This window comes from Haliotis rufescens, unplaced genomic scaffold (assembly GCF_023055435.1).
Source record: "Haliotis rufescens isolate VD_foot unplaced genomic scaffold, xgHalRufe1.0.p SCAF_5, whole genome shotgun sequence".
Classification (NCBI taxonomy): domain Eukaryota; kingdom Metazoa; phylum Mollusca; class Gastropoda; order Lepetellida; family Haliotidae; genus Haliotis; species Haliotis rufescens.
Window position 1 is genome coordinate 52,490,633 of NW_025964223.1, and position 72,089 is coordinate 52,562,721.

The 72,089-nt window shown below is 42.3% G+C and overlaps 1 protein-coding gene across 1 annotated transcript; it reads right to left on the reverse strand.

Annotated features, from left to right (window-relative positions):
* Positions 1-6,499: 6,499 nt before the first annotated feature.
* Positions 6,500-13,448, reverse strand: LOC124126435 (arginine kinase-like). The gene is made up of 6 exons (XM_046489878.2): positions 13,156-13,448; positions 10,204-10,463; positions 9,579-9,727; positions 8,807-8,972; positions 8,071-8,254; positions 6,500-7,078 (listed from the first exon to the last, which is right to left on the reverse strand). Exons 1-6 carry the CDS (start codon positions 13,301-13,303, stop codon positions 6,915-6,917), a joined length of 1,071 nt encoding a protein of 356 aa, XP_046345834.1. The 5' UTR covers positions 13,304-13,448; the 3' UTR covers positions 6,500-6,914.
* Positions 13,449-72,089: the final 58,641 nt, after the last annotated feature.

Genomic DNA, 72,089 nt, shown 5'->3' on the forward strand with positions numbered 1-72,089 from the left:
TTGTTTCTTGTTCACCGAGTTAACAGTAATCCACACATGATACAGGAGGTAAAATAAGAGTGTTGAATGTGAGATGTTTTGATATTTGAGGTCATCCAACTGCAGATTAGATACCTCATTTTTAATTTGAAACAAGCACTTTAGTGTAGGTTAATGGAACAATCAATGTTTTGATATAATACACAAGATTTTTGTGTGAAAAGGCATGTTAATTTAGAGGTATCAAATTGAATTTGAAACCTGATTTTACTCCTATTTTGACAAATCAGAATCAAGCATTCTTTACTGGATTAGGGTTATTCCCTCTAAAATATATCCTACAAGAAATGCTGTTTGAAATTATGTCCATCAAACAAAACATTTTTGCTTACGGATTACAAGAGTTAGGATAGGATTGGCCAATCAACAAGAAACACATTGGTTTGGCCTTGCTAAGTAATAGCAGGTGGAGCATGTTGTATAGACCCATGTGTACTAAAGCTGGCGCTGAATCGGTTGATCTGTCTTACATCACCATGTTGATATACAGTTGGGACAACTTCCACATACATGGCAAGCTCCCCTCTTTCATGTTGTGATCTCTCTCTGACTGAAGATCAAACAGATAGATCTGAAGAAGTGGCGTACAGTCAAAGATTGAAAGAAAGGACTTTGAATATTACTGATGAATCACATGTCATCCACAGGCCTATGAAGCTGACATAGTCTTATCAACATTGTACATGCATATCACAGTTACATGGTCAAGTTAGTATTTCCAGATGATCACATGGCCTGTAGTATTATTGTTATGACAACGCTGTATAATCCACTATAATGCATATATTTTTCCAAAATCATCAGTTTTTCTTTTTCATGAAGAGGTGGTCTGGGAATTTTATATGAGTTCTGACAATATTTATGTTTGGGATATATCATCAAGTACAGTGGTACCTCGTTAATCTGGACCCTGTTAGGGATATATCACCAAGTACAGTGTAACCTTGTTAATCTGGACCCTGTTTCGGATATACATGTATCACCAAGTACAGTGAAACCTCATTAATCCTGACCCTGTTTGAGATGTATTACCAAGTACAGTGGGACCTCGTTAATCCGGACCCTGTCTGGGATATATCACCAAGTAAAGTGAGACCTCGTTAATCCGGACCCTCTTTTGGATATTTTACAAAGTACAGTGAGACCTCGTTAATCTGGACCTGTTAGTTTGGAAACTCCTTTCCCAGATTGTTCTTGTTGGGGGGGATGTCAATATCATTAAAGATACATGATTCATTAAGCCAGACATAATGAGAATCAACTTAAATCACTGTCAACAGTAATGTCTGGGTTATCAAGGTTTTACTGTATGTAGAAAAGCTAGGTATCTAGAGATCCTTTTAAGTATTATTCAACCTCTTCCAAACTGGTGTCTCTCCCATTCCACATGTGAGCTCCAGAACTGTCAGATGACCCAGTATGTTCTACAATACATGGTAGAGACTCATGTGCTTGGAGGATGGATCTTGCCTGGGAGGAAGTGTGACCGAGACGATTGCTGCACCTATTTTTGTGTCCAGCTGTTAGTTATTGGGTATTCCTTTTATGTCATTTTATTTTTGATGCGTTATCCGTCACACGACAGTTGAGAGTATCTGTTATATCTGGTATACAGTGTGTTACTTATATAGTGTGTGAGTCAGTATTCCGTGATGGTTGATGAAGTATGTTTCTGTGAAATATATATTTGTTTTTTTATTGTGATCATGTAACATAAGAATTTATTAATATTAAAAATAGATATATATTATTCAAGTATCATTTAGTTTGATTTATATTTTGTGTTAATGTTCAGATGCATGACATTTCTATACCTCTTTGCCATAGAATATGATTAGATTTTCATCCCTGCCAGCTCTCACTTCCAGATAGTTGTATTGTCACCAAGTATACACATGAAGAAGACTGCCTCCGTGGTCTAGTGGATAGAGGGTCTGGCTGGAGAGCACAGGGTCTGTGGTTTGATCCCTGGATCCTCGGCCATGTCATAACCAAACCTATACTTGTACAGGTTGTACTCTGGTCGGCTCAGAGTCTGTGTACTGTGTCTGAGTGTGGTATCATTAACTATAAACTATCAGAACTATATACCCGGTATTAGTCTGGGTGAGTACAAGCACACACAAACACGCACGCACGCACGCGCACACGCACACGCACACGCACACGCACACATACACACACACACACACACACACACACACACACTCGGGTGGACAGGGTAAATAGATGCCTTTAACCGTTTGTTAGAACCAAATACAATACAACAAAATACTTCCTGTCTCACATTTTTTAAAAGTGGTGACGTAAATCTAATAATGAACATAATAAAATACGATATCAGTTGAATAGTGTTAATCGACCTTAGATCCCAGAAAGGTGCCTTGGCAAATCGACAAGGTCATGTCAGCCTTCCTGCCTTCCCCTGAGTGCGAAACCATACCTGACCCCTTCCCCAAGCCACGTCTCCCACTCCAGAGTAAATATGGTAAGGCGAACTTATGTCAATAAACGTTCCGACAGGTATGACCCCAATGGCTAGGTCAGGATAACCTGCTTGTTCCTTCGCACAGATTGCAATCCTCCATTGAGATCCCAGCCTTGTCGCCACATCGTAGTTTGGCTGAAAATACATTGTTCCCCAGACGGAGCCAAATGGGAACATATTTGACAGCGCTGAGCAACGTGTGCGTTGGGTAATCCCTCTACCAACTGACAAAGCAATTTTCAGACTTCTGTTAGTAAGATCGGTCTCTGTAATTTTGAACACAAACATCCAGTACTATGAGCACAAGATCAATTCTGTGGCTAGGATGTAATTATATAAGACGACGGGATATGTCCAGCCTGGAAGATTAGCTATGGTCGTATATCCTCCTCTTTATAGGGAGTGGGTCAATGAATATTGATTAATCAGCACATTGGCTGGGATCTTGTAAGAAATTGCCCATAACGTGTTCAGTTTAGTTTAAGACAAGCTTGTGGTACGTGCGGTTGCCCTCTTGTTCGGATCCGGTCGGTGGACGTGATTGATTACCTCAGCTTTCTGCAAGACAGGATGCGTCAGACCGTCTTGTCTCGGCCGTTGTCAAAGATTGTTCAAATAAAACTGAGCAATCCTATGCACACGATGTAAAATAGCGTTCATAATATTATATCTGGGCGATTATGTTTAAAATATGAAATTATAAATTTTAAATGTATGTTTTTTTAAGTCGTGTCTGTTTGTGACGTTGATGACATCTACTTTGACACTTGGGGGTTGACACTACTGACACTGTCAATACTTTTTCCCTCTGCCTTATTCGCGTACAACCAGAAAGTCATTCAACAATCGTATTTTGTTTGCTTGTATATTGTCCCTTGGTCAACGTTGAAATAATAGTCGACCGTAGACAGCCGTTTTAGGGTTATATCTCTCGTATGCAAGCACTACCGCGTTCGTGGAAGAAGAGGCAGCCCTCCCTTTGTGCCTTCGAACCCCAGAGTAGCACCGATCTCAAACCTTGGACATGCTTGTGTGTTTCGCCTAAGTAGTCAATATCTACGACCGGCGTCACTTTAAACCTTCTCAAACTCAGCTAATAAGCCGAAATATCGTTGAAATACAGTTAAAAACTAAGTTTCAAAATGAAATATAATAATTTACGTGATGTCTCGAATCAAAAATGGTTACGCATTCTCAACAACACACGTAGAAACACAGGAACGCTACAATATATTAAATTCACGACCACTACAATATCAATTACTGATCATTTATCACGCCGGTTTAACTTGCCGGTGTATAAAACTGTGTCAGTCGCCCTGTGATACGAGATCTGACCTGTAGGTAGGTACACCGAGTTGTGGCGTTATATATAGCTAGCGGGCTCGTCATTGACTGTCCTTGCTACGTCCTCTGGAGAAGGCCAATGAGCACTCTATCAACCCGAACAAGGACGTGGAACTCTGTCAAGCGATTTTGACATGTGACACCTCTTTCAGTCACACATTATAATTAACGCTGGCTAGACAACTTTACGTATTTCATTCTATTCCTGATTACAAGACTCTTGGGTATACTTACATGTCACAACTGGTTCTCTCCATATATTGGCCCTTGTGAGTACGGTGTAACGCTTTTGAAGTTCAAACAGGACATACCGCTAGATGGTGAAATAATAATTTTGAGTTGGATGTGTTCCTTACAGGTGTATGGGATTTCACGAGGTGAATGGGCTTGTTAACCGAGGTCACAAGGACGTTGACCTCACTATTGACACATATAAACCAATTTATAAATTTCAAGATCACAAGCTTCTAAGACTTATTTCGCTGAAATAATTTTTTGAGGACGACAATAGTAGCTCGGACTTGGTATGGCAGGTGCGAACAGGGTCTTTGTGACGTAACAAGCAAGTGACGTCACGTCATAAACAATGACGTCATCTTTTCCAGCCGACTTGTGTGGATTTTTACAGTACTATATAAAGATATACAGCATGGCCAATGAGATATTTAGATTTTTTAACGGGTAATGATAACGTATTTTATCGTCCAAAACTTGCTTCCACAGGAGATATGCTTGGGAGACATCAGGTGATATCGTATAGATATCGCTTCTATGGAATTGAACACAATGCTTTGTGGACCATTATGACGTCATCGTTACATAACATCACAATCAAATGACATCACTTATCTATGCCACCGAACCAGGTTAGCTGTCCTTTTTACTCCCACGACACTGGTTATTACTGTTTACAAGATGAAAACGTTGAAAGGATTATTTTACCTGGGAGTTTAAAGCTTTTGTACATGTGTTAATATATTTGATTTTAGACTACGTTCGGGTGAGATTATGAGGGGCGGTCGGGTAGCCTAAGTGGGTAAAGCGTTCGCCCGTCACGTCGGAGACCCGGGTTCGATTCCCGACATGGGTACAATGTGTGAAGTCCCTCGCCGTGATATTGCTAGAAAATTGCTAAAAGCGGCGTAAAACCTCACTCACTCACTCGGGTGAAATTATCTTTTTCCCTTACTGTGTGAGCGAGTAACTCTTGTGTAACACCCCTTAAACAACATACAATATCACGACGTGTGACACAATGAATGGGCTTTACAAATTGTATCATATGGGGAACTGAGCTACTGCCTAACACCGTTGTGTCGAAGTTGAAGTGATCTCCGTAAATGCTTCGAGTTATCCGGAAATGACGAAGAAAGAAGGCACACGGAGGGACCAAAGTTTTACTTCGAAACAACCGAAAGTTCCTCACAATGGTGTCTGACTGTAGTTCTTCGACTTGAGGATTAAACACTGCCACATTAGACAACCTCCCTTTTAGGGGGCCCAGTCGTCTAAGGCGCCCGATTCGCTGTGCAGATTTGCGTCATCTGGGCATGCCAGAAACCTATGATTGTGGGTTCGAATCCCAGTTCGCCCCGATTATGTTTCTTGGTTTGTCAGCACCATACCCGTGCTCGTGGGTTTCACCGAAGTGGTAAACGTCTGAGACCTACATCGCTTCGGGCTTTCCTCCAACATTAAACTGACACGCCGTGATATAACTGGAATACTGTTAAAGAATCCTTACAAAGTTCAACTCGTGATACACGCTGTTCAAGCGGAGTTAAACACCACCCCTATCCATGTCTATTTTCAGGTAGATTGCCATTTTTTATGTCAGATTGTGTGTGATTTCATTCATCTGACAGTGTCGTTTACTATTTACGGGCAGAGGAAAGTATGTGCTTGAAAATTGGCTTTGACACACAAAAAAGTACAAACATTATCAAAACGGTTCTCGGCTCAAAGAGTCCTTGAAGATCCGGGGTAGAATAGGTTTCAGCAACCCATGTTTGTCGAAAGAGGCTACTATGCTTGTCGTAAGAGGCGACTTACAGGATCGGGTGGTCAGGCTCGTTGACTGGTTGATGCATGTCACCGTATCCCAATTGCGATGCTCATTATATCAAACACTGGGTTGTCTGGTCCAGACTCGATTATTTACAGACCGCCGTCACAAAGCTGGAATATTCCTGAGTGCGGCGTTAAACAACAAACAACCGAGGCTCGCAGAAACACTGCAAACCTAAGGCCAAAATACTACCATTGTACGTGTTTCAAATACATCACCCTCGAATAACCATTTCTTTTTGTTTCAGTTTTAGCTTGACGGCGGGGTAGCCTAATGTTTAAAGCGTTCGCTCATCACGCCGAAGACCCGTGAATGTGCGAAGCCCATTTCTGGTGTCCCCGCCCATTCGTCACCACTCGCCTCTTTCCGTAACCGCTATTCGGCTTGTCCCGGAATAACACGAGTTTGTCACGAATGGTCCCCACCGTGATATTGATGCGTTATTGCTGTAAGCGACGTAAAACCTTACACACTCATTTTTACCCACCATCAAACATGGGTGTATACTTTTAACTGGCCTGCAGTCTACAACGATAATCCACAACATGAAGAGCATGTGTCGTAAAATAACACTTTATTTGTATTACGTAAAATATATTTTTCTGTCACACGTATCACAGCCCCCATGGATTGGGGTGAAAGCGCCCGAAACTAGTCTGCAGAAGCATTTGAAATAGTGTCTTGTCCAAATCTCCTGACTAATCAGATCACAGATATCCGACTAGTCTTTCAAATGCTTCTATATATCGACTATACAGACATGATGCAAAAGCAATGATGCTCGCCTGTTACCAACTCGTCAAAGTACGTCATGATTGATCTAGTTAGGCTTTACGCAACGACAGCTATGAATGTCTGGTGGTTTTAAATGCAAAGATGTAGTATGGATGGAGATGTTTTGGTCCTTCCTGATGTCGCCTGCCTCACATGTTTGACTGTCGTCTGCTACCTAATTGACTTCCGCCAGGGGCGTTACCACCACTTCCTGCGCCCTCCCAGTTTCTTCTCTTCCACAATGCAGGCCTCAACGCCTCGTCTCATCTCCTGAACGGCTTCGAACTCCGTCAGACCAAGACGACGTTTGTTGGAGATGTCGTAGACACCCCCAACGCTCTCGGTGTGCTCACCGTGGATACCTGAAAAAGTGAAATTATCATCCAATATTTTAGATTTGACGGCTTCCTAAAACTTATTATTGCACTTACATAGCGTCGTGCATACACGTGAGTGCTTGTGTGTGTGTGTGTGGCTGCTTGTACTGATGCTGATTTATAGTTCAAACCCACTGAGACACCACGCCGCAGTCTAACACGAATACCCAACTCACAGTATACTGACTCCGAGATACCGACCAGTCCTTGTAATAGCGCCTTAATGCCGAGCGCCAGACAGGGTAACAACAAATACCATTTTTTAACGTCTTTTGGTATGACGCGGACCTTCCGCTCTCCGGGCGGACACTCTACAACTGGACCACGGAGGCGGTCCCTAAGCTAATCAACTGAAACAATCTTCTTCATAGGTGAACATGTGTCCTACAAAAAGCAGGAAGCAACTTTGCACAGCAAATTGCGGCACCTGAGAGCCCTGCATCATGAACCAATGCGAGATCAGTATTGCTGATCCAGCTATTCTATCCCCGAACTACACTCCTTCGCCAGCTGACAGGTTAATTTATAGATCGCCATCGAGTCATAACACAGTCATGAAGACCTGAGGTAACACGTGGTCTACATGCCACAAAGGAATCCCATGTCTGCACATAGCAGCAGTACTACATATTGATTGAACTTAAAATAAACTACGGTTATAAAGAACACGCTTATTACGAACTGACGGATATAACGAACTGTATATATTTGGTCCCGTCCATTTGTTGTATATACGCTGTATATATGCTTTTAGCGAACTGCGTTTATAACAAACTAAAATATGTAGCCCCTTTAAGTTCGTTATAACCGTAGTTTAGTGTATCTCATTATTTCGAGTAAACATTGTGGTACCCTTTGCCCTTGCTACACCCGTTCGTGACATGACTGTTCGATGGCAATCCTACAATATGTTTGCCATCTGATTTTGCTGTGGATGCGTCTGTCCGGAATGATAACTCCAATCTCGGCAGTCTTACCTCTAGCCTGAATATTGTAGCGATCACAGAAGGCCTTGAACTCCGCCGAGGAGGCAAGTTTGGGGATCTTGATGTGGACGGACGCACGGAGCGTGGTGCCCAGGTTGGAGGGACAGAACGTCAGGTAGCCCAGACCCTTACGCTTGGCGAATGACAGACCGCTGGACTCCATTGCACGGATGGCCTGTGAGAGATAGAGAGCATGTTAAGGTGGTCTTGGGATTAAGGACTTAAGTAGTAGTACAGACACGTGAAGATCTCGGGTAGAATAGGTTTCAGCAACCCATGCTTGCCGTAAAAGGCGACTATGCTTGTCGTAAGAGGCGACTAACGGGATCGGGGCGTCAGGCTCGCTGACTTGGTTGATGCATGTCATCGTTTCGAAATTGCGTGGATCGATGCTCATGATGTCAATCACTGGTTTGTCTGGTCCAGACTCGATTATATACAGACCGCCGTCATATAGCTGGAATATTGCCGAGTGCGGCGTTAAACAACAAACAAACAAGTTAGTAGTACACAAGATCTTTGACCAGCATCCTTCTTCATGCTGTAGTCTCTCTAGTTTTAGACACATCTGTTCAGTATCATATCTGATCTTAAACTCAAACATTGGTTGAGATCTATACGCATCAAGAGTCAAGATATTTTGCATCAATTCGTGCTACAGCAAGGGTACTGGTGATGTCAAATGAACCTATTGTTTGACAAAGAGACTGCATGTGATCTGACTGACCTTGACCAGCCTGCTGTAGACTTCTCCAAGGTTGCCTCCCATTTGCATGGAGATGAATCTCAGATGGTCCTCCTCGTTCACCCACACCAGGAAGTTCTTGGCATGGTTGAAGTAGATGCCTCTGCCAGAGGGCCAGTCTTTGTAGCCACCGGCGTCACGGAGAAACCTGGAACACAGAAACAGTGAGTCAGGGAATTGGGCTTAGTGAGATTTGATCGTTGTTTTAGTAATGTCATGGCGTGTCAGCTAACGTTTACCACGAATATACCAAAGCATGGTGCTGACATCATTGATCATAACCTGGACCGGAGGTATGGTCTCTGTCTGGACCAAGCCGGAAGAAAATAAACTCCTGGGCAACAGAAAGTATACACCCATGTCAGTTGGTGGCTAAAAATGAAACAAACACAAAATGGCTGTTTGATGGTGGTGTACTTGAGACGGATATCAAAGTTGTGTTTTGGACCTAAGTTGTGCAGAACTCCGGCCACTGTTTTGAGCTAGTAATGTTTAAATAACGTGTGTAATATTTTGGTCAAATCCAATTTTCAAATGTATTTCTTTTGCAGTTTATATTGCTACATATTTCCCGGAGAACCATGTGGCATAAATGGGACGTATATATAACATCATCTTCCAACGTGTCTTCCATCGGTGGTTCGTCTTGCAGAGAAAGTGGGAGATGGCCGACATATTCGATTCACAACAGTGCGAAATATGCTTCGAGTTAGTACTTGTTTGTTGTTGTGAATGCCAAATATGATGCCCTCACCTGTCGCTGTCGTTAAAGAGGAAGTGATCGTCCATCAGCTTCTTCTGTGTATCCCTCGTCATGCCAGTGAGGGGGTAGTACGTGCCGGCCAGCTCGCCCTTCAGCTTATCCAGTGCGGACACAGTCGCCGCCTCCATCGCCAGACGTTGCTAAATTAATAAGGCAACTATTAGTGGATTGTACAGCAGGCATGGCCGGTGCAAATACAGGAATTCAACGGTCTATCGTTATGCTTCAATGTCTCAAAATCGCAACGGATGGGATCTATCTGAAACTTGCAACAGACGATATTTTCCTGATTCTTGAAGCAGACGACATTTACATGTTTCGTGAAGCAGACGACATTCATAACTATGATTCTTGCAGCAGATGACATTCATGATTATGAACTTTGCTTCGGACGACATTTATTTAGATCTCGCAACAGACGATATGAGGCTGAATCCTGCAGCAGACAGCAGACAGAATTTATTGCTTAATCTTCCTGCTGATGAAATATCGTTCAATCTTGTAATACTTGCCATTTGGCTGAATTTATAGCAGACACCACTTGTCTAAATGTCTCCGAAGGCAACACTTATCTGAATGTTATCTATCGATTACGAGTTGTTATATTATTAGCTACCTCTTTGGTGATGACTGGAGGGAAGCCATAGCTGTCATGGCTCCTGCCCACCCTCACTCTGGTGGATACGATGAAGTTACCAGAAGGGTCAAGGTCAGAGAAGCCGAGTTTTGTTATGTCCCCAAAGTCAGGTTCAGGGTGATTAAGTGTATCGACCTTGTGGTAGTCCTTGATGACAGCGTCCAGGACGTCGGCGAAGACAGTGTATGCCTGGGGGTCGGAGGCGTAGATGCCGACACCGCTGTCGAGGTTTTCGCATCCTAAAGGACAGACAGGCATATGTTTAAGCTTCCTGTCAAGGTCATACAATGTCAAGGAAAGATTGAGTGACTATGGATTTACGCCGCTTTTAGCAATATTCCGGCAATATCACGGCGGGGGACACCAGACTGATCTTTTTAGTCGATCGAATTTCTTTGTCGTTTATATTTACAAGTCCACAACATTTGTTACAACTTTCATGGTAATAATCAGTTCTTACATTGGCGGCACGAGTGGCCCAGTCGTCTAAGGCGCCGCGATTCGCTGTGCAGAGTTGCGTCCCTTGGGCACGCCAGATACCTATGATTGTGGGTTCGAATCCCGGTTCGCCCCGATTATGTTTCTAGGTTTGTCAGCACCATACCCGTGCTCGTGGGTTTCACCGAAGTGGTAAACGTCTGAGGCCTGCATCACTTCGGGCTTTCCTCCCACATTAAGCTGACACGCCGTGATATAACTGCAATACTGTTAAAAGCAGCGTTAAACCCAACTCACTCACTCACTCACCCTTACATTGTGCAGTTGTGGTATGCCAAGGATTCCTCGTCATAACTCGCCCTCTCACTACATAGCACTGCGATATCAGCAGGCAAGATATCCTGTATCACGCCATTGCGAGTTATAATGCGTACAGCTATGTATCACTCTGTATGTCTATCTGTCTGTCTGTATGTCTGTCTGTCTGTCTGCGACACACAACCACACACAGCCATACATACTTTTACATATCCCTATCTATCTATTTATCTGCCTATCTATCTACCTACCTACCTATGTTAATACACGCCGGTCCCTTCTTATCAATCTGCCTATCTACAACATTGAGTGTCTGTGTATCGGGAATATCGAATCAGCCAGGTCAGCGGAATATGCTACGTCCTTGTTCGACCTTTGTCAGTCAGCCATATTGTCAACACCCGCATTGTACCCTTTGTGAGTTAGTAGGATTTATAACCATAAATCTCTATCTCTGTTGATAAAGTTGAATGTGGCAACATGACTCATGTTCTCCACAAAAGGAGAATAATGATTTAAAAAGGAATGTTGCCGAACATATTATTTCACTAACGATAGATTAACCGCGAATATAGTTAACGTGAAGCTAAAATTAAGGTTACAGCCTGGTTCCCACGTCACACTGCACCTTGTTGTGACTAGGCCTGTTTAGTGATCGATGGACCATAATACTGATTGATTAAGTGCTAGTATTCTCCCGTGTAGAGGTGCCTGTAACACCCCCGCTCCCACAACCAAAACAATTTAAAACACACCAATACCAACTACTAAACGCTACAATAAAATGTTCCTGAATCATCACTTTGTCCGTCAATGAATGTATACACATACATACATATACAGATTACTTATAGTGAGTGAGTGAGTATAGTTTTACGCCGCTTTTAGCAATATTCCAGCAATATCAGAAATGGGCTTCACACATTGTACCCACGTCGGGAATCGAACCCGGGTCTTCAGCGTGACTAACGAACGCTTTAACCACTAGGCTACCCGACCGCCCCCAGATTATTTATAACATGCATATGTAAAAGTATATAGCTGGTAAGAAACGTCTTATTATTATCCCCATTAACATTTCAATAACACTGTACAAACTTTGATTGTTTATTTTGTAAAACACAGGTTGCAGCACGATGCAGTCATACTCCAGTTGATTTAAATGTGACGTGGATTTTAGAAATTAAATGAAGCTAGGTCGTGTGCTAGGTCATCTGTGTATAGTCAACGACGTTTTACCGTTTAATTATACGTGAACAAAGCCTCCCGAATACACATATATGAATACATACTTATATCATGATAAGTGCTCAATCATTAAATAGTTGTAAACGTGTTGTTTATATTCACGTGAGATGACGGAAGTGTACACCGTGGCGACAATGGCTACCAAGGACTGCTATGCACACGTTGTCAGAAACAGGTTTCATATTTTCGATAATATAAACAATATATATATATATATATATATATATATATATATATATATATATATATATATATATATATTAAGTAGAGAGAGAGAGGGAGAGAGAGAGAGATTGTTTATTTGCTTAAGTATATATTATGTATATATTTACATATACATATATATTGATTATTAGTGTGTACCTGTTGTATCAGCACAAATGAGGTAACACTATTGTCATTCTTTCACATGCCTATCTCTCGAAACAAACAGTACCCCTTTTCAGACTCGCCCCTCATCTGCCTACCACTAGGTCAAATCCAATGAGGTCAAGGAGAAAATACATCCGCATGGAATTTTTGCAGTCAGTTTAACTCCTATTTAATTTTAAACAACTTCAACCAATTATTTACACACAAATCAATTACACACACAGATTGTTGCATGGTAATATGTTTATGTGGGGGATCAGATTACATTTTGTTTCGATGTAACTCAGACTTAAAATGGCGTCTTGTCCTCACCGAGGTATTTCTTATTTTTTTTAGAAAATAAAATATACCTGTTTTAATTGGTATTCATTTTATTTTTAACCCCATTAATTTACACAAATGGTGCATTATGAATAAAAATTACAATATATCTTCTGAAATACACATCTCCAGTCGGCAAGGGCACCCAATGACAAAGTAATCAATAATAGCGCTGTGTGAGTGGTCTTAGTTTGGTATTCTTGTAAACGAGCTAATATCACAAAAAACACTTACCAGAACGTATACAGTCCGCTAAAGTTCCCCCGAATGCAGTTTTCTTCCCCTTCAAAGTCTTATACCTCTCTTCGGTTAAGTGTTTTTTTAACAGAGATTTACACCCGACGGCAGTCTTCAGCTTATTCCAGAGTTCTTCAACAGACATGATGATGTGTTAAATTTGTTTAAACCTAACGATACGGAAATAATAAAATGCACCTGAAACGAATTGGTTGGGTGAACCAACAGGACAGGTCTATATATGTGTTCACAGCGGTTTGGGAACCCACATACGTCCTGAATTGAAGTTTGCTGATAACATTTCAGCCAATGGGGTACGTCGTTACATGGCCGTTTGGTAAACATTCGGTCGCCATAGCCAGCTCAGGTCATGTTTGAACAAGGTTCGCTCAGTGTCGAACGGATTATGAAGGCAACTCGAAAATCTCTCTTGTGGTATTTCAGATAATCACGGACCAAATTATGTCATAATCATCCATTGTAAGCTGGTTTTAGTGGAGAATTAAAGCATTGTGAGTATCATAACGATTGGTTGAAGTTCAGTGATATTAACTTCTTGTTCAATATGACATATAATCACTTACACTAAAAGTGTATCATGCAATTCTAGGCACGTGTTGCTACGCTACTTCGTTTATTGCTGTCTAATACTAATAATAATGAGTCTGTAATTACTGTTTTACAATGCAAGCCTAGGAGTAAGTATGCAAGTGCATGCTGTGTAAACACGCATGAATGCCTATGCCGTTAACCCTTTAACCTTTCAATGTTAGGCTCAAAGTTATCGCTTGTGCATGGTTGCAAAAGGGTTATTCAATTACTGGGGGGTATTTGCCAGGGGAATCGTTGATCACAGGTTTGTGAGATGACTTACGTTTGTTGTGGACGCTTTGCGTTTCACAATTTCAAATAAGACACGCTCGATAATTTGTGTTTTTTGTGTGAATATTTTATTATTATTATTTTGTTATTATTATGAATTGTATTATTATTATTATTATTATCATTATTATTATTATTTTGTTGTTTTTTGTTTTGTTTTGGGGGGTACCAAAAGACGTTAAAAGATGGTACTTGTTGTTACCCTGTCTGGCGCTCGGCATTAAGGGGCTAAAACAAGGACTGGTCGGCTCGGAGTCAGTATACTGTGTCTGGGGTATTCATGTTAAACTGCGGCATGGTATCTCAGTGGGCTAGCACTTTAAATCGGCATCAGCCCGGACTAGTACAAGCAGCCACTCAAACACACACACGTACATGCACGTCGCTATATAAGTGCAATAATTTTGGACGCGACGTTAAATCCCCATTTCACCTCACCTTGTTTTGTTTTTTTTGTTTGGTTTTTTTGTGTGTTTTTTTTTGTGGTTTTTTTTTTTTTTTTTGTGGTTGTTTTTTTTGTTTTTCTGGGGGGGGGTCGTAACATTCTGCTTTTAGAGATATATAAATAAAGCATAAAATATATACAAAACTTCAACGACAGAAAAAAACAGTCTCGATTATCCGACGAAGCAGAATTCATTGGGCGTAAAAGGCAAAATAGCGGTGCCAATTCTAAGAACGGATTACTGAAAATCGGTGATGAAACCAGGTATTCGCCTGACAATCTAGTGATGGACCAGAAAATCCACTGACACGATAGCACGTTTTGTTGAAACTAGAAACTCTAAACTTCCGTGTACAAGTGCATTGATTCTACTGCTTATGAGTAAACTAAGGTATTTTGTTGTAAGGAAAAACGATTAAACGGTAGTGGAAAAGAGTGACGTTAATAAGATAAGATAATGAGAGAGACCTTCAATGATTTCTTATGTGCCTTGATCAAGATTCCACACGTTTGTGAGTCTCTGTCCCAACAAATATAGTAAAACGAAATGTTTGAGACACTCGACGTTCACAATGTTACAACCGTCAGAGAGTTTGGGGAATAATGAACGTCAATGTAGAAACAGTTTACGAACAGTCTATTCATATAAGTCTATTGACAAATCTATCTGATGGATCTCGACTTGACTTGATGCATGTCTTAGTTCAGTGATTGACAAAGTGAGCACATATCCCAATTGCGTAGATCGATGCTCATTTTGTCAATCACTGAATTGTCTGCTCCTGATTTGATTATTGGCATACTGCCGTCTTATAGTTGGAATATTGTAGAGTGTGGTGTTAAACAACAAACAAGCAAAAAACGAACCATGTATGTGTTTCAAATAAGGATGCTATAAAGTGTATACGTCACCACGAATGTTTCCTCAATTCTGTTGCTACATTGGTAAATATAATGAAATTTCCTTGTTTAAAACTGGAACATTTACAATGTTCTTTTGAAGTTAACCTACAAGGTTGATCGCCAAATATATCCATGACCTGTGTCTGTTGATATATAATTAGTGAGTGAGTTTGATTTTACGCCGCTTTTAGCAATATTCCAGCACTATCACGACGGGGGACACCAGAAATGGGCTTGACAATTTGTACCCATGTCGGTAATCGAACCCGGATCTTCGGCGTGATGAGCCAACGCTTCAACCACTAGGCTACCCGGCCGCCCCTGATAATTAAGATAATCCACGCAATTGGGATCAATGCCATGCATCAACCAAGTCAGCGAGCTTGACCTCCCGATCCCGTTAGTCGCCTTTTACGACAAGCATAGTCACCTTTTACGCAGAGTGAAATATCTAACACAAAGTAGACTACGAAACTTTACTGACCATTTGTTAGGCATATAGCGTGTGAGTTTGGTTGAACGCTACTTTTAACATCATTACAGTATATTCCAGTGTGTCTGATTGATATTGGAGAAGAGCCCGAAGTGATGTAGGTATTAGACGTTTACCACTTTGTTTAAACTTACGAAAATAAGTATGATGCATACTTAGCAACATAATCAGAGATTAATCTTATAAAAGTGGTATACATTATCAGTAACATAGGTGTCACGTTCTTGCTGCGGGACCTGTATAGATCCGGGGTAGAATAGATCTTCAGCAACCCATGCTTGCCGTTAAAGGCAACTATGCTTGTCGTAAAAGGCGACTCAGGGATCGGGTGATCAGGCTCGCTGACTTGGTTGATACATGTCATCGTATCCCAATTGCGTGGATCGATGCCCATGATGTCAATAACTGGATTGTCTGGTCAAGACTCGATTATTTACAGACCGCCGTCACATAGCTGGAATATTGCTGAGTGCGGCGGTAAACAACAAACAAACAAAATCTTGCTGTAGACAGGGTTTCATGAGGGAGATCTCATAAAAGATTGCAGCTGACCCACTCACGGGTCCATCTACTCTGGCCTTGGTGGGATTTTAACTAACAAAAGGAAAGAAAAGTTGAATAGATATGACAATAAAACGACAAAACCCTTTCCATGATTATGAGAAACATCTTCAAGTCCGATTCCATAAGCAGGTGTTTAGGATTCAAATAGTGATGATACCAGGTATTGGCGAAAAGTTGAGCGAATCGTGCATCATCGGTGTCACCTGTCAAAAATCATATGCAAAGTCAATTGTGCCTGAAAATAAAAGCGACAAAACCCTTTCCATATTCTTTAGAAATATCTGCTTAAAGCAGGATCGAATGGCAACATACATCAGTTTGTTCTCCTTTTATACTGGATTCCAAAGCTCCATAAACATCCGTGCAAACCGACATATATTATTAGGTCCAGCAAATGTACTTCCATAATACCTGTCTCAAACTTTAATTGTAATCCCTAATACAACCTAAGAAGGCCTTTCATTGTTTGAGATAAGTGGAATTAATAACATGTGAAGGGATTTTAAAAAAACCAAGGATATGCTTGAATTTGTATCATTATTGTTTAAATTGATGCCCATGGGGATGTTTTCTTTTTGCCTAACTGTACATTACCCACATTTCGCATGTTCAATTCAAATATTGGTTTCTCAGTACACCTCAGGGGACGTACACTTTCACTTTTGAAACAAATTGTTCTGCATCTTTGAAGATAGACATGTTTAAGCTAATAAACTCTATTTATGGTCACCACGTTTAGGGATCAATAAATGAAGTTTGTCGTGTGCTATATTGGTGTACAATTTTAAAAATCAAATGTTATGATAGAATTAAACATGATTCTTTTATGTGATTGCAAAACTTTAAAAAAGAATCATTTGAGCTTTTGAGAAAGCCCCTCTTTGATGGTATTTAGGACTATAGTTAATCTTTGAGACAGGGATTTGGTGGTACATGTACACTGCTGGGCAGAGTAATATCCCCCTCTTTGTACGCATTTTTATGGAGCTTTGGAATCAAGTAGAAAAGAGGAATGGGCATGTCTTCAGGTTTTAAACTCAGATTCCAAACAAAAACTAAATGGACAGACATACATCTCTTTCTTCATAATGATATACCAATTTCATATGACAAACGATCTTATTTCAGATGATAATTGCCTAGCCTTTAGATAAGGCAGCAGTGGTTGAAGAGTTTTCAGAGCGTACCCTCATGTGCGAGATGGACGAATTTTGAACTATTTCTAGTGGCCCAATAGTATGCTGAGTTTTGAGTTTAGAATGTGCTATGATACGTTTCCTTTCAGATTTGTCCATAAAAAATGTAAGTTAATCATTCAAATGTTAATCTCACAACCATCGTGAATGTCAACTTCCGGCTACTCGTCAACATTAAATGAATCATATTTCGAGTTCCAAATGACGAAAATCAAATACATTTTCCACTGTTTGAAGAAGAAATATTCGTAATAATTGGCAAAAGCTCATCATACTACAAACATTCTCATTGCTTTTGGACCGCGGTAGATTCTCCCCCATAGCTAAGAATGTCCAGGGTAATCCCTCTTGCTCACAGAAATTTCTGCGGTTATTGCACCCCCATTACAGTCTCACGTACACATCTAGAATGTCATCCCTGTACCGCAACACCATTCATCGTGTCCCGTTGTAGGACATGGAGGACATGGAGATCGCTTCTTTCAGCACTACTGATCCACACGGTTCTTCCGGCTCTTCTGATCCCACCCCATAACATGATTAACCCCTCTCCTTTGCGTTCATGCTCGGCTACGTTGGCATCCTGAAATCTTTCTTCTTGTCTACGCCACACTCGGGCACGACGATCTGTGTAGTCAAGACAGTATCTCGATTCATCAGTGAAAAGTACTGGAGCCCAGTCCTGGTCTGTCCAATTGACGTGATCTTCAGCCCAATATCCAACGTGCCTGTCTGTGATGTCGGGTCAGTGGGATGCCTATGCATGCTCTCAGTGACCGCACACCAGCCTCACGGAGACGATTAGTACTTTCTGGGTAGAAACATAAAAGCCACTGGCGTTCCGCAGATCATTTCTGAGTGTGGTGGCAGTCAATTAGTGATGAAGACTTGCTGCAATAAGGAGAAACCTGTCTTCTCGCTGTGTGTTGGAATTCTGTCGACCACCTGTAAGTCGCTGTGTAGCTGATCCAAACGTCTGGTATCGATTCCATGCACTGCTGACACCAAAGACGTTTGACGTTGTGTTGACACAGTTTCGAGCATGCCCATGCATCTGCCCAATTCTCGGTCGTCAATCGACGTTTTAGACTCTGGTGGGGCATAAGTGAGTTTAGTTGTTGCAATCCTCAGTTGCAAATGTTGTTGTGCTCTTTGATACATCCAAAGACATTGTGCCCAGACTGCTTGCCTCTGTCCGTCTCTATAAAACCCAAACATGATCCTTTAAGTAAGCAAATTGTAAGTATAGTAATTTGTGAAGCCAAAAAAAATGTAAAGACTCTGCGGTATGATATCCACAGGAAACTAATTTAGTGTCCAAAATGCGTTACGATCGCGGCAGCCAAGCCCGAGGCGACTGTAACTATTTTAACATAACCTGTTTCCATAATTTTAAATCTCCCCCTTCCTTGGAGCAAGTTTTTAATTTTGTAACAGCTTCTATCCACGTTACGTTTTCTGGTCCCGAGTTTTGTTGTAGCTGGTATACAATTCTGCATATAATGTTTTCGTTTTACACTTCACTGTTTGAAGATTAACTTTGTCCCTTAAGTTATAATTTGAGCCTTCCAAAATTGTATCAGGAATAAGCCTACAAAGATATGCGGGTGAGAGATGATTAATATTCAGTTTGTAAAACGTTACCAATTTTGAATTGTATCTTCTGTCTTTTACTGGCTTAACGTTTGTTTCCTTATAAAGTATCTGATGACTAGTACACCGGACAGCAGCACATATGCTTCGAACAAGTTTAGCAACATTAATTTAATTTTTCCAATACATGAACTTGTTCATTAATACAGTTATCCCAGATAAAACAGCAATAATTAAAAAAACGGTAGAATATATTGTTTGTACCTGGTTTCTTATTACCTGGTATTTCGGGATAGACCACATTGACAACTTCTTAAACAATTGACCATAGGACAACATTTCCTTGCAATATCACCAATGTGCATTTTCCATGTACAATTACTTGGAATACTAATGTAATAGCCAGGTGCTTTGAACATCTTTGTTTTTGTGCCATTTATATATAAGTTAGGTTTGCAACTAGGGTTGACTTTACGGGTAAATTGGATGGATTGGGCTTTATCGGAACAAAACTGAACTTGCCATCCAGCAGCCCATTCTGAAATTCTGTCCAAGTCATTGTTGAGATTACTAGCAGCTATATCCGGATCGTCTATGATCACATACAAAGATGTATCATCAGCAAAAAGTTGTATTTTTACTATTTTCCTTCAAGAATATCATTGACAAAAATAACAATAATGGTCACAAGACTAGGCCTTGTGGTAACCTGCTTAGGCTGCTTTTAGAGCTGAACTATAGTCATTTATAACCCTTGGATATCGGTATTCAAAGTTACTATCCAACCATCTCAATCACGTCCCACCATAATGGTGTAGTTTATGAATTATTCCTAACTTAGCTCTAACTTCCTTGCCTTCATCTAAAGCCTTGGAATAAAGTCATAAACATATGTCAACTGATTTGAGATGGAGTCACACTGCGTGAATCCAGATTGTACGTTAGTAAGCATATTATTATATCTTAAATAGGTATACACATTTTTTAATATACCTTTTTCAAATATCTTTTGCTAAACAAGTTTCTGTAGTTTGTACATCCATACACGCTATGTTTCTTATGAATAGGAATAATAAGAGTTTCTTTCCATAGTTGAAGAGAGAATTTGAATTGTTTCATTGGTAAGCATTGGAGCTAACCTTTAAGATGTATTTTTAGTACTTTATTTCCAATACCATCAAGTGGCGGTGTGCCAGATTTACCATTGCCATTCAGACTCGGTTGTTAGAAATACGTATATTGTTTTTTTAGAACCAAACCCTTAGAGACACTTTATTAAACATATTTAATCATTATGGAAGCAACAACATTGATCATGCGACGTTTGCAACGTGCTGAACGTTTTCGTGCCACAGGCATGTTACAGGTGGGTACACGTCAGAATATTGTTGCCCAAACGCTGCATGTTTCTCAATCTGTCATCAGCAGATTATGGGCCCGAGAGTGGGTCGGAGACAGTTATACAGCATATGGTTATGCGGGAAACGTTGACCCATTTCCGTGTAGCGAGATATTAGCACTTTTGGACAGTGTGAATAATTGACGTGTCAGGAATGTAACTCTCATGGAGAAGTATAATAGTTCATGGTTACAAGAACGTTGTGGGTTTAAATTTTAACAATATCCGCATGTCTCCATGTGCTGATCTACTTCATTATAAAATAATATTACAACATTGTAGCTATTACTAAATATTAATTATGAAAAAAACAAAAAACTTAAAGAATATCGATATATCAATGTCAACAGTATCATGTATTCCACTATGATTGTGTCAACTTAATACCCCATGTTCCTTGAAAGCAATAACACATGTTTCAGGAAGTCATTATTGTGATAACATATTACAAATTTAGTTGTAATATGTTTGTTTTCTACTTTTATATTATATAAATACTTAAACTGAAATATGCCATATTTTCATTCCTGATTCTGAAGGTACCATATGCAAATTACAATTTCTTTTATCTCCTGGGTTACACCAGGTACAGGTATTTGCCTCAATAGGTAGGTATTCTACAAACTTTCTTTGCACCGTGTTGATACTCTGGATCAAAGTTATCCTGTATACATTATCATTTGTCGACCGTGTTTCTGAAATGTCTGGTTCGATCCCCAGCCGCGTCATACCAAAAGACGTTAAAAGATGGTACTTGTTGTTACCCTGTCTGGCGCTCGGCATTAAGGGGCTAAAACAAGGACTGGTCGGCTCGGAGTCAGTATACTGTGTCTGAGTGGGGTATTCATGTTAAACTGCGGCATGGTATCTCAGTGAGCTAGCACTATAAATCGGCATCAGCCCGGACTATTACAAGCAGCCACACACACACACACACACACACACATACACGTGCATGCACGTCGCTATATCAGTGCAATAATCTTGGACGCGACGTTAAACCCAATTTCACCTCACCTCTGAAATGTCTTCATTGGTTTGACAGCGAGCAGACGACGTAATCACACCCAGAGTTACCGCCCTTGCATTACAGTCGGCTATGTTCGGTTGAGGTCGCTAAATTCATTTGATTGGTGTTCAGTTTCGAGATAATGTAGTCATATTTTTGTATTCGCATTGGTAGGACGCTCGACATTGCCCAGCGGGGTATGTGGTATTTGTTCCTCATAGGGTCACTTTGGGAAAATGCTAATTCCGTAACCAATCAGAAACGAGTATCTTAAATCAATAGGATGTCCTGGTAGTGTGACAGTTATCCTGATTGGTGTATTTTTAACATCATGTTTTATATATTTTCTATCTGTAGAAACGGATCCTGGGAGTGCTGTATCTTCTAAATGGGATGCTGGAAATCCGCCCCAATAGTTGACAATTGACGAACTGCACCAAGGAAACTGTCCACATCACTGATATAATATGTATGAAACACATTCTTTCATAATTATGTATATTTTGTTGTTGTGTGCCTGTTTTCTTGGTGATGAAAACATGTCATCATTGAATAAATACATCATTCATTGCAATACTTGAAATGAGAGTGAGTGAGAATGGTACATGGGTACACATGCTACACATTGTACCCATGTGGGGAATCTCAAGCTAACCCCGGTCTTCGGCGTAACGAGTGAACGCTTTGACCACTAGGCTACCCCACCGCCCCTTGAAATAAGCGTGAGCCTAAAGTGAGTGAGTGAGTGAGTTGGGTTGAACACCGCTTTTAACAGTATTCCAGTTATATCGCGGCGTGTCAGCTTAATGTGGGAGGAAAGCCCGAGGTGATGCAGGTCTCAGACGTTTACCACTTCGGTGAAACCCACGAGCACGGGTATGGTGCTGACAAACCTAGAAATATAATCGGGGCGAACCGGGATTCGAACCCACAATTATAGGTTTCTCGCGTGCCCAAGGGACGCAACTCTGCACAGCGAATCGCTGCGCCTTAGACGACTGGGCCACCCGTGCCCCCGTGAGCCTAAAGCTTGCAAAAGGATTATGTATATACTAACTGTGTTATGCTGACGTCAACACTACAGCTAAACCACCACCGCCTAAAAAATGATGGACTCTGGATCGCGCACACCAGCTGCAGTGTCTAAATCCATAGTAAACAACCTATCGGGGCACGCAGACACGAAGTCAACAATGACCACGTGTGTAGCAACAAGCACCTTCACGTGCAACTATATGGGTAATACCTTATATTCACAATAACTCTTTCAAAAAAAAACGCAGGCAAATTACATGTATATTATGTTTCGTGTATATAAAACACAACTGGGATATAAAAACCACGTGAAATCAATCGTTCTCCCCTTTTATACGATCTTCAATCCAGATATATATATATATATATATATATATATATATATATATATATATATATATATATATATATATATAATTAATGCCACCGCTGCACTCGCATTGTATATTTATCATGTGACATATTGTATTATAGATCAATGTTTGTTTTTATGCTCTACTATTGTCATGGCACCTGCGGCTAGAACTAAATTTGATAAAGCATATAGCTTTGAATTATTCAGGACGGCTGAAAAAAAACCTACCGTATTATTTTAAATAGAAAACGACTTCTCATTGCACAAGCCTGAGCATCTTCGATTATCTGGTGTACCCATTCGCCAAGTTTCGTCGCTTCCTTTCGTCAGTCTGTGTAGCTCCTATCACTAACTTAGCACAGAATTTCTCTCGCTTAGGTGAGTGAGTGAGTGAGTTGAGTTTAACGCCGTTTTCAACAGTATTCCAATTATATCACAGCGTGTCAGCTTAATGTGGGAGGAAAGCCCGAAGTGATGCAGTTCTCAGACGTTTACAACTTCGGTGAAACCAACGAGCACGGGTATGGTGCTGACAAACCTAGAAACATAATCGGGGCGAACCGGGATTCGAACCCACAATCATAGGTTTCTGGCGTGCCCACCCAAGGGACGCAACCCTGAACAGCGAATCGAGGCGCCTTAGAAGACTGGGCCACCCGTGCTCCCTCTTTCGCTTAGGAGTTTGAAATTAATGATTGATGAAACTGTCTCTTATTCAGTTCAGCAAATGCTACATTCCAAAACGCGGATGGTCGAAGTGAGACCTGGGCCATATTGCACAAAGCGATCTTAGCGCTAAGATGATCGTAACTCCCATACTTTAACATAGGCTTACGATAGTCTTAGCGCTAAGATCGCTTTGTGCAAGAGGGCCCTGGACATTTTAGTTTATAGTCTTCCTCAGAACTTTGAGGGACGGTGGAGGGTTTAGGGGGTTGGGGATCTGATGCTGCAAGATCTGGAGATATTGTTTCAGCAGTGCAATTTGATTGCATTAGGCGACTATTTATAGCGACGTGTCATTCGAACCAGAGTCAACGCACAGGTATGTCACTGCATGGACGTGGGGTGTTCATGGTAACAGTATGGAAGGTTGAAACACTCAAGGTAAAGTGCATCTGTCTCATAACCTTATTCTTATCCCTTCACATAGAGGTCGTGTAATTCTCTTCAGGTTTACCAATAACTAGCAGTAGGAAGTATCTAACGCACCGTGTGTTCTGCTACAGGATTATTCTGCAGCTCTTGCTCGGCATGCCTACCCAACTATATCATCCTGATAATCCCAGTGAGTGAGTGAGTATGGTTTTACGCCGCTTTTTAGCAATATTCCAGCAATATCACGGCGGGGGACACCAGAAATGGGCTTCACACATTGTACCCATGTCGGGAATCGAACCCGGGTCTTCGGCGTGACGAGCGAACGCTTTAACCACAAGGCTACCCGACCGCCCCTGATAATCCCAGAGTTCGGCATACCGCATTGCCGAACTGTGGGACCCGCACGCGCGTGTCCGGTGAGTGGCGGGTGCCAACGGTGAGGCAGGACATGTTTACTATTTCGCAAACACCTGGGCCCACTTGCACGAAGCGATCTTAGCGCTAAGACTATCGTAAGCCTATGTTAAAGTATGGGAGTTAAGATCATCTTAGCGCTAAGCTCGCTTTGTGCAAGTTGGCCCTGGTGTCATCACTGATCCAATGATCCTCATCACTAGTTTGCCTTAAACGCCCAGGGGAATCTGTTTCAGCAGCTAGCCGTAGGTGATCATTCTCTGGCTTTGACGTTTTTTTATTCTTAACATAACTGGCAGTAATCATATTTGACAGGTTCACGCATGAAATAGATTTGTATACGTTGGCTATTTTCGAAGAATACTGTACTTTTTTCTAAGAAGTTAAAAGACAAGGATATGAAATATACCCTATATATAAACGGTGTTATAAATGATAAGAATTAAATGTTATCTTAATCTGTATCCATGATGCAGTAGTTGTATTGTAGCTGTAGATATCGTAGCCAGGGGTTAACATTGGAGGCCAATTAATAAATACATAGATTGCTCTTGCAGAATACCGACTCGTATGTCTGAATGGCGAGACTATTACTAGGCCTCGGATTTACAGCTATTGTAATGCTGTTAGTGCCCCCCTTTAGATTCGCTACCATGAAGGGCATGCTCAAAGGACATGACATGTTATTGCCCCGGTCAACGCATGAGTGGCATAAAGAGGTTGCCTTGTCAGCTTTGGGGAGGGAACAACGCAGCCTGTCAGACGCTGTATAGTGAGGGTTGTATATCTTTTAAGCTCCACCCACTGTCCCAGTAGAGGGGATATATTATACTTTATATATACTACTCAAAAGAACATAAAGAACAGCTGAATTTTGAGTTAATCTGTCATGTCGGGTGTTCTGTAACACTTCCTCTTAGTTGTGTATTTTCATCATATATGTATTCAGTGTTGTCACATTCATATGAACGAGCATATAACTAGGGTGTTGAATCAAGGACCACTATAATGCCTATCTTGTTAGTGAATGAATGTGAACTCCAATTGAACTTATATACTATTTTTAATTATAATGGTTTATAAAACCGCCGTCCCACAATACAATTTGTTTTTTTACAGCAGCCTACAAACGAGTAAACGTCCTGAAGCGAGGACTATTCATTTTACATTTTTTATGCATGCCTATTTAGACTTTCATACGTGTCATTACGTTCGTTTAAGGTTTAGTTTGGGATGATTCATATCTGCATGTGATACAAAAGTCATGTGAATCTATTTTAGTTTAGAGAAGTAATTTATGTTTTATATGCCAGATGTCTCTCTCAGAAACTGAAACAGTACAAAAATATTTCATTACTTGAACTTTGCGTTCTATAATTACCAGAACCAGCTTTTCAATGTGCAATCTGAAAAAGAAACCGGTTAATGCATAATTATATGCAATGGGACTTCGGAACTCTCTCTCTCTATCTCTCTCTCTCTCTCTCTCTCTCTCTAGTAGTAGTAGTAGTAGTAGTAGGTGTAGTAGTAGTGTTTGTTGTTTTACGCCGAGCTCAGCAATATTCCAGCTATATGACGGCGGTCTGTAAATAATCGAGTCTGGACAAGACAATCCGGTGATTGATATCATGAGCACCGATCAACGCAGTTGGAATACGATGACATGCATCAACCAAGTCAGCGAACCTGACTACCCGATCCCGTTAGTAGCCTCTAATGACAACATAGTCGCCTGGTACGACCAGCATGGGTTGCTGAAGACCTATTCTACCCGGATCTCCACGGGTCTAACACTTATTGTAGAGTAACAGTGGAAGTCGTCGTCCTGGTAGTTGTAATAGCTGTACACGAAGCATCAGCATTTTCGTCACAGCGTTGTGTTAGCTAATGGACGTATTGCGAGATCTACAACGAGTTGCCATAGCGACTCGCGTCAAACAGAAGACCACAGTACTTCGATTGTTTGGCGAGCTGCAGTATATCTGTAGACTTAGCTTTTAGCTGTAAGTATCTAATTAACCAGTTGCTAGGCAACTTAATTATCACACAGAAAAGCATTTATGGTTCTTGCTATAATAACAAAGCCACATTATACTCAAATGTCGGATTTGATTGGATATCGACAGAAGTACCTGAATGATGGACATGTTGTGTCTCCAAGGAAAAGTTGCAATGAGATACTACATATCGGCTTAAAGCAATGGTTTTGGGTATCATAGTAAACTATTGTAAGTAGTTCATTTTCAGATGGTGGAGGTGGGGTGAAATACGGTGAACGTCGCGTTCAAGATTATTGCACATATACCTTATAAATCGACGTGCGTGTATGTGGTGTGTCTGTTTGTAGAAATCCAGCCTTATGCCGGTTTTACAGTGCTTGCCCACTTCGATACCATGCCGCAGGTTAACATGGATGCCCCACTCAGACACAGTATACTAACTCCGAGTCGACAAGTCCTTGTTTTTACCTCTTTAATGCCGAGCGCCAGGCAGGGTAACAACAAGTTCCATCATTTAACGTCTGTGTGTATGACGCGGTCGGGGATATAACCACCGACCTTCAGCTTCCGGGCAGACGCTCTATCTACTAGACCACGAAGGCGATCTAAGTCGATGTGTGAGCTGTAGATACTGGCTGTTGCAGCTGATCTGTCGTGGACCTTGTACATCAAACAGTCAAACACTGTGTCATGACATTAGACTGGATACCCCGACGTCTTGAAGACTGACGTTAGAGACATGGAGATGGCGTCATTTCCAAATACCCATAACTCGTCATACCGGACTTCAAGGACAACTGTTGGGATTAACCGGGTTATGTCCACAGTAGAACCCCGTTGTTCAGGAAAACAAACCCGTGACACGCATCCAGAAATAATTAACAGGGTTTCCCTATATTACTTTGTACGGATTAACATGATTTCACTCTGTTACTTTGTACAGATCAATCGAGTTTCTCTGTATTACTATGTCCGGATTAACAGGGTTTCACTTTATTACTTTGTACTGATGAACATGATTTCACTCTATTACTTTGTACAGTTTAATCGAGTTTCTCTGTATTAACATGTCCGGATTAACAGGGTTTCACTTTATTCCTTGTACGGATTAACATGATTTCACTCTGTTACTTTGTACAGATCAATCGAGTTTCTCTGTATTACCATGTCCGGATTAACAGGGGTTCACTTTATTACTTTGTACGGATGAACATGATTTCACTCTATTACTTTGTACAGTTTAATCGAGTTTCTCTGTATTAACATGTCCGGATTAACAGGGGTTCACTTTGTATACAACCTGGTGTGACCAAGTGACCCGCAAGGACGTGAGTGTATAGCAAGGCCCCCAGATGCGAGGTATACCCAAAGGTAAACATACAGGTGGTCTGTCTCCCAGACCCTTGAGAAGAGAGAAATAACACAACTCAAGTCTAGAATGATTTGGCAAGTCTAGATTGCCTCAGCTCTCAAATTAATCATCGTCCTTGGCTCCATTTAGATTTGATTAAATATTTTGTACATATACTGCTCACAAAAAGTAGGGGATATTGAAATTAAAATCAGTGGCACAAAGACAGTAATATAGAGGCCTACAAATAATTTATGTATAATTGAGGAAAAGCATAGGTCCGTCTGAGCATGCCTCACAATGACCACCAGATGCCCTTGCATCCAGGAAAATTGCACCCAAACGTACCAGGGGGTGGGGATGAGAAATCACATCTTGTGTCACACGTGCAAATGAAAAAATCCACGTGCCTCACGTGCAAAAATGGGTGTTAACATGTGTCTTGGACCAAGTTCATCCATCACTTCACCACTTTCCACAATGCGAAGGTTACGAGAAGACGAAAGATTGAGAGCAATTGGGATGATCCAGGCCGGAAGAACGCAGGCCTACACAGCAGCACAACTGCATGTCTCACAGTCAGTAGTCAGCCGGTTGCGGGCACGTTACATTGCCACTTCAAGAAACTTCAAGGGTTCAAGACAGACCCCGAAGTGGTCGTCCAAAATGCACGACCAGACGTGATGACCGGCGGATCATCACTGGAGCCCTCCGTGGTCGACGTTTAAATGCGACACAGCTGCAGCAGGTTCACAGACATGCCACTGGGAATCTCATCTCCACACAGACGGTACGAAACCGGCTCCATGCTGCAGAACTTCCAGCAAGGCGACCTTACATCACATTACCCCTAACAAACCGTCACAGACAAGCCCGGCGAGAGTGGGGTCGTCGTCACCAGAGGTGGAGCAATGCCCGGTGGTCCCATGTGATGTTCAGTGATGAGTCGAGGTTCTCTTTAGACTTCAATGATGGCCGTCATCGTGTCTGGCGTCGTCCTGGTGAGCGTCATCAGCCAGCTGCAATGATTCCACATGATCGGTAGGTGAGGGGTTCTGTTATGGTGTGGGGTGGAATCACGGTGACAGGCAGAACCGATCTCCACATCTGCCAAGGAAGAGTTACGGGTGTTTACTATCGGGACAACATCATCAAGCCACATGTCCTGCCATTTGCATACCGTCACGGACAGGGTTTCATATTCCAGGACGATAATGCCAGGGCTCACCGTGCGCACGTCGTCCTTTACCATTTGCGGCGGCACCCAATTGAAACTCTTCCATGGCCAGCGATGTCCCCCGACCTCTCCTCTATAGAGCATGTGTGGGATATGCTCGGAAGACGAGTGCAGAGGCGGCATCCCCCATGTCAAGACTTGCAACAACTGGGCGTGGCACTCCAAGAGGAATGGCAGAGGATTCCCCAAGTTCACATTGGTCGCATCATTGGGAGTATGAGACGTCGGTGTAATGCTTGTTTGGCTGCTAATGGTGGGCCAACCCGGTATTAACCCATTTATGACTTTTGGGTTTCTACCCCTCATGAACTTTCCAGTGTCTACAAAATGAAATTGCAGCTTGAACAAAGTCATTACTTTCAAAACTGTTTCTTTACATTCTTATTTCCACATTATTATTGTTTCCCAATGAAAATTAAACATAATTCTGAAGCTTTTCGTCGTAACTTATCAATATCCCCTACTTTGTGTGAGCAGTATATATATATTTTTGAATAAGGTAACTTTATCTCTAGGACCAAATATTAGCCTAAAACGCAGGCTGAATAGGTAAGTGTGTAGTCGAGCGGTCTGAGAATTATGCAGTTAAAGATTAAAAACTGGAATTTTAGGTCAGGAAAGAAATTTTGTGATATTGGTTTGTGGTATGCGTTGCATACACGAGGTAGATATATCTGTTCTGAAGCGGGGCGTTCACGTATAAATAATTTTGTTAAAGTGTTCCATGGTTCAATGAACATGGAACGAGGTGCGCAAGGTCGAAATAGAATAAGGATTTATGGCATTTTTAACAAGTGGCATTGCACTGAATGTATGTTTCAAACCAAATGCCCCCTTCCATTAGATCAGCATTAACAACATAGATGGTGTGTTTCCCCTGTCTGGACAGAAACGGGCAGATACGAGGTGTACCTGTTACAGAGGGGAACTGTCTTCAATGCTCAGATGATACTGAGAACGAGGCATGTGCTGTTCCCCTGCGTTTTATATGATGATATATGGGAAGATTATTTTAATGTGTTGCCAAATGGACAGATTTTACGATTTTGTCAGAAACTGAAAAAAAATACAAAAAAATTTCATTACTCAAACATTATGTTCTATATTTACCAGGACCTGCTTATTAATGTGCAATCTGAAAAAAACAAGATGTATGCATAATTATATGCAATGTGACCCCTAACCATGTGTTTTTAACTCTGTCATAATTCGTTGCTAAACGGCTCTGTACTGTTTACATGGTTTACAGAAGCGAAGAGTAAATAAGCAATTGTCCGTCTGTTTGTCCGTGGAAGGAGACCCGTGAAGATTCCGGGGTAGAATAGGTCTTCAGCAACCCATGCTTGCTGTAAAAGGTGACTATGCTTGTCGTAAAAGGCGACTAACGGGATCGGGTGGTCAGGCTCGCTGACTTGGTTGATGCATGTCATCGGTCCCAATTGCGTGGATCGATGCTCATGATATTAATCACTGGATTGTCTTGTCCAGACTCGATTATTTACAGACCGCCGTCATATAGCTGGAATATTGCTGAGTGCGGCGTTAAACAACAAACCAACCAACCAACCAACCAACCGTGGAAGGAGCAGAGCTGCCCCCTCCTAGCTGCATGGGAAGCACAGCAGCTTGACAGTCTCTCGTGAAGATTCTATCTGATGACAGCCTCAGAGACAGTGATGTCAACAGACTGACGTATTCAATGGCAGAGAATGACATTTATCAACTCTGTACCAACGTGAACTATACCCACTCGCTCAATGGACCAAGTGTCTTGAGGATAAATTCGCCGGTTTTCTGTGTCGTTTTTTCATATTCAGAAAAGTGAAAATCATTCCTTGAATTAATTTTGAAACTGGGAAATATACACAGGATATTGTTGGATGAATGAGAGCTTTAAGCTCTATGCCACCAATGTTACGACTGTCCTTCAGACTTTGTATCGAACAGGACATCATGGGGATTCGAACCTTGTCTTCGGTGTTGTGAACGAACACTGCTAATTCTAGTTTGAACCGAAACAGAAGGGGTCCGTTCTAAACTGTAGGTGTTGCAAGATACACACTTTGTTTATTAAAGTTATAGTAGCGGTTTGAGTTTGCATGATGTTATTCGCAAAGTCACATTCATGCACTGTAACTTTAAGTTACAAAGAACAGGAACGAATTATATGCTGCCTTTACCTGGACAGATCATGAAACGACATGTCATATTATATGTCAAGTTATATATATGTACATATATCAAACCAAATTACACCAAACGTAAAGAGAAAAGAACAACGCAAGTGAATGAATATTTAATCTGAATGAGTGAATATTTAATCTGAACTTACACAACGTCCTCAAACGTCATTATTACTGGTAAATTACGATTTCGCACGCGACAACCCGTCCCCAGGGAATGTTTCTCACGCTTCACTGCAGTCAGACATAAAACAATGATAATTAGTTTTAACGGCCTGATCGCCATTCAGATCGCCACTCGGCCTCGTCTGCTTGTTTGTTTGGTATTATTATTAGTTCCATGGTCCTGTGGTTTACTGTAGCATATTGAAGCAGTCTCGCAGGTCAGGGATTCCCAACTGACCGCATCTGCTAGATTACAGCCGTCTGTTTCTCTTTTAAAACTGTGCGTGAGAGAGGGTTGTTGTATATCTCCCTTCGTATTATCCTGTTTCACCTGAAGGGCACTTAGATGTCAGGGTAAGTGGATTGATGCCGCGGTCCACAACGTTGAGTTCTTTCTGAGTTAGTATTGTGCTGGTTAGATGGAAAGCTACTTGTCCAGAATCAGTTTCCGCAGGCGCAGTAGGACCTCAGTACCAATGGTACAGAATCAGTTCCACAAGCGAGCTAGGACCTAAGTAACAGAGAATCAATTCTACCAGCGAGGTAGGACCTCAGTGGTAGATAATCAGTTCTACCAGCAAGGTAGGACCTCAGAAACAGAGAATCAGTTCTACCAGCGAGGAAGTGCTTAAGTGGGACAGAATCAGTTTCACCAGCGACATACGACCTCAGTAACAGAGAATCAGTTCCACCAGCAAGGTAGGACCTCAGTAACAGAGAATCAGTTCCACCAGCGACATAGGACCTCCAGTGATATATAATCAGTTCCACCAGGGAGGTAGGACCTCAGTGGTAGATAATCAGTTCCACCAGCGAGGTAGGACCTAAGTAACAGAGAATCAGTTCCACCAGCGAGGTAGGACCTCAGTGGGACAGAATCAGTTCCACCAGCGAGGTAGGACCTCCGTGGTACAGAATCAGTTCCACCAGCGAGGTAGGGCCTCCGTGGTACAGAATCAGTTCTACCTGCGAGGTAGGGCCTCAGTGGTATAGAATCAGTTCCAACAGCGAGGTAGGACCCCAGTGGTGCAGAATCAGTTCCACCAGCGAGGTAAGGACTCAGGGTCAGACAATAGTTGCAGGTAATACACTGTCGACCTCCGATATGACGAATACATCAATTTGAGATATGTGGAGTGAGTGAATAAGTGAGTGAGAAGGGTTCGAAGAAGCTGTGAGCAATATACCATGCATATGCAACCACTAGACAATTCCACTGCCCATACCCAATATAAAGGAGTGGACACTACGAGGTGATGTGAGGTGAGGTGAAATTGGGTTTAACGTCGCGTCCAAGATTATTGCACTTATATAGCTACGTGCATGTACGTGTGTGTGTTTGGGTGGCTGCTTGTACTAGTCCGGACTGATGCCGATTTATAGTGCTAGCTCACTGAGATACCATGCCGCAGTTGAATGCGGGACACTACGACAACGCAGGAGTGACTTACGTAATGGAGACAGTAAATATGCATGTGTGTAATATTTAAATACACAGCAGTTGTGTTAATTAATTCCTTTCTCCTGTTGGTGACCAATGTGAGAGCAATGGAAATAATTGCTTCAGGCTCAGGTAACACAGTGGTTGGCAGCATGGGCAACAAGCCACGTTGTGGTTGGGGCATGATGACACTCATCCATCCAGGTCACACAGGTGACAACCCGATCTTTAGCAGTCATCACAATAATCATAGGAGCTCTGGTCTATTCTTCCCCAGGTTCCATTGGGGTTTACGCGTTTAATTATAGGAAGAAAACACAAGGAAAACCCTGTTGTAAATATCTCCGCACCAGATTCCATCAACCTCGAGCTCAAAACCTCACCTCACACAAGTACATCACCAAGGGAAACAACTGTCAACACCATTTGGCAAACCATTACAGAATCACAATACGGTGATGATAACACGCGTCCATGCTTAACGAAGGTAGTAGGGCTGGTATAATAGTATTTAGGTGGCATAAAATATGTTTATCATGAACATTTATCTCCAATATGAGGATGGGGGTAGGACGTTTTAAATATGTATCCAGAAAACAAAAGTGGTGAGGGAGAAAACTTCTTCTATTCCCCCAAGAATACCAATTAACACAACTGGGCACATAGAACTCAATTCTTTCATACAATGTCAGCTGTTAAGCATGGGTAACCGAGTCTGCTCCATGTGACATTTGAGAAATGGCGATGCTCGAGAAGCATTCTTGTTTATCTCAGCCGTGGCTATATGCTGACACCATGCTTCGTAATATGAACAGTCAGGTTGATTTCTCGCTGAGTCGGTAACAGCCAGGATGTTCTGGCAACACATGAGACGAGGAAAACACAAACCAGTCAAGCTGAGTATCTTGGCACATCATCCACGCTGCACTTTCTCTTGGATCCGGAGCAAGGTTACTGGGGTAGCATTGGCACACTTCCTATAGGGACTACACACACGCGCGGACGGAGGCCGGCCAGTGTTCTGCTAATATGGATGGTTAGTTAGTAGCTGGACGTTGTTGTAAGGCGCAGTCAGTATTCCAGCTAAATTACGGTGAATACGAGATAATCCGGCAAAGTAGTAAGTGAGAAGATGAGTACCGATGCTTCTCATTCGCATCCCTTTCAGCTCTAGATTCCCATTCTCGCCAAACTTTCAGCTCTAGATTCCCATTCTCGCCACGCTTTCAGCTCTAGATTCAAATTCGCATTGCCCTTTCAGCTCTAGATTCCCATTCTCATCGCCCTTTCAGCTCTAGATTCCCATTCTCATCGCCCTTTCAGCTCTAGATTCCCATTCTCATCGCCCTTTCAGCTCTAGATTCCCATTCTCATCACCCTTTCAGCTCTAGATTTCCATTCTCATCGCCCTTTCAGTTCTAGATTTCCATTCTCATCGCCCTTTCAGCTCTAGATTCCCATTTTCACCACCCTTTCAGCTCTAGATTCCCATTCTCATCGCCCTTTCAGCTCTAGATTCCCATTCTCATCGCCCTTTCAGTTCTAGATTCCCATTCTCATCGCCCTTTCAGCTCTAGATTTCCATTCTCATCGCCCTTTCAGCTCTAGATTCCCATTTTCACCACCCTTTCAGCTCTAGATTCCCATTCTCATCGCCCTTTCAGCTCTAGATTCCCATTCTCATCGCCCTTTCAGCTCTAGATTCCCATTCTCATCGCCCTTTCAGTTCTAGATTCCCATTCTCATCGCCCTTTCAGCTCTAGATTCCCATTTTCATCGCCCTCTCAGCTCTAGATTCCCATTCTCATCGCCCTTTCAGCTCTAGATTCCCATTCTCATCACCCTTTCAGTTCTAGATTCCTATTCTCATCGCCCTTTCAGCTCTAGATTCCCATTCTCATCGCCCTTTCAGCTCTAGATTCCTATTCTCATCGCCCTTTCAGCTCTAGATTCCCATTCTCATCGCCCTTTCAGCTCTAGATTCCCATTTTCACCACCCTTTCAGCTCTAGATTCCCATTCTCATCGCCCTTTCAGTTCTAGATTTCCATTTTCACCACCCTTTCAGCTCTAGATTCCCATTCTCGTCACCTTTTTCATCTCTAGCAACCCATTCTCATCACCTTTTGCATCTCTGGCAACCCATTCTCATCACCCTTTCAGCTCTAGATTCCCATTCTCACCACCTTTTTAAGCTCTAGCATCCCATTCTCATCGCTATTTCAGCTCTAGATTCCCATTCTCGCAACCCTTTCAGCTCCAGATTCCCATTCTCATTACTTTTTTCAACCCTAGCATCCCATTTTCATTATCCATTCCGCTCTTGCATCCCATTGTGGAGTTATTTCAACCCGTGAAGATCCGGGTCAGAGCAGGTCTTCAACGACCCATGCTTGCCGTAAAAAGAGACTATGCTTGTCGAAAGAGGCGACAAATGGGATCGGGCGGTCAAGCTCATTGACTAGATTGGTGCATGTCATCGTATCCCAATTGTGTGGATCGATGATCATGATGTCAATCACTGGATTGTCTGGTCGAGACTCGATTATAGCTGGAACATTGCTGAGTGTGACGTTGAATAACAAACAAACAAACACAAGTTATTTCATGAAACTAGATCCAACCCCGACCTTCCGCTCGGCTGGCTGTCTATTGAAAATAAAGTTTATTGATGATGATGTATGCTCTCTCTGTATCTCTGAATCTGAAAATTTATACCATGTATGGGTAAATTATTTTGCTACAACAAAAAGAACTATATTTTTAAACTATATTTAAAGATGTAAGTAAAATAGAACAAAAATGTTGCAATTAAAAATTAGTATGAATACATTTGACAGAAAATGGACAGAATTATCAGCCTACTTATTGTAACATATCAGTTAATCCAATATATGTATATACCTATATCTTGATCATGTTTTAAGATCCTATGAAGTGCTAGACTTATATACTCCGTGTACCTATGTTACAGATATATGTCTACTGGATTTGAATACAAATTTATTTAATTTAAAGTGAGTGCTTTCACAAAAGTATTTACAGCTGGCCAATACAGACAGTCACAAAACTGTCGCAAGCCTCACAGAAAATGTGTAAGCTACCTGCACGAAGTCATTCTTCTTCAAAACAAAAAATATAACATTATCACAACTTCCTATTGCAACGTACTTCTATTAATACTTTACTTTCTGTCATGCTATTAGATTACAACAGAAACAAAGTATCAACATATGGCGAATTAATTTCTATATGTAGTGTAATAGTCGACTTTAATCACACCCATTGTACAGGTACTTTGTTTGTTTGTTTGTTTGTTTGTTCTTTAACGCCGCACTCACCAATATCCCAACTATATGACGGCGGTCTGTAAATAATCGGATCTGGACCAGACAATCCAGTGATTGACATCATGAGCATCGATCTACGCAATCGGGAGGCGATTACATGCATCAACCAAGTCAGCGAGCCCGTCAGTCGCCTCTTACGACAAGCATAGTTGCCGTGTGTACATTTATACTATCCTGCGTACCTGTCGAGCCATGGTCTCATTAATCGGCTTCCTGATCAGTTGATTAGAAGTAAGACATATGTTGAGATGCATTTTGTTCCTTGCACTAACAAACAAGATATCCCGCACCATGAAGGTCTGCTTAGAAGACAAAGACTCGAGTGTGCAATACAGTTTAGTATGTCCCAGATACCTCGAGCAAGGGAAGACCATCCAACTGTACTCGAGCGAGTCTCCTGCCCGCATCAGCTGACATTTGCAGAATAACGCCAGCTCCATGTTTGGTGAACGATGCTGATGCGAGAACTGGCAGTAACCGTACACAAGGCTGGAGCTGCGATCTTACTCGATACCAGGGCCTGGGGTCCTATTTAGGTTGCATGGATCTACATGCATGATGGATCTCCACGCGACACGTTATTCTGCACGAGAATCATAATTTCCCGGAATAATGCGACGAGATATTTGTGCGAATTGGGCAAGACTGTCTCTCGGAATCAGGGGCCTTGTTTCGGTTGAATCACGGACGTATATACAAAGGTTGTATATATGTCTTTGGTTGAATGGAGCGTACCATCTTTGACAAGAGACGTTTGTTCACCTGTCATTGCGGCTGCACTTGTTGCAAGAGCAGCGCGAGAACGTGTTTAATTCCTCTCCTAGATAGCGGAATTAATTTGGCGAGAAATGTGAATTGGTTCTCTTTGTTGTGATGAGACAGTGATTGTCGTATCGATTACTGAGAGATAACATGATACGGCCGGAAGATCGATACAGTTGCGAGTGTCTGTGTGAGCATCGTCAGAACGTTGTGGGGTGTGGGAGATGAGCTGCGAGATGAGACTGACCGGGATGATGGGCACACGTTGATGGATAAGAACAGCTGACATCACACACAACCTTCATATTTCATGACAACGCAAATGTCTAATCCTAATAATCGTTTAAGACTTTGTAAACACCCAATTAAGAATGAGTGGGAGTGAGTATGGTTTTACGCCGCTTTTAGCAATATCCCAGCAATATCACGGCGGGGGACACCAGAAATGGGCTTCACACATTGTACCCATGTCGAGAATCGAACCCGGGTCTTCGGCGTGACGAGCGAACGCTTTAACCACTAGGCTACCTGACCGCCCCAAAAATTAAGAATGACTGTATATAAACCAATAAATCAGAAAGCTGGTTAACTTATTCATAACCTATTTAACATGTTGAATTGGAATTAACTATATGTATATGTTAAGGTTCTTGGGTCCGATCCGCAAAGCGACAGCAGCCTTAAGATGATCGTAACTCCCATACTTTAACTTAGATTTACGACTATCGTAGAGCTACGATCGCTTTGTGGAAGAGGTACCTGATTCAGGCCCAGAAACAGATTCAGATCGGAGTTTTCTGTGGAAACACAGGATCAAGCCTGACGATCAGGCCTGTCGTCCCTGACATTACCGTGCTTCCTCGCCTACAGGAGACCCAAATTACTCACGTGTCAGATGTCTCAAATTGTTAGCTACGGTTAAACGTCACCTATGTCTGTAGTTGCGATCTTCTGCTGATCCCGATCTCACTAAATGTACGCGCACATTTCCTCACAGGACAACTCCCCACTCGGACAATACCCCATAAAGACGTTTCCCAACACTGAATATTAATCTGATATGGGGCAACAGTTGACTTAACCTTAACTTAAAGAGCCACTGAAAACCAGGGATTGTAATCAATAGGCACACCCCAAGTCACCAACCACATACGCCTCAAATAAAGTTAAAAACACACAAGAATATACAATGACCATGGACATTTGGAATACTAGGGGGGGGGGGGGGGGGGGGGGGGGTGAATTGAGCCCAGGGAATGATTTGGGCTTACAAGGATCAGCCTAGTGGGAATGATCTGAACCTGTGTTCATACACTCTAGACTGATCTAATCCTAGTCCCAAGTAACTCTGGAGTGATCTCAGCCCAGCCCCAAGTAACTCTAGAGTGATCTCAGCCTAGCCCCAAGTAACTCTACAGTGATCTCAACCTAGCCCCAAGTCACTCTGGAGTGATCTCAGCCTAGCCCCAAAGTCACTCTAGTGTGATCTCAGCCTAGCCCCAAGTCACTCTAGAGTAATATCAGCCTAGTCCCAAGTAACTCTACAGTGATCTCAGTCTAGCCCCAAGTTACTCTAGAGTGATCTCAGTCTTGCCCCAAGTCACTCTAGAGTGATCTCAGCCTTGCCCCAAGTCACTCTAGAGTGATCTCAGTCTTGCCCCAAGTCACTCTAGAGTGATCTCAGTCTTGCCCCAAGTCCCTCTAGAGCGCTTAGAGCCGGGGAGTGAGTTGGGCCTCCTGTACCGGCTTATAAGACTGTGCTGTATTCTGGTCTTTAATAAAATCCAGGTCACGAGCATGAGTTACAAATATTTAAATACGGGTCATATTTGTAGGTGCTTACGGTGCAGCCTTACTAACACACAGGAGCCTTATAGCCAACGTGTACATGACATGTACAAATATATACACCAGTCATTGACCGTTAGAGCCGTGCCGTCGGTGCCAGTGTTTAGACGCGAGAAATAGAATATTCATCAGAAACGAAATATTCGAATTGCCTGTTTTCATCTTAATTTACAATCAAGTTGACATGCGAATTTTAAGAGATAACCAATTTCCGCTTCAAAATGCCACTCTAAATTAAGACAAACCGCTGGGGAATGAACTTTACAAATTAAGGAATCTGCCACTAACCAACTTGAAGTCAATATGCATTATCTAATTCCACAAAGAATCGATAACACAACATGATGATGGTACTCTTGATGAAGGGCGTTCTCTACAGAGACCCGATGTTTGTTCGTTTGTTTATTTTGATAAACAAATTAAATAAGACAGAAATCCCCACACTAAATGCATTGGCCGAGTTTAGTAGCTGTGTTTGTACAGTTGGTCAACCATCTGCATGAACTGGATTGGCAACCCCCAAGTCAAAAACAGCCAGTCCGTTCTAAAAAACCGCGGTCGTATCGAGTAGGATGGCAATACTAATAGCACAGGAGAAAGAACGAAAAACTCGGGGCGCTTATTAAATCCATCGAGGTCGAGAAATGCCCTTGACCGACTTTCACATGATCAATACTTTTGTTACAGGGGATCTTTCAATGGCCAAGATTTTGGCAACACTCCAAGTACACCATCGGATTCCTGCAAGTCTGCTGCCAATGTTTGGCAACACCGTTTACGCTGGGACCAAAGAACGCTTCGACTGTATCATTAATTCCTGGGGTATTTTTATCCCCATTCCTCCGGTGCACAGCTCAATCTCCAGAATCGTATTGGAAACTTATATTCGTCGCGGCATTCGTTAAAATCATAACTATTTTATAACAAACAGGGATCGATCTTCCTTTATGGTTTCACTGGCATCTGTGTCACCAGTGCGAGTGTTGATTGCCTCCCGAGTGTTGTCAGGGCTGAAGCGAGATTTGTGCTCAATTGTCTGATTCCTCCAATTTCCAAAATTACACGGGAACCAACAGTGCCACTACGACAGGGCGTCCAGCGTCAATGTTGTCAGGGATACCGCCTTAAAATGTGCAGCAATATGTGATTGTACTAGGATTCTTCTGTTCTTTCCTATCTGTACACACACCGAATTAGACCCTGATCGAGGCAACATTACATGACATTTAGCCCGAGTGCATCCTTCTTTGTATCAATGAAAATCAATTTGATGAAATTCTCACATGGTGATGTAGTTATAGAGGAGCTGGGTTTTCTCAAAAAGTGGTAAATTATTTAATAATAGTCGCGGCTTCTCCTGACTTAAACGTCTTGGTCTTAGCAAGGCCTTGAATGGAACCATCTACATCCCTCTCCCTCTCTGTCTGTCTGTCTCTAATGTTGTCTCTCTCCCCTCTCTCTCTGTCTCTCTATCCCCCTCTCTCTTTCTCCCACTCTTTCCCTCTCCCTTCCTCTCTCTATCTCTCCTCTCTCTCTCTTTCTCCCACCCTTTCCCTCTCCCTTCCTCTCTCTATCTCTCCTCTCTCTCTTTCTCCCTCTCTTTCCCTCCCCCTTCCTCTCTCTATATATCTTTCTTTCTCTCCTCTCTCTCTTTCTCCCTCTCTCCCCCTTTTTCCCTCTCCCTTCCTCTCTCTCTATATATCTCCCTCTCTCTCCCTCTCTCTCTCCCTCTCTCTCTCTTTGTCTCTCTCCTCTCTCTCTCTCTTTCTCCCTCTCTTTCCCTCTCCCTTCCTCTCTCTCTATATATATATCTCTCTCTCTTTCTTTCTCTCCTCTCTCGCTCTATCTCTCCTCTCTCTCTCTAAGGCGCCGCGATTCGCTGTGCAGAGTTGCGTCACTTCGACACACCAGAAACCAATGATTGTGGGTTCGAATCCCGGTTCGCCCCGATTATGTTTCTAGGTTTGTTAGCACCATACCCGTGCTCGTGGGTTTCACCGAAGTGGTAAACGTCTGAGACCTGCATCACTTCGGGCTTTCCTCCCACATTGAGCTGACACGCCGTGATATAACTGCAATACTGTTAAAAGCGGCGTTAAACCCAACTCACTCACTAACTCTCTCCCTATCTCTCTCTGTCTATCTCCCTCCCCTCTATCTCCCTTTCTTTTACTCCCTTTCCCTCTCCCTTCTTCTCTCTCTCTCTCTCTCTATCTACCATCTTTCTTTGTCTCTCTCTTACGCTCTTTCCCCTCTCTCTCCCTCTCCCTACCTCACTCTCTCCATCTCTCCCTCTCTCGCTCACTTCTTTGTCCTAGTGCCCAACTTGCTTGTTATACAACATAGCAACAAATAGCGATGTCACGTCTAATGGGTTTAAGTGTAATCCTATTACTGACTGCATTACGACATAGGCTGCTTAAACCAACAGTGTTATAATATCCAAGCATTACTCACATACCTAGATTAATAACCCCAAGGTGAAGGTCACGGCAGAGCTGAGGTAGAGATATGAACGCCATCTGGTACCCGTTACAGCGCCAGTGACGTAGCCATACCACTCACGCTGTACAAAAGCACACTCACGTGCATTAAATAGTCATGGGCCATAAATGTCAGTACAGGTTATCCCTGCGTATTTCCAAAACGTTTCTACCTCTCTTCGTTAACCGACCACAACTGTTCGTCATTACGGATCACAGCGTCATTCGCGATTTGCGCTTCAGCTAGATTTGAAGAGCATGTGTAAGCTGTTTGCTCGTCAGGGTTCAAGCCTTGGCCAAGGGTTAACATTCGTGTTGGGAAATATGAACTGTTGCCTTCGGCGTCAAGCGTAGTGTGTCTTTAAATCTGCCAAGACGTTTCATGGTTACATTCCTGCAGGTATTGACATGTTGGTGCGCTGATTACCGCTCCAGATGCACTCGAAATAGAAAGGCAATGAAATACCAATAGCTGCCGATGTTTTATGAGATTCCTTCAACACAAAATCGTTATTAAACCAAAATTACTCTTTTAAAAGACTTAAAAGGAATGTTTGTACATAAAACATGTCCTCATCATCTTCACTTGTTAGAACATCGAAAGCTCCTCTGAATAGCTGTGTGAGAGAAGCCTACATGGCGACCTTGTGTGGAGACATCTGATATCCCTGTGACGTCATAAGTGTCTGAGCAGTAAGTTAGACAGATCTATGTTTGAGTTTTCCTACTACAGATATCAAGGCCAGATCGTTCCATAGGTATGGGAGAATAATGCACGAGAGTCAAAGAAATTCATCATCATAAAAACAATAAAAAAGCTATTTTAAGCAATTATCCTCATATTCCAGGTGAAAGGATTCGAGTTGCAGTTTCTCACGCTAGCACAATGCAACGCTGGAACTTATTGCAGTATTTCCTTGCATTAGTTTCCAGGTACGGCAATACTGTTAAAGAAGCACAGACACAATACACTTAGTGGAATAAGGGTCTCTGAAATCCTCAAAGTGAGGAACAGCTAACTGCATTCCAGTCCCCCCAAAACTCCCGCTATCAGCAGGGGTCCTCTTGCCAGCCTCCCCGGTGTGTCACATCTGATTAATGACCACAAGCTCTTCTGTAGCAGACGACATGTATGTGAATCCAGAAAATAATTGTCTTCTTTTAAAATATTGATATTTGGTTATTTTAAACTACTTTCGAAACATTTAAATGTTCTGCAGATTAAAAAAAAGGTTATTGGTCAACTTGTAGACAACCCATTTAAATTTAAATTTATTGTGCATAACATAATGTCCTTATTAATGTTTTCAAAAGCAGGCAAGACATATTACAAAGTATAACTCTTTTGCCATGTAACATTTATCTAGTCAGTTGTGTACGAAAATATCAAAAGTACAGTAGACATTGATGAATAATTAAAACAAATGTTCATAATTAACAAATCAAGTGGGTTTTTTACATGAAGCAGAAACAGTATTTACTAACTGGATTCAACATTTGACATAATAAGAAATATCTTTCAAGAGCTATAAGCGTGTTCATAAACCTGCAGGTGCAATGTGCATCATGTTACTGCCCAGTACTACAATTGGTGCACGTGGTCTTCTGGTGACATTCATGTAGATGCGAGAAGTTCAGTTGAACAAACTATATAGAAATAGTTTCATCTTGGTTTTCCTTTCATGTAAATACCATAGTCACCCCTATTTCTTCTAACTATGATGGCAAAAATTATTTAAACCATAAGTAAGTACAAAGTAACAAATGTCATATTTGGGATAAAACTTTCTCTGTAAAGTGCAAAATCCTAGTATTTTTTGGAGTTGAGTCCCATCTTGGACAAAAATGGAAGTTTGACAAATGGTACTCACAAGCTTCGTGTACCACTCTGACAAGTGTATATTGGCACGGGTACAACTTTGCAATATGTTCGCTACTTATTAAACCCACTAATTATAAAGTTTAAAATTTTATCCATCATATTATTCTCAAAAAGGTTTGAGGAACCATTTTACATTGCTACGTTAGATTTTGAGGAGGTTATTGAGGTATGTAATATATCCTTTTAATAATCTGAAGTGGAAGTCAAACATAACAAATGTTATATTTGGGATAACACTTTCTTTGCAAAGTACAGTTTCTCCGGGATTCAAACCCACACTGCCAGAGTGAGGCACCAATCGCCAGCACACAAAGTCAGCGATCTAACCCAATCAGCCACCCAGGCTTCCACAAAAATGAAAGCCCGACAACTGGTAGTCTAGATCACGTACTTTGAGTACCCATCTGACAAGTGTAAATTGGCACTGCTCCAGTGGCCGAAAGCTTTGAAGACACAATGCCATTTAGAAAGTGGTCAAATGTAACAAATGTTATTTTTGGGATAACACTTTCTTTGCAAAGTACAGATTCTTGTACTTTTTTGGGTTGAGTCCCGTCTAGGATTCGAACCCACACTGCCAGAGTGAGGCACCTAATCGCCAGCACACAAAGTCAGCGATCTAACCCATTCAGCCACCGAGGCTTAAACAAAAATGAAAGTCCGACAACTGGCCATGGGAGCCCTGCCAATATACACTTGTCAGAGGGGTACACAAAGTATGTGATCTAGACTACCAGTTGACTACCAGTGTTACGCCAAATATAATATTTGTTACATTTGACCACTTTCTAAATGGCATTGTGTGTTCATGGCAGTCAAACAGTTTTGAACATTATTTGTAGTGGCGAACATATTGTAAATGCTCTAGTATAAATCCATTTTTCAATTTTTCACTGAAAGAGCAAGTTGAACAGAATACTATTAAAACATTAGTCTGCCTCACAGAATCTCAAGCTTTTTAGTTTCCTTTCTGCCTTCCCCTTACTGAAATGGTATAGCCCTAAAACATGAAGCAAGTGTAAAATTTTCTAAAAGCTGAATCTCTCATCTCAGTGTGGCTCTTTTTCAGTTTATTGGCGTTATTGGTTTTTATCAAAATTATATAGACTAAGGGTTAGTCTACTAACATTCCTATGAGTATGAGCCTAACCCAAAACTACCATCATTAGTAATGGCTAATGAATTGCCTAATTGGGTTTAAACCCAATATATATAAATGCTTACCACATTGAACATGATTTAAATATTGGTCAAGGGATGTCAGTTTCCAGTGAATAGACACTTTATTATAATTATTACCTCCAAAATGTTTTTCAAAGAGTTGATTTGGTCACTGTAGTTTCACTGTTTTGTCTTGGAGTGTTATGTTTCAATCCTTGAGTGTCAAGCTGGCCCATGCCATCAGTGCCCTAAAGTAAACAAACTTGGACCAGCTTGACCGTGCCTGCTTCACTGGAGCAGGGGAACAACTGATAAGATCATGGCTAAAGAGTATCAGATTCAGTGAGAGGGGGGGTGCTGAGAGGGAGAGTTTGGGCTTATGCCACTAAGTGAATAAGGAAAACCGTTAATTCAACCGAGAATCGCGCGGACCTCAGAGAAGACAACAAAATGCCGTCCATTAAAGGCTGATTATTTCCGTCACTGGAACAACATGTGGTGATTCCAGGGCAGAATTACGCCCAGTACCCCATGTTTGTCGGAAGAGCGGACTGAAATAAGGGACCCGGGTCTTCGGCGTGACGAGCGAACGCTTTAACCACTAGGCTACCCGACCGCCCCTACAATATACGAACTGGGTGAGCCAGAGTACTCGACTTCGTGCATCGCTGCTCGTGTGTTAGTCTGTGTCCCAGACCCAAGAGAAAAAAAATAAAATTCCAACTCAAGTCTAGAATGAATTGGCAAGTCTAGATTGCCTAGTCTGAAAATTAAGGATGCTATGGGCTCCATTAAGATTTTATTCTCTTTATTTTGTATATATATTCTTTAAAATAAGATAACTTTATTCATGGGTCTGAATGCCACACTTATATTCGTGTGTCAATCCCTGTGTTTCCCGGCCCCGATTCGATTATCTGTAGGCGGCCTGTAAGTAATGGAATCTGTTCCCGGTTAGACAGTGGTTGAACGTGAGCGGCGATTCACATAGTCGGGGCACGGGGATACACAGATCACACATTTTTAACATTTGTCATAATTCGTCCGGTTTTTATAAACATAGGGTACTGGGGATCATTATGCCCTGAAATCCGCACGGGCAAGAAGTATAGATGTATAATGGGCTTCAGGAAATTCCGCGTCAATTGTAGGTCCAAGTATAACCGCCGAGAATACCTTGTTTATCAGAGAGCAGTAGTCTTGCTATGAACTCCAACAAACGATTAAAGTCACTAAATTTACACCACTTACATTTTGTTTGTTTTACGGGATTCATTTATGACAAAATTCGGTGGCTAGTAAAGAACAAAAATGAAAAATCCTTCTATATTATGCATTCTGAAGACGTTTTTGAAAAAAATGCCACATTTGAAACTCTAACCTTGCTGTCACAAATAACAAAAACTAGTGTCCATCATTTGTGATGGTTTTTCTCTAAAGGCACGGGTCCGTAAAGGAATGAATAGGCGTGGAGAGACCCTTTAATGGAACATACCTGTCCTGTAACGCGATACGACAACGCTGAGAAGTATGCAGCGAAGGGTCGCGACGACTTTGTACAGGAGTAAATGGATCTAATACGTTGTTTTAGCTCTTTGTTGATGTTTCCCTTGTTAATTGATACTTTGTGAGTATCAGTGCCCTACGTTGTAGTGGTAGTGATTCCCGACTGCACACCGCAGGCAACTGTGACAGTCAAAGACTATAGCTGAATAGGCGCATTTACGTGAGCATCTGTTTAGGATAACATTGAGAAGACCGTGTCTGTACACCATGCAGTTCATCTGCTGTGGGAGACTAGTTTCACAATCTTTTTGGATGTGAAGTTCTTCTTCAACAACGACTGATTTAAATCCCAAAGAATTGTTATATCTGGCCACATATGTGTAAATTGCGTAAAATGTTATCACCTAAAAATAGATCCACTTTAAAACATCTGTCCAGATTCATTGTACATTTGAACACAGTATTACGTTAGAGTGTCTAAATCACTTATAAATGCATGTCACCATCATATCTGCATTGAATATTATATGTTGTATAAGATAAGATAAGATAATATTTATTGCAGAAACGTCCCATTACGGGACAGATGCAATTAACACGTCCCATTTTAATTCTGGAAACCCAAAAGTCCAGAAACTCTACGGTCTTTGCCCAGTCTCGGTTAAAGGTATTTACAAAATTAAACATGCAGTTTTCATGGGAACATACCAAGGAAGAAAAAATGAAAAAAAAATTGTTTAAAAACTCAATATTTAGACTATGTCGCCCATGGGCCTGCCAATGGGCGAAGTGTGGCCCATGGGCGAGAATATGTTCCTTTACTTAAAACTCATGTTTTTGTTTCGCAAATACATTTAATGTATTCATTCAAGTATCATGACACAAAATTTAATTCATTTTAACTTAATTCAACGATTTTATAGCGATATTGAAATATTTCGCCCATGGGCGAGAAAAAGGTTTGGCCCATGGGCGAGAATATTTTCCTTTACTTAAAACTCATGATTTTGTTTCGCAAATACATTAAATGTATTTATTGAAGTATCATGACACAAAATTTAACTCATTTTAACTTAATTCAACTATTTTATAGCGATATTGAAATATTTCGCCCATGGGCGAGAAAAAGGTTATTTTAAAAGACAAGACATTATGATTTATATATACATATATACAGACATACATAATTTACATTCCTGTAGACACATACAAAAACAAAAAAATCATGTACTCTTGTACCACCGTTAGTTGCTTTTTAGATAAAAAACCTGAACTGAGCGTACTGGGCGAAAACATAAATTTCTGAAATGTTGCTATAATGATTGATTACACATCGGTATTGCACTGCGGATGTCCATAGCCTAATGCTTTTCATTTCTTAAAAATTGAAGGTTACTTTTTTTCATCATTTATGCAATTATCTCTTTTCAAATTAATTTGTCATATTCTTCGTCTTTAAAGCAATTATCCATAAATGTTATTATAGTTTTTCAACTGAAATTTACCCTAATTATGACCTTAATTTCTTCTCTAACATTCAGAAGCGAGCTGCAGCTAGCGTCCCTTGTAGACCCAAAATAGGACACATTTTATCAAACAATCCCATTCTCATTATCATCTCCACCTCCTACCTACAGGTAGATCTAGCATCCCCATATCTCCCCTTCTCATCTCTAGCATCCCCATATCACCCCCTTCTCAGCTCTAACATCCCCATATCTCCCCTTCTCATCTCTAGCATCCCCATATCACTCCCTTCTCAGCTCTAGCATCCCCATATCTCCCCTTCTCAGCTCAAGCATCCCCATATCTCCCCTTCTCATCTCTAGCATCCCCATATCACTCCCTTCTCAGCTCTAGCATCCCCATATCTCCCCTTCTCAGCTCTAGCATCCCCATATCACTCCCTTCTCAGCTCAAGCATCCCCATATCTCCCCTTCTCATCTCTAGCATCCCCATATCACTCCCTTCTCAGCTCTAGCATCCCCATATAACCCTCCCCCTTCTCAGCTCTAGCATCCCCATATCTCCCCTTCTCATCTCTAGCATCCCCATATCACCTCCCCCTTCTCAGCTCTAGCATCCCCATATCTCCCCTTCTCATCTCTAGCATCCCCATATCACTCCCTTCTCAGCTCTAGCATCCCCATATCACTCCCTTCTCAGCTCTAGCATCCCCATATCACTCCCTTCTCATCTCTAGCATCCCCATATCACTCCCTTCTCAGCTCTAGCATCCCCATATCTCCCCTTCTCATCTCTAGCATCCCCATATCTCCCCTTCTCATCTCTAGCATCCCCATATCACCTCCCCCTTCTCAGCTCTAGCATCCCCATATCACTCCCCCTTCTCAGCTCTAGCATCCCCATATCACTCCCCCTTCTCAGCTCTAGCATCCCCATATCACCTCCCCCTTCTCAGCTCTAGCATCCCCATATCACTCCCTTCTCAGCTCTAGCATCCCCATATCTCCCCTTCTCATCTCTAGCATCCCCATATCACTCCCTTCTCAGCTCTAGCATCCCCATATCACTCCCTTCTCAGCTCTAGCATCCCCATATCACTCCCTTCTCAGCTCTAGCATCCCCATATCTCCCCTTCTCATCTCTAGCATCCCCATATCACCTCCCCCTTCTCAGCTCTAGCATCCCCATATCTCCCCTTCTCATCTCTAGCATCCCCATATAACCCTCCCCCTTCTCAGCTCTAGCATCCCCATATCACCTCCCCCTTCTCAGCTCTAGCATCCCCATATCACCTCCCCCTTCTCAGCTCTAGCATCCCCCATATCACCCCCTTCTCATCTCTAGCATCCCGATATCACCCCGTTCTCAGCTCTAGCATCCCCGTATCACGCCCTTCTCGGAGAGAGTGGAGAGAGAGGGAGAGAGTGGCGAGAGAAGGGAGGGAGAGAGAGAGAGAGAAAGATATGGGAGATATAGAGAGTGAGGAAGGGAGAGGGAAAGGGGGTAAAAGAGAGTGAGAGAGAGGGGAGGAAGATAGACAGAAAGAGATAGGGGAGAGAGAGATGGAGATAGAGAGAAAGAGGAGAGAAAGAAAGAGAGAGAGGGAGGTATATAGAGAGAGAGGAAGGGAGAGAGATCCCTTTATTCACTCTAGCATCCCCGTATCATCCCCTTCTCAGCTCTAGCATCCCATTCCCATCACCCTTTCAGCTTTATTTCACCCCACCTTCATTTCCCCCCATTCTCAGCAACATCAGATACTCCAGGATTCATTTAGTGCAGTTTCTTTGATTTCCTATTCTACTTGTTAGTCTATTGATGTCCGTGCTCTTTGCTGGCTGGGTGTGGTCGAGATGGACGCCAATATGGCACACTACTACCCTTGAGTATCAGGAACCTGCGTCCACTTCAAACAATCTATGTAAGTGTGTGGATTATTGGTAGCTTAATGCAGATATAGATTGGGTCTGAGCGCAAAGATATATGTTGAGATCCCCGGCGATACGTTATATTACAGGCTAGGCTGTCCGCCGCTTTTGTCAACAACAGTGCCCGTTGTACGTTTCCAACTAACACAAGCATGATTACAGATCCCCGTGGGGGTGCACTCCAGGGTCACAATAGTTCTAGTGAGTACATAATACTGGGTAGTTAAAAAAGATCGACAAGATCAACTGAAATAACCATAGACTCAAATGTAGCTCTGCAGATCCGCTGGACAGACCTAAGAGCTGAGAATGAGATAAGTACAGGCTGATAGAGTATGTCTCCCATTCCTGAACCATGTTATTTCCCTTCCATCCAGTCTTTACTGTTATGTTATAGCTCTAACTAAAGCAAGTCTAGATTTTCCACAGCTTCAGGAAATTCCCATCTCACTGGGTCTCCCTTTCGATTTAAATGCAGTTGCTTGTTTCTATCAAGGTTATATATACGAGTTAGTCTAAGGCTGATAGAGAACGGATGAGGAGTGGAATGGGGTGACTGTTCTGTTACGTATACTCACCACCAAAAGAAACCTATATAAACATATAGAGAAGTATGTACGTTAAGATGAGATGTTTTGAATGTGTACCACGTAATGACAACACTAACAATCAGTTAAGTGTTACCACAGGGTGACTGCATTTTTATCACGATATGCTGCACGTGATTTCCAAACTTCACACGCTTCAACGTCACACGAGACAAATGGTGCATCTCGAGTCATGGATCTATGACGTCACATGTGATGCGTTCATGAGCATCGGTTCACACAGCATGACAGTATGTTTGTGCATGGAACCAATCTAATATTTCTTGAGGTGAGGTGAGGTGAAATGGGGTTAAACATCGCGTCCAAGATTATTGCACTTATATAGCGACGTGCATGTACGTGTGTGTGTTTGTGTGGCTGCTTGTACATGCCGATTTATAGTGTTAGCTCACTGAGATACCATGCTGCAGTTTAACATGAATACCCCACTCAGACACAGTATACTGACTCCGAGCCGACTAGTCTTTGTTTTAGCCCCTTAAAACCGAGCGCCGGACAGGGTAACAACAAGTACCATCTTTAAACCTCTTTTGGTATGACGCGGCCGGGGATCGATCCCCGGACTTTCCGCTCTACCACTAGACCACGGAGGCGGTTTGATATCTCCTGAATATTAGTAATACTTCATGTATTAACCTTCCTGTATGGAATTCCCGTTTCTTTTGTCGGTGAGTATGCTCTGGCGTCTGTAAGAGAGACTGGGTGACATGTGCATAGAAGATGCTCACGGGAGCTGCATCAGCGGCCGGCTGCACGTGCTGCATCTGCGCCATGGTGACCGGTAATTGATATACAGGCGCTCCCGTCTGGTGATCTCGAACTGATAACACGGCGTTTGTGGGGAGAAATTCCACAGAACTAGCAGGATGACAGTGGATTGCATATCACCCTTTAACGTTGTCGGTAGCAATGAACAGAGTTGTCTGGTTAATTTCATTGATGACGGACCGCTGTGTTGTAAACTATAAGTGTTGACACAATGTATTAGAGTGTGTCATTATTTGTCAATTTTATGTGTATTCAGAGGCATATTGATCAGATTTAGGACGAGGAAATTGACAGAAGTCGATCCTGTTTAGCAAATCAGGTCTTACGTCGTGTGACCAAACTCGTCAGCAAGGTGCCAAATACAGCCGTTTGGAAGAGGACAGGTGTGTTTTGTGATTTGGCAATATTTATTAAGTCATTGGGATTTTTTGAAAACATGACGGCAACATGAGTTAGTCATAATGTTGTAATATGTTCACATTTTGTATACCCGATCCATTGTTTGAAAAGAGTGTGTGTGTTTGTGTGTGATTGTGAGTGTGTGTCAGTGTTTAGATCGTGTGTGTGTATCAATGTGTCTATGGATGTGTGTGTGTGTGTGTGTGTGTGTGTGTGTGTGTGTGTGTGTGTGTGTGTGTGTGTGTGTGTGTGTGTGTGTGTGTGTAGGTGTGTGTGTGTGTGTGTGTGTGTAGGTGTGTGTGTGTGTGTGTGTCTCTGTGTGTGTGTATGTGTGTGTGTTGATGGGACGGAGGAGCACCCTTGCTAATATATATCCCATCAGTATCCGCGCATAGGCTCGAGGAAGTTGCGTCGCTATATGAGTGCAATAATCTTGGATGCGACGTTAAACCTAATTTCACCTCGAGGAAGTTGCGGGAGATGAATCAATCGAATGTGAGGGGGATGTATTGATCACTGATTGTAAAACCATGTCTTATCGACTTGTGTACGTGGGTGTAATGTAAACGGGTCATGATTATGTATCATGAATAATCCTAATTCATGACAGAAACCTAGTGGCATCACGCTGAGGATCGCGGGGACAGTATGATTACAGAAGTGAATACATGTGCAAGATCGTGAATATTCTATGAGGATCATAAATAACCGAGGAAGATCATGAATAAACGAGGGCTCATGAATAAACGAGGAGGATCATGAATAAACGAGGGGATCATGAATAAACGAGGGGATCATGAATAAACGGGGAGGATCATGAATAAACGAGGGGATCATGAATAAACGGGGAGGATCATGAATAAACGAGGGGATCATGAATAAACGGGAGGAACATGAATAAACGAGGGGATAATGAATAAACGAGGAGGATCATGAATAAACGGGGAGGATCATGAATAAACGAGGGGATCATGAATAAACGGGGAGGAACATGAATAAACGAGGGGATCATGAATAAACGAGGGCTCATGAATAAACGAGGGGATCATGAATAAACGGGGATGATCATGAATAAACGAGGGGATCATGAATAACCGAGGGGATCATGAATAAACGAGGGGATCCTGAATAAACGAGGAGGATCATGAATAAACGGGGAGGATCATGAATAAACGAGGGGATCATGAATAACCGAGGGGATCATGAATAAACGAGGGGATCCTGAATAAACGAGGAGGATCATGAATAAACGGGGAGGATCATGAATAAACGAGGGGATCGTGAAAAAACGAGGGGGTCATGAATAAACGAGGGGATCATGAATAAACGAGGAGGATCATGAATAAACGAGGGGATCATGAATAAACGGGGATGATCATGAATAAACGAGGGGATCATGAATAACCGAGGGGATCATGAATAAACGAGGGGATCCTGAATAAACGAGGAGGATCATGAATAAACGGGGAGGATCATGAATAAACGAGGGGATCGTGAAAAAACGAGGGGGTCATGAATAAACGAGGGGATCATGAATAAACGAGGAGGATCATGAATAAACGAGGAGGATCATGAATAAACGAGGGATCATGAATAAACGAGGGGATCATGAATAAACGAGGGGATCATGAATAAACGAGGAGGATCATTTGAACATCATGCATGCAATTCAAGGAACACGTGATTCTGAGTGTGGACAGACATAAAGTGAATGGGAGGAAGATCATGAATAAACGAGGGCTCATGAATAAACGAGGAGGCTCATGAATAAACGAGGGAATCATGAATAAACGGGGATGATCATGAATAAACGAGGGGATCATGAATAACCGAGGGGATCATGAATAAACGAGGGGATCCTGAATAAACGAGGAGGATCATGAATAAACGGGGAGGATCATGAATAAACGAGGGGATCGTGAAAAAACGAGGGGGTCATGAATAAACGAGGGGATCATGAATAAACGAGGAGGATCCTGAATAAACGAGGAGGATCATGAATAAACGAGGGATCATGAATAAACGAGGGGATCATGAATAAACGAGGAGGATCATTTGAACATCATGCATGCAATTCAAGGAACACGTGATTCTGAGGGTGGATAGACATAAAGTGAATGGGTGAGTGTGTGAATATGGTTTTATGCAGCTTTCAGCAATATTCCAGCAATATCACGGCTGGGGACACCAGACATGGTCTTCAGACATTGTACCCAGACAGACATAAAGCGATGATGTGCCCAAACGCAATGTAATCTAATAACAAAAAATATGTTTTATATTTACAAAGGTTGTGTTTTCCAAACATACCTTAAGCATTCAATTTGTATGAATGTTATACCTTCAGTCAACTATTTCGTGCACTGAGAAGTTCATATATTTGCTTAATCTAAAAGAAAAAAACTATGGGATAGAAATAAGAGATTGTTCGGAGAAAAAGTAAACACTTCTAATGTATCTCGTTTAAAGTGAAATGTTTGAGCAAACAACATACAGTAGTCTGTAATGCGTAATCTGTAAATACGACGTTCTCACATGCACTTCCGTGTTTAATCCGATCTTTCGTATAACACGTATTTAACGTCCGGATGCGCGTAGTAGCTAACGTCTACGGTATATAAAAATTTTGGTTGACACTAAGACGCAAACGTCCGATCGCAGCAAAGACATGCCACTTCACCTGACAGACATCTGAATAATGTTTCAGTCTTACTGCATGACAAGTCATCTACCATCACTCATTCAAACCAAACGGAAACTTGAAAGCGTAGGTTTACTCTTGGGAAACATTCAGTGGCCTGTTTGACTGTTTTACTGCGATGTGTGAAGCCTATTTCTGGTGTACCCCGCAGTGATATTGCTGGACTATTGCTGAAAGCGGCGTAAAGCCATACTCACACACTCACTCACTCACTCACTCACTCACTGATTTATTTGTAAGTTAGAAAAGAGTAGTAAAAGTTGTTAGTAAGAAAAACAATCGCGAAATTACGCAAAGTATGTCAGGAATATGATTTCCACGGGGCGTCTATTCATTAAAATTTTTAATTTTATTTTAAGATGCTTTGAAATCAGCTTGTCTACAGGGTACATATTAGGCTTTGCGTCACGTGGCTATGCAATCTTGGTATTTGAATCAGCGTACCAAGGAAACCCTGACTTATTTTGTAGATTTTCAGTTGTTAAAAAATTCTAAGTAGTGGTACCAAATGTGTGAAATTGTTTCAGTTCAACTGAAACACATTTAGCATGAAGATGTGTCAAAGTTACATTTACAAAAAGGCTGAATTAGAAGAACACCAAGTCCACTGCTAGATGCAAACGAAGCATAAAATGTTGTTTCATAAATGATTATGGTGATACAACTCAAAGGGAGAGATTATTGTGATGTACACAAAACAAGGAGAATCGGTCAAATGGTTTAACTGCAGAGGATTGAGCTATTTCACATGGAAAGATACAATGTCTGAAGGTGTGTTAACGAGGAACAGTCTTTATGAAGAGCCTCAGGCCATACACACGACGGGATTCGGAAGCACGTTCACACAGAAGCGAGTTGGACCACCTTGTGCATTGATGCAGACAGGACAGTCACACCATCGCCTTATTGAGGCCTCATTTGTTTATTTGTTGTTTAACGCCGCACTCAGCAATATTCCAGCTATATGACAGCGGTCTGTAAATAATCGAGTCTGGACCAGACAATCCAATGATTGACATCATGAGCATCGACCCACGCAATTGGGATACGATGACATGCATCAACCAAGTCAGCGAGCCTGACCACCCGATCCCGTTAGTCGCCTCCTACGATAAGCGTAATCGCCTTTTTCGGCAAGCATGAATTGCTGAAGACCTATAATAATTCTACCCCGGATCTTCACGGGTCTACTGAGGCCTTACTTAACGTTGGAAAAAAGTCCTAGGAGATGACATTTCATAACCGAGGAAGGATAAGTTCCTGTTTAAGGAAACGTTCCTACAACGTTACTGGAATATTTTGAAGACTTCACAAACATCGTTCCATTTCATCCCAGTAACTGGGAAGAGATCGGGCATCGTGCAGGGTAACACATTGACATTGTTGTGAGTCTGAGACTGCTCTAGCAATGTCCTTCCAGACTAGAATCTCATCCCGGTAGCTCGCAGCATTCCCATTCTCATCAATCACCATCATTTGAGTGCTTCCTGTAGCCGTTATTCCGCCCCAGATCATGACGCCACCGCCTCCAAAGCGATCGCCTTTAAGAACACATGACGTGACATAACGTTCACCTCGACGCCTGTTGAAACGTGTCTTGTCATCGAATCTGTGAAGAAGTAAACGTCACTTATCAATGTGGAGGACCCTACTCCCCCTTTACGTGCTGTCCAACTCTAGCGTTGTCTGCGGCACTGGTCTAGCGTTGTCTGCGGCACTGGTCTAGCGTTGTCTGCGGCACTGGTCTAGCGTTGTCTGCCGCACTGGTCTAGCGTTGTCTGCGGCACTGGTCTAGCGTTGTCTGCGGCACTGGTCTAGCGTTGTCTGCCGCACTGGTCTAGCGTTGTCTGCCGCACTGGTCTAGCGTTGTCTGCGGCACTGGTGTAGCGTTGTCTGCGGCACTGGTTTAGCGTTGTCTGCGGCACTGGTCTAGCGTTGTCTGCCGCACTGGTCTAGCGTTGTCTGCGGCACTGGTCTAGCGTTGTCTGCGGCACTGGTCTAGCGTTGCCTGCGGCACTGGTCTAGCGTTGTCTGCCGCACTGGTCTAGCGTTGTCTGCGGCACTGGTCTAGCGTTGTCTGCGGCACTGGTTTAGCGTTGTCTGCGGCACTGGTCTAGCGTTGTCTGCGGCACTGGTCTAGCGTTGTCTGCGGCACTGGTCTAGCGTTGTCTGCAGCACTGGTCTAGACTAGTCAAATCATTCTTGACTTGAGTTGGACTCCTTATTGATTTATTCTCTAGTGTCTGAGGCAATCTAGACCAGCCAAAGCATTCTAGACTAGAGTTGGACTCTATAATTTATTCTCTAGGGTCTGGAAGACTGAGGATGCCTCACCGTATTGGAATGTAATCGCAAATACGAAATTTTGCCAGAGATGGTACGGGCAAGCTGGAACATGTGTGGAAGATGCGTGGTTCGAATCCATATGTCTTGGAGAGGGGTTGTCACGGGTGGGTGGCCACTACGGGGACGATCTCTGACGTGGCTGTTCTATTGATAATGGCGCCATAAGTGCATATGGCGTTCCTGTGGATGCTGATCGACGTGCGACGTCACTCTTCGTCGTACCGAATTTAAGCCTTGCTGTGGCTCGCCATCTGCCGTAACGTGGTGAATAATCACGAATTCGATCAAAGATGATGTGGTATTTCTGAAGACTGCATAGCGTGTCAGTGATATGAGATTGGATATCTGGCCTTTTATTGAGAACATGTGAAGCTATGTTTCTCGAATATTCGTTATTTCTTGCAAAAGCATACAAGCAACATTTGATAGGTTTGCGAGTACGGTATGAACTCCTTCTGGGTTTCCTCCCACGTCAAGACACGCCGTAGTGTGACCGAAATAGTGTTCAAAGCGGCGTGAAACTAAACTCACTTACTGACTACAAGAGTATATGACAAAATAGATCAATTCTGACCCGGATATTCACACGTCCAGATATATGTAATATGTAATGTAATATGTAATGTGGTTTGTGGTTGTAATACATAAGTAAATACCTCCTCGTGAAGATGCGGGTAAGAATTCAGCAACACTCTACCAAAACCCATGTATGTCATAAGAGGCGATTAACGGGACACGTGGTCAGGCCCGATGACTTGGTTCATGCAGGTCATCGTATCCCAATGCAAATGTATAGATTGGTGCTCATGGTGTCAATCACTGGATTGTCTGGTCCAGAATCAAATAACCAAAGGCCGCCGTCTTTTATGTCGTTCCCGTTAAGCATGGGTTGCTGAAGACCTACCCTACCCCGGATCTCTGACTAACGTAAATGCATATACTGTAACTATTGCTTTAACAGCACTGCCATTTACCTTTGCAACTTAATCGACCGACCCCAACAACCTCATGCCAAATACAGCATATTGAACTACCAAAATATATTTTCACAATTAATTTAACATACATTTTATGTTAATACATAATTAAATACATTTTATTACTCAATAAATTTAACATAAAAGGAAAAATCCCCACAAACAATATGAATCCATATGATACATGTGACCCTATCGCACTCTGCATCATATGTAGTCCGCTGCCAACGAAATATACATGAATCGGAAATGTGCCAGAATGTTTCCAACAGAATGTCTATTAGGGTGACTTAACATCAAGATAGAATGGCGAAGCTAACTTGCCCCAGGAATGTCTGTGTCGGACTGACCTTCTTGTAGCCTATTAAATCTCCCGGTCTCACAGGGCGTCGGACTAACGTCATGTTCAAACAGAGTCTCGACTTGCGCGATGATGCTTACGAGAGGTTAGTACTGAAGAATATGCAAGTCGAACACATTTGTCCATAGAGACAAGCATGGTGCATGTCATGGTGTATGTCATGGTATACGTCACTATGTGTCGTGTATGTCATGGTGTATGTCTTGGTATACGTCACTATGTGTCGTGTATGTCATGGTGTATGTCATGGTATACGTCACTATGTGTCGTGTATGTCATGGTGTATGTCATGGTATACGTCACTATGTGTCGTGTATGTCATGGTGTATGTCATGGTATACGTCACTATGTGTCGTGTATGTCATGGTGTATGTCTTGGTATACGTCACTATGTGTCGTGTATGTCATGGTGTATGTCATGGTATACGTCACTATGTGTCGTGTATGTCATGGTGTATGTCATGGTATACGTCACTATGTATCGTGTATGTCATGGTGTATGTCATGGTATACGTCACTATGTGTCGTGTATGTCATGGTGTATGTCTTGTTATACGTCACTATGTGTCGTGTATGTCATGGTGTATGTCACGGTGTCACGGTGAATGTCACCGTGTATGTCACGGAGTGTGTCACGGTGTATGTCATGGCGTATGTCACGGTGTGTTTCTTGTATGCCAGGGTGTATGTCACGGTGTATGTCACGATGTGTCTCGTGTATGTTACGTTGTATGTCACGATGTGTGTCACGGTATATGTCACGGTGTGTCTCGTGTATGTTACGGTGTATGTCACGGTGTGTCTCGTGTATGTCACGGTGTATGTCACGGTGTCAAGGTCTGTCTCGTGTGTGTCACGGTGTATGTCACGGTGCGTCTCGTGTATGTCAAGGTGTGTGTCACGGTGTGTGTCATGGTGTATATCAAGGTGTATGCCTAGTGTACATCACGGCATATATCACGGTATCTGTCATGGGTCGGGAGGCCAAGTGGATACTGCCGCCCCAGTTCGTGAGTTTCGTGGTTGTCATCGACAGACTGAGTCACCCTGTTCTACTTCCCACATTGAGCTGACACACCGTGATACATCTGCTACTGTGGCATTAAATCACTCACTTGCTATCATAAGTGGAGACACACAGCCCGGGGCCAGTGACAGCGGAGAATATTAAGTAACCTGACAAGATAGGATGTATATCTTAGTCAGCCCCGTGGGTTTTCCCGATTAGATTCCTAATAACATATGCTTGTCGTACGAGACGATTCAATGGATCAGTTGGCCAATATCGTTGACTTTGTTGATATTCTGTCATCATACCACAACGGCATAGGGCGTTGCTCATCATATCAATCACAGGTGAGACTGGTTCAGACTTGAATGTTTTCAGACCGCCGTCATATAGCTGAAACATTGCTAAGTGTGGAGTCCAAAACCAAAAAGAAAAGATAGAAATTGATAAGATAAAATCATGCCTGCTTCACACGAGTGTCCAAGGTTTACAAATACAAGTTTACAAACATATAAAACTTTACAAATAAGTTTGTCCCACGATACAGACGAAGTGCAAAGTTACGCTCAAGACTACACCATTTTGTTCAGCAGACGTGAACTGTACATGTCCCGTGATGAATTAGCGATTTCTGATTGGTTGTTATAGGGCAGCACTTCCTGATATCTGCTCACATATCAGTCAGTATGCAAACACGAAAACGTTGTCGAGAATAGAGTTTGGTTCTATTTTTTGGCACCAGTTGGGAATCAGTTTGCTGTTGCAACGTTTACAGACGTAGCCTTTTGATGATAAACATATGTTCACAAACTTGAGCAGTTAGCGTGCAGCCGCAATAAGAAAGCCACGCTGATCTACCTATGATAGAGGACTCTGAACAACCCGAGCAGGTCAGTACACAGTGGTCAGTTCTACGCTGTTATAGCACCGTGGAATCGGACGTGGTCAAGTCCATTGTAACTGGGTCAATCAGCAAGCTTAAGTCATATGAGTGTACTACCGCGCAAGTCGCTTAAATGAATACCCCATGTACGACTTTGTGATTCAAATTCCTTGTCTCCTCTACTGTGAGTGTTTTGCACCTGTAACTCGAATCTAGAACTGATAAACCAGTGATTGATAGTATGACAACAATTGACGCCTTCGGGGTACGATGTCACACAATCAGCCAGGTCAGTACCATCCTCGGTATTCAGGGCGATTACTTCAACCAATAGCCTACCCGACCCATCAAGAGATTTTGGTACAGACACACTATGGCTATTCGCCTCTGTCCCCTACTTCTGTACTACTTGGAAGACAATTAAACCTCTGCAATCCGGACCAGGTAGTTCTGGTGGCCATGCAATCCCTTGCATACTGACGGAGACGTAACATTCCTTCTCAGGGTCATTACTACTCGACGTTGTTTGTTAACGTGGGTGCCGTTGTGCAAAGCGATCTTAGCGCTAAGGTGAACGTCTCCGTGGTCTTGTGGTAGAGCGACCGCCCGGAGAGCGGAAGGTCCGGGGTTCGATCCCCGGCCGCTTCATACCAAAAGACGTTAAAAGATGGTACTTGTTGTTACCCTGTCTGGCGCTCGACATTAAGGGGCTAAAACAAGGACTGGTCGGCTCGGAGTCAGTTTACTGTGTCTCAGTGGGGTATTCATGTTAAACTGCGGCATGTTATCTCAGTGTGCTAGCACTATAAATCGACATCAGTCCGGACTAGTACAAGCAGCCACACAAACACACACACGTACATACACGTCGCTATATAAGTGCAATAATCTTGGACGCGACGTTAAACCCCATTTCACCTCACCATAACATAGACTTACGACAGTCGTAGCGCTAAGGCTGTTTTGTACAACGGCACCCAGGGCGTTTGATCTGGTATCGCAGGCAACAGTACCCCGCGGAATAATCTTGTTTCATATAACTCGGTGGAAAGATGTACATTTAACTGACAGTTAGTAACGATTTGGATATAAGGTATACATTCACTACCACTAGTGGTTTTTTCCTGATCGTCCTCCAATCTCTCCCCACAACGCCACGCCCTCCGTACCTATCCCCGGCCCTACCCCAAAATGATGGAAATGATGTATCTATGTAAGTATGTCATTGCACAAGCGTATGCCGGGTTAATGACTGCATGTTATCGCTGTAAGCTGTTTGAACGGACGATCTAAAGGTCAGGGAGACACTTATGGCCACATTATCGGCGATAAAGAAGTGGACGGGGTAACATCGATCTACTTAATGAGTCCCAGGCATTGCTTCATATTATACAACATCACTTCACCAAGATGCTGATTAACCTTTCGAGTTTCCCAGTTCAATCACTGGAGTTAAGGCAAATTGCTAAAATTGCAAAGATGCAATACATCATATTCTAGTTGATTCTAGGGAGGGTGGACGAGGGTCGAGGACGAGGGTCCTCAACGTGGAAGGCCGCCGTTATAACCTACTGGACTACCCAACCGCCCCTTGTAGCAAGGTCATACAGTGCTCCCAACACACACTAATATCAACCTTATCTGTACTATTACACAAACATATACATACATGTATTATAACATTATTTAACGTCGAATGAAAAGGCAAGGAAGTTGCATTTAATGATTTTACATATACCCCTTATCAGGGCACATTTACGTCAGCGGGCAATGAGAAACGCTGAAATATAACAACTGCATACCAACATTTTCCGCCGAATATTGCTGGAGGGTGTTCACCTTCAATGTGTACACCACATTGTTACCGCCTGATGTGTGCATTCAGGCGCTGTATATATATATGTATATATATATATATACCTGCTCTACTTCATGCAGGAAGTTCAGGTATTTTCCCACACAAGCACAAGCACAGGCACAAGCTATAGTATACTTCAAACTAACTGGACTAACAAAACATTGCCAGATGTTGCCTTCATTCCAATAACGTTATCGTACACCTCTGGCAATACGAGTATGTAGATGAAATTATTCCTTAGGTTACCAATATATACTGTTATTACTAGCTATCTACACATGACACGCGTGTGTGTGTGTGTGTGTGTGTGTGTGTGTGTGTGAGAGAGAGAGAGAGAGAGAGAGTGAGTGTGTGTCTGTGTGTGTGTGTGTCTGTGTGTCTGTGTGAGTGTGTGTTTGTTTGAGTGTGTGTGAGAGTGTGTTTGTGTGTGTCTGTGTGTGAGTGTGTTTGTGTGTGTGAGTGTGTTTGTGTGTGTGCGCGCGCGGCGGTGTGCGTGCGTGCGTGCGTGCGTGCGTGCGTGCGTGCGTGCATGTGTGTGTGTCACCCTCTAGCCTATATTGCAACCACATTCATACAAACATTCCAACCAACTATAAACAAACATGGCAACCATCTACAAACCAACGTGGCGTCTGCCTACAAAGCAACATTGAAACCTTCTCTCAACCTATATGGCAACCTCCTCTCAAATTCATTGCAACCTCCTCTCAACCTATATCGCAATCACATACAAACCAACATTGCAACATCCTCCCAAACATCATTGCAACCTCCTCTCAACCAACATTGCAACCTCCTCTCAACCAACATTGCAACCTCCCTTTCAACCTACATGGCAACCACATACAAACCAACATTGCAACCTCATCTTAACCAACATTGCAACCTCATCTTAACCAACATTGCAACCTCCTCTCAACCAACATTGCAACTCCCTCTCAACCAACATTGCAACCTCCTCTCAACCTATATTGCAACCTCCTCTCAACCAACATTGCAACTTCCTCTCAACCTACATGGCAACCACATACAAACCAACATTGCAACCTCATCTTAACCAACATTGCAACCCCCTCTCAACCTACATGGCAACCACATACAAACCAACATTGCCCTAGAGTCCAGTCAACCTACACCGCAACCTCTTCTGAACCTGCATTGCAACCTCCTCTCAACCTATATGGCAACCACATACAAACCAACATTGCAACCTCCTATCAATCAACATTGCAACCTCTTATCAACCAACATTGCAACCTCCTCTCAATCTACATGGCAACCACATGCAAAACAACATTGCCCTAGAGTCCAGTCAACCTACACCGCAACCTCTTCTGAACCTGCATTGCAACCTCCTATCAACCAACATTGCAACCTCCTATCAACCAACATTTCCCTAGAATCCAGTCAACCTACATTGCAACCTCCTCTCAACCTACACTGCAACCACATACAAACCAACATTGCCCTAGAGTCCAATCAACCAGTCGCACCAACCTTCACTTACAATAATATATGCACACTGTATCAACAATATCGTTTACTTGTGTGTGTGATATATCTCAACACATCCACAGCTGTGAAATATACAAACTGCGCTTATTTCACGAAATGTACGGATTGACTGCAATGCCGTAACGATTGGCGTCTTGTAAACCACGGCTGTGAAATATACAAACATCGTTTATTTCACGAGATGGCCGTATTGACTGCAATGCCGTAACGATTGGCGTCTTGTGAAAGCACCACGTGTGCTCTATCGATATTGATCAGCAAGTGTAGGGAAGCTGTTTGGGGGATAATGCTACAGACAACTTTCGGCCCGTACGGGAAGAGTCTGGTAACCTATATAACTAGTCAGTGCGATTAACAGGTGTGAAATTACTTGGTTGAAAGGATTAATTGAATACGTTTTCCAGCGGTATATAATCCTATAATAATTACTCGCGCGTTCCGGCATTTGGCGATACATTTCGCAAGACTGTATTTAACAACTTTTCATTTGTCTGCAACGAAATCAAGAATTGACAATAATGAAGCCTATAACTATTACTTATTATTTGTTCATTAGACAATCAGCCTCTTCCAGCCTCTTGGATATTGCATATGCCGCTATACCGTAACGCTTCCTGTGTGGGATTCAATTAAATGGAGAGTGTTGTATTTGTGCTGAACGCTAGTATTCAAGTATTCGCATTTCAAAGGAGAAATAACAAGCACCATTTCCACAAGCGTGATTTCTGCCTGAGGAATATGTGACGGTATTTTTATCCTACGTAATTGAAGAATTTGACCTTCACTATGGTTACCGACGTATTATTAAATAATATAAAAAATATCTCATATTGGAAATCGGTCAAGAGATTATAATGCGATCATATTAAACTGTGTTATTCCAATTTCAAGTCATAATCAGAACCTTTATTCAGGATGCCGTCTTGATGAATTTCCCAAAGGATTAAACTTTCTTAATCAAAACATCAAAGCAAAATCCATAGCGTTAACTTCAATTTTACGGCAGGGGATTTGCAAGGCGCCTGATGTCTGCACCATTTATCATCATCATCATCATCATCATCATCATCATCATCATCATCATCACCAATCATGCCAATACCGAATGTGTACCAAGTTCGTATTGTCCAGCGAAGCATTAGCTCGGGTTCGAAGAGAATACACTACATATTAGTTTCGATCGATCTGGCCTCCATATCAACATCACTATCATCATCGTGTCCTTCATCATCACCAACATCCTTATCATCATCATCATCATCATCATCACTATTACGCACACATCATCATAATAATTATCATCAATATCACCACCATCATCAACATCATCATCATCATCATCATCTTCTTCATCATCACATTCACACCATCATCATCATCATCATCACATTCACACCATCATCATCATCATCATCATCACATTCACACCATCATCATCCTCATCATCATCACATTCACCACCATCACCATCGTCGTCACCACGAACACATCATCATAATAATCATCATCAATATCACCACAAACATCACCAAACATCATCATCTTCACAATCATCATCCTAACTACCAACATCAGATCATTTTAATAATACACATCATCATCATTATCACATCATCACTACAATAATCATAATCTTCATCATCACATTCAGCACCATCATCATCTTCATCATCACATTCACCATCATCATCATCATCATCATCATCATCACATTCAGCACCATCATCATCACAATCAACGTATCAGTGCCTGGTGTTAGTTCCCAGAATCACGATGCACCTAACATTAGATCCATGACGTGGGTTTCCTGCCCAAGTAATCAAACTAGAAGCTTCACCGTAATCAACCCCGTCTGAGAAAAGAATCCTCTCTCCAGGCAAGATGTACGTACTCGGCCGACCACAGCAGGGGTGAGAAGCCTAGTTACCTGGCGCTAGACAGGGGAGCTTGTTCTTGCATCAATGCCGCGGTTCACACTAAAGGGCACTCAAGCAGCTACGTATCCAGAATATTTCCAGAAACAGGATCCAGGGTATTTCTAGGCAGTCTGACAGCTAATGTCTCTAACATGTGGAGCCGATACGCAACATGAATACATGTCTTAATGGTATAACTGTGTAAGTTGCGTCACAAATGCATGTTGTAGCAGAACACATGATAAACTGCTGGGAGATTGAAAGTACAGTCGTGCCTCGTTTATACGGACACTTACGTCATTTCACAATTCGTCCGTATTAACGAAATTCCGTATAACTGAAACCAGCTTCTTACTGGAAGAGTTACTTCCCTTCATGATACACTATGTCTGGATTTGAATCGAGTGAGCCACCCACGAGAATATGCAAAGACAGAAATGTCCATTTTGCCACCAAAATCGCGAGCTTTCTCTATCAGCATTTCATCATTAACGGGCACATTACGACTTGTCATGTCACACAACCAAAGACATAATGCATCTTCCAGCTTCTGGTGTTTTGCTACACGGGATCGTGATAAGTCATTTGAATTTTCAGGGAGATTTAGCCACTTCTGTTTGTCTTTTTAAAATGTCTACACTATGTTTGATGGTGGCACAAATGAAACAAACAAGAAATTGCTATTTGATGGTGTTGTACACGGGTATCATCGTAATGTTTGTGACTTCAGGCTTGCAGGGTGGCCCAGTTGTCTAAGGCGCCGCGATTCACTGTGCAGAGTTGCGTCCCTTGGGCACGCCAGAAACCTATGATTGTGGGTTCGAATCCCGGTTCGCCCCGATTATGTTTCTAGGTTTGTCAGCACCATACCCGTGCTCGTGGGTTTCACCGAAGTGGTAAACGTCTAAGACCTGCATCACTTCGGGCTTTCCTTCAACATTAAGCTGACACGCCGTGATATAACTGGAATACTGTTAAAAGCGGCGTTAAACCCAACTCACTCACTCACACTTAGGCTTGCAGTGTTTCAGCGATTGTTTCCAGCCAAGCATTTTGATAACGTTTGTAATAAGTTTGATCAATTCCTATTTCCGGTGTATACTTTCTTCCTCACGGCAGTTTATATTGTAATGTTTTCACGAAAGTTGATGTTGCCAAGGTAACGGGTCACTGGTGTTTCTAAACCTACAACTGACCTTATTTCAGAAAACATGCTTCTAATACGACAAGCTGTTTATATTCAAATACTGGGAAACCTGCATCTGACCTCCTTCTGGACACATGTTCCTGGGTCGAACAGCTGTTTATATTGAAATATCAATACCCATTAACTCGATATTATTACCTGATATTACGAAATTTTATGTTTCCGGCACAATGAGTTTCGGCTGTGCAAGTTGAGTAAGTGGGAGCTTACCGTCCCACGAGCTCTGTGTCACGTTAGTTGCCTCACACAGGTAGGTCGTTGACACTATCGTATGACTGGGGAAGTGGGTGAAGGTTATCGGGCCATGACTGAGATAATGTGTAATTAGTACTGGATCGGATGAAACAGTAGCTCGGGGTCAGGTTCTTTGTGGTTAATATAATTATGCTCCATCATGCCTTTCAGTAACATCATAATTATGCGTTTGTTTGTATGGCGGGGAACTTTGATGCTCTGCATCAATGTTTTCTTGTTAGTACTGGATCGGATGAAACAGTAGCTCGGGGTCAGATCTAACCACGACCTCGGGGTACGAAGCCACACCAACAGCCCCGGTTTCAAGCCATTCTTATCCTGAAAAGTTTACTGCATAAATCTACCCGTCATCTTCCCTCTTACAGTAGACGACGGTTATAACGAACTCGAGGGGACCACTATTTCTAGTTCGTAATAACCGTAGTTCGTTATAAGCATACATACAGCATAAATACCACAAATGATCGGGACTAAAAATAAGTTCGTTATATCCGTCAGTTCGTTATAAGCGTGTTCGTTATAAACGTAGTTTACTGTAGTTGAAAGGCCTGTCATGACGTTGTACATCTGTCTCCGCTTGTAAAGTCACACACTGAAAACGCCCTAGGTTACATATAGGTAAGATGAGTTTCAGATAAAAAGCAGGTAAACGTATCAGGATCAGATTCAGTGATTTTAGTGTTTATATCTGCATTAAGAGAGATGGTTGGAGTTCGAACCCAGGTGTAGACCCGACTGTTATTATATATTCTGCCTTACTTTGCGAGTGAGAGAGTCCATTATGTCCACAAACAGACTGTCTGATAAACAGACAAGAAACAGCTAACAGACATAGACGATGATGGGTTGGCTTGTAATGTACGTGGCTTCATAGTGAGTGAGTATGTTTTTACGCCGCTTTTAGCAATATTCCAGCAATATCACGGTGGTAGATACCAGAAATGGGCTTTACCCATTGTACCCATGTGTGGAATCGAACCCGGGTCTTTGGTGAGACGAGCGAACGTGTTAACCACTAGGCTACCCCACCGTCACGCGTGGCTTCAAAATCACTGGCAAACAGAATAAGAATTTCGTTATAGCAATAAATTGCATCATCGCGATCGCTTTTAGCAACATTCCAGCAATATCACGGTGGGGGACACCAGAAATGGGCTTTACCCATTGTACCCATGTGTGGATTCGAAGCCGGGTCTCTTGCGAGACGAGCTAACGCGTTAACCACTAGGCTACCCCACCGTCCCGCGTGGCTTCATAATCACTGGCAAACCGAATTAGATTTTCGTTATAGCAATAAATTGCATCATCGCGATCCTGTCTGGGAGCTAGCCTGTATATATATACACATATATACGTCATGCCTTCACGGTAACCGCAGCCTATAGTGCCAGCTCCAAATGGCTTATGCACGCTTCTTGGCAACTTGCGAAAGTGCGCCTGACTGGTTCTCTAATGCCGTCACCGCTGCGCATCTATCTCTTCTCTATAGCCAAGACCCAAGTCTCGGAGTGAGCCAAGTGGCTGCGGTGTAGGGTGTTCATCGTTTGTAGGTTATCTGGGATTAATCTTGCACTCGATGAAATTCACATCTGCCAACAATGTGTCGTGGCTTGTACATAGGTGATAAGCAGTGACATGTTTGTTATCTATCAACCGGGAACCATTTTTTAAACCCTTTGAGGAAGTTTTCCAACAATGATAACAGGGTGGTTAAATGCATGTGAACGAAGTGCTGGAAATAGGCTACATACACACTGGGAATATCTCTGCCAAAGGCAGAGTCGATTGTACGATTCCGTGCTATGTCATGTGCACGTGTTTATGAATCACTATCAAATAGTAATGATGCCAGGTGTACTCGAACAGGTGAGCGTATTCTGCCCCACCGCCCCAAACACATGCAAAGGCAAGTCAATTGTTCATAAAGAAAACGGGAGTACGTGGTACAAGTCAAATAGGGAATTGCCCCGGACATCATTTTTGTCACTGATGTTCCAGGTCTGGAAATGTCCACATTTTGAGCGTTTTGAAATCTTTGCTGAGGCATTGATTTGGTTGGTTTGTTGGTTTGTTGTTTAACGCCGCGCTCAGCAATATTCCAGCTATATGACGGCGGTCTGTAAATAATCGAGACCGGACCAGACAATCCAGTGATTAATATCATTAGCACTGATCCACGCAATTGGGAACGATGACATGCATCAACCAAGTCAGCGAGCCTGACCACCCGATCCCGTTTCGTTACGGACACCCCAATTCCGGGCGACTACTTTTAACTGTGTCTACATAAATGAAACATTGCTCTTTGCCAATCATTCAATAACTAGGACATTTGTTTAGGCAAGTGTCCTGAGTAATGGAGTTTGACTATAGATTATTAAAACTTGGAAATTACCCTTAGACTCACCCAGGACACCATCTGGAGCTATAATATTGAATAATAGGTCTGGTTCATGCGTATAAAGATGATATAGTGAGTGAGTATGGTTTTACGCCGCTTTTAGCAATGTTTGGGGACACCACAAATGGGCTTCACACATTGTACCCATGTCGGGATTCGAACCCGGGTCTTTGACTTGACGAGCTAACACTTTAACCACTAGGCTACCCGACCGCCCCTTAAACATGATTATTATCAAAAGTGAGGAGCAGCAAGAATTTAAGAATCGCAAGTTCATATGGGACTTTTAACATGTGTCGAGTTACCCGTATTTCGAGACACCCGGAGTATTGATATTGAATCACAGAATGATTATGATTATATCAGGACCATAAAGTGCGTACAGAATACTATCGGGATAACGAAGAATGTCCTTTAAATATAGAATACCGCATTCGACGTAATAAGCGCCCAGGGCGCTCTCAAAATTAGAAATATGGGGCTCTTATTAGAATGTTATTTTGGTGAAAAAGACAGAGTTGAAAGATCGTAAATTTCGTGGTTTATGCTGACAGCCTGAAATGACCATATACGACAGTTATATTTTTCCAGAATTTAATTGCCAATTAATAAGGGTGCATATAACACACGAGTGCGTATTATACACGAATAAATAAGTCATGTGCAGATTGATCAATCGGAAGGGGTGCTGATTGGGATTGTTCACTAGTCAATATATTAGCAAATATTGCCGTGGGCGCTTATTACGTCGAATACGGTATGTATCATCTGAAAGGACAATAACATAGGTGTCCAAATACTGATAGACATTGCATAATTCACAACACTAAAACGTATTACGCCTTGGACAATAATCCATTAATAATAAATGGTTATAATAATATTTCCATACGTTGTTTCATATTACATGCCTGGGAGTGTAATCAGCATTGTGCAGGTAACAGGAAACTTTAAAATTTGAAAGGTTTTTATCACAAGACAGATTTAATTGCATGTGCACAACAAGTCCTGTCGAGCTTTGGTGCCCGCAGACGAGCGTAACGATTCGGTGGCATTGAACTATTCCTACCGTGTATGGCTGAAGCTAACTGCGCTCGTGTGTACATAATTATTATTTGGCCGAGTATTTGTCGACCGATCAAAAAACGGATAAGAACCTAAACTTGTCTAATCTCGCGTTGGTAGTAGGGTTATCTTGTGTCCCATGAGCTGTGCAGCGATGCGAGACAGGTCCTGATCTAATCAAATGTATGTTTCCTAACATTATAATACCGCCTTGTGTGCCATGCTCAATGCGAGACTATTCCCGACCCCGCTATACAAAATATCTCGGCATTTGATTCATAGAGCAGAATCGGAGCGCGACGCATGGTCTTTATATACATGCGTAACACATATCGATGAATAAATATGTAAACATATATACTGCCTATACAATCATTAGTACTTCTTTTTTAATTGTACAGATTAAATCCTTGCTCCGAGGGTCTGACTGCCAAAGGGGGTGGTTAAAGGGTATAAGTAACTCTTTATCAAATCAGTGTAGAAGTTCAGGCCGCGTGAAGGGCGTTCAAGTTCAAACAGCTTCGATCCTTCGTGCGGCACTGTGTTATTCATGTAGTTTGTTTGTTTGTTTGTTTGTTGTTTAACGCCGCAGTCAGCAATATTCAAGCTATATGACGGCGGTCTGTAAATAATCGAGTCTGGACCAGACAATCCAGTGATTTATATCATGAGCATGCTTCAACCAAGTCAGCGAGCCTGACCACCCGATCACGTTAGTCGCCTTTTACGACAAGCATAGTCACCTTTTACGGCAAGCATGGGTTGCTGAAGACCTATTCTACCCCGGATCTTCACGGGTCTGTTATTCATGTAGTTTGTTTGTTTGTTGTTTAACGCCGCACTCTGCAATAGTCCAGCTATATGACGGCGGTCTGTAAATAATCGAGTCTGTACCAGACAATCCAGTGATTGACATCATGAACATCGATCTTCGCAATTGGGATACGATGATATGCTTCAACCAGGTCAGCGAAGCCGACCACCCGATCCCGTTACTCGCCTCTTATGTCAAGCATGGGTTGCTGAATAACGAACGATCCATACAGATCCATACAGTCACCAGTCTAGGTACCAGTTCTAACCCGGAATTCCTCTAACCGTGTAGTATAGCGATACTGCAAAGTAAATTGTCCGGTTTAATCAATGTCCGGATAACAAATCATTAACTCTCATTTATTGTGTACGTTGTTCGGGCTGACGGGTATCCACTGTACTAATAATACAGAAATTTATTGTTATAAATGGAATGAGGTTTCATTGCAATATTACTCACGGAAGCAGCTTTACGAGAAATCTTACATGAATGTGTGGTTATAATTATCACGATTGATGCGATCAAAGTTCTACCTAAAGGTACATGTATACCTTTCACAATCATCAAGCTCCATCGGCATTCCGTGCGGCGTTAAACAACAAATCAAGTCAGCACAATTTTCATCATATCGGTTCTAAAAAAATACACAATGCAAAACCCAACCACAACACGATAATATTCCATAAATTCGTCAGACTGTATTATTGATTTGTTGACTAATCAGCTAAATCTAAAACATTCAGAAAACACGCACACTTACAAATAAGTCCGTGTACCGCTACAGTCATGTCCTGCGGTAAATGCCTACAATCTGGCAATCAAGCTTATCCCATTCCGGCAGCAAATAATTGGTGCAAATGGGTTCATATTATGTCCTTCAACATATCTGATTCTGAACGTTACAGAGCTTCAGAAGGCCCAGCACTCACATATTACTGGAGAATGCCGATAGGGCTGTTCACGTTTCAACCAGCTAGATTGGATTTTTTCTATCAATATGCATTGCCTACCGTGTTATGTGCTGTGATATTGTATGTCAAATAGATAGCTTCTGAATCAGCATTTTCTTTTACATGCAGTTCATTAAATAATAACATACATGTATATTAATAGCCCTAGTTGAGCGACGTAACTTGTGTGAATATAAGCCGAAGGGTATATTGAATTCCATCTTTTTAATGCTGAATAATGACTTTGTACTTTGTAATTTCGAGTGAGTGAGTGAGTTAAACATTTACACAGTTAGACAGTAAGGCAGTTAAAAATTACACTTAGTCAGTCAATCAGTTAGAAAGAAAGACAGTTAGAGTATAGTGCTATCAAACCAAGAATCATACTCGGGGTAAATCGGGGGTTCGAATCCACGATCAGTGGATCCTTGACATCCATGGGGCGCAACTCTACACAGCGAATAGCGGAGCTTGAGACCCCTGGACGACCCTTGCCCATTCAAGTTGAACAGCTTTTTTTTTGTAGTCGATACTCGACTAAGCATACACGTGTCTACCACCAGTGATTGCTGTACAGGATATGCCTTCACTTGTTATACAAATACTGTCAGAGTACCCCTGAAACTCCGGGTTAGAATTGATCTTCAGCAACCTATGTTTGTCGTAAGAGGCAGGATCGGGTGGGAAAGGGTAGTCAGTAGTCCTGCACCATGACCGTGGAATATATTTATTTTATGAAAAAAAA

Excerpts from the sequence above, each read along its gene's own strand:
- LOC124126435 (XM_046489878.2), bottom strand. The coding sequence starts at position 13,303 with ATGTCTGTTGAAGAACTCTGGAATAAGCTGAAGACTGCCGTCGGGTGT. Across the intron at positions 10,464-13,155 it reads AGCGGACTGTATACGTTCTG|GATGCGAAAACCTCGACAGC; the intron begins GTAAGTGTTTTT and ends TCTGTCCTTTAG. Across the intron at positions 9,728-10,203 it reads CTCCAGTCATCACCAAAGAG|CAACGTCTGGCGATGGAGGC; the intron begins GTAGCTAATAAT and ends TTATTAATTTAG.